The sequence below is a fragment of the Chiloscyllium punctatum genome, chromosome 8 (assembly GCF_047496795.1).
Source record: "Chiloscyllium punctatum isolate Juve2018m chromosome 8, sChiPun1.3, whole genome shotgun sequence".
NCBI lineage: Eukaryota > Metazoa > Chordata > Chondrichthyes > Orectolobiformes > Hemiscylliidae > Chiloscyllium > Chiloscyllium punctatum.
In genome coordinates this window covers 133,636,106-133,707,870 of record NC_092746.1, presented here as the reverse complement: position 1 = coordinate 133,707,870, position 71,765 = coordinate 133,636,106, and the positions used below count along the sequence as shown (strand labels likewise).

General features: G+C 48.2%; 2 protein-coding genes across 8 annotated transcripts in view; one reads left to right on the top strand and one right to left on the bottom strand.

The window, feature by feature from the left end:
• Positions 1-8,545, bottom strand: part of LOC140480306 (plectin-like) — a gene marked incomplete at its 3' end in the record, with an annotated part of 324,240 nt that extends 315,695 nt beyond the window's left edge. The window contains exons 1-2 of the mRNA XM_072575010.1: positions 8,504-8,545; positions 1,989-2,165 (exon numbers count right to left, since the gene is read on the bottom strand). Of these exons, the coding sequence (XP_072431111.1) occupies positions 1,989-2,165; positions 8,504-8,539 (213 nt within the window). The remainder of the gene's footprint in view (positions 1-1,988; positions 2,166-8,503) is intronic.
• A 10,889-nt stretch (positions 8,546-19,434) lies between these two features.
• On the top strand, positions 19,435-58,526 carry vps28 (VPS28 subunit of ESCRT-I). 7 transcript variants are annotated; one of them, XM_072576555.1, is made up of 10 exons: positions 19,435-19,507; positions 45,918-45,992; positions 47,256-47,284; positions 51,849-51,886; positions 53,079-53,168; positions 53,675-53,780; positions 54,176-54,277; positions 54,392-54,445; positions 55,462-55,553; positions 58,138-58,526. In XM_072576555.1, the coding sequence occupies exons 1-10, from the start codon at positions 19,450-19,452 to the stop codon at positions 58,256-58,258; spliced, it is 765 nt and encodes a 254-aa protein (XP_072432656.1). In that variant the 5' UTR covers positions 19,435-19,449; the 3' UTR covers positions 58,259-58,526. The 7 variants fall into 7 exon arrangements, with proteins under 7 accessions (XP_072432656.1, XP_072432657.1, XP_072432658.1 ...); XM_072576556.1 differs by lacking the exon at positions 19,435-19,507 and adding an exon at positions 39,984-40,082 and having other exon boundaries at positions 45,921-45,992; XM_072576557.1 differs by lacking the exon at positions 19,435-19,507 and adding an exon at positions 39,999-40,082.
• The last annotated feature ends 13,239 nt before the right edge of the window (positions 58,527-71,765 follow it).

The window sequence follows — 71,765 nt, the reverse complement described above, 5'->3', positions numbered from 1 at the left end:
GTAATTTGGTAATTTCCCATGGCCAATTCACCTAACCTGCACATCTTTGGACAGTGGGAGGAAACCAGGGCACCCAGAGGAAACCCACACAGACACGGGGAGAATGTGTAAACTCCACGTAGTCTCCAGAAGCTGGATTCAAAACTGGGTTCCTGGCGCTGTGAGACAGCAGTGTTCATTACTGAGCCACCCTGACACCCCCTACTCGATACCTGTGATGGCAATATAAAGGAAGACATTTCATTGGAGCAGTACTGCGCATTCCCCAACATGGTGATGAAAAGGTCTATCCTCTGAGGAAGGTTCACAACATTGACAAATATCATGGAAATACATGGATATTGTTAAGTAACTCACGTAATGAGTTACACTGACTCATGTAATTGGTATGAATGATACTACAAGAGGAATAGATTTATCCAAGTCTCACCAAGGGGGAGATCATTTGGCCTGTCCAGAAGAAGTATCAGACAAGGGATTATGATCTGTGTTTTGTTAAATTTTTTGCGGTCTCGTGTCTAACTAATTATTACCCTTTCACTCTGTATGTCCTATGTAATGACTGTGGGCAGAAAATACAGCAAGGGCTGGAAACAATGTCCCCAGAGGGTCACAACACAGTCATCAGCAATGGGACTTCACAAGTTACTCTCAATGAACAAACTTCATTCCAGCTGTTTATAAAACTGGTGATTAAGGAAAACCTTAAGATCCCATGGACAGATGAATCAAGAACTGTTATAGCGTGTGTGTCCTTTACACTGGGGAGACAGGACACCAACTTGCAGAACGTTTCAGAGAACATTTCAGGAATACATACACAAAATGACCCCACCGCTCAGTGGCCAAACACCTTAACTCTTCCTCACACTCCACCAAGGATATGCAAGTCCTGGGCCTCCTCCACCGCCGAACCCTAACCACCCAACACCTGGAGGACAACCACCTCATCTTCCACCTTGAGGTAAAAACAATGACTGTAGATGCTGGAAACCAGATTCTGGATTAGTGGTGCTGGAAGAGCACAGCAGTTCAGCTGTTCCTTGGATGCTGCCTGAACTGCTGTGCTCTTCCAGCACCACTAATCCAGAATTCCACTTTGAGACCCTCCAACCACACGGGATGAATGTGGATTTCGCCAGTTTCCTCATCTCCCCGCCCCCCCCACCTTATCCCAGATCCAACCCTCCAACTCGGCACCGCCTTCTTGACCTGTCCTACCTGTCCATCACCTTTCCCACCTATCCACTCCACCCTCCACTCTGATCTATCACCATTAGCCCCCACCTTCATCTACCCATCACATTCCCAACTATCTCTTCCGCAGCCCCACCCCCTCCTATTTAGCTCTCAGCCCCTTTGGGCACACCCCCTCCCCCCACATTCTTGATGAAGAGCTTAGGCTCAAAACATCAACTCTCTTGCTCCTCGGATGCTGTCTGATGGCTGTGTTTTTCCAACACCCCACGTTTTGACACCAAATTAATGCCAATTTCATACCTGACAGTGGATTGGACACAAACTCTAAAGGAAGCTAAGGAAATAATTCACCAATGAAGCAAACACCCCAAAGAAATTAAGATTCACACCGAGAATGCTGATAAGATGTTGCGAGACCCAGAACTTGGGAGTATAAAACATGGAATTGGACCCTTCTCATGCAAACACACCCATGGATTCAGGTTATATCTCACCTATCAGTGTATCAGTTTCCGAGCTACATCTAGCGACCTCTCCCACAAATACATGGTTCAAGCTCAAATAAATTCATCTTGTTCCACTCCATCAATCTTTCAATACCCTCTATCAATGTCCACTGGGTGTCTCTGCCCAGCGATCACACATTCATTCATAGCACTTAAAGACCCAAGTCCAATAGTGGGAGAGTCCCATTCTCAGAGATTACAGCCAGGATCTAACTCCCAGTGATGAGAGGATTCTCCCTGTCACTGGAACACAGTGTGATAACAAACAGTAACAAGACACACCATAACCTCCAGTGGTTGAGCAGAGGGATCCTCAAGGCTGACTGCTTTCCTCGACTTCCTTTTCTTGCTCCTTCGTAAACGTTCACTCTGTGGTTCCTGCAATGACGTGTCACTCTCTACATCAACATTCACCTCAGCGATTGGTGGCTTCTTGCTCTCAATGCGTTTGTTCCTTTTCTGCAGAGAAAAACAAGGACCAAGTCAGCACTGGCATTAACACTGGGCACAGGGGCAGGGAGTCATTGGGCACAGGGGCAGGGAGTCACTGGACACAGGTGCAGGGAGTCACTGGACAGAACCAGCACTGGCATCAACACTGGGCACAGGGGCAGGGAGTCACTGGACAGAACCTGCACTGGCATCAACACTGGGCACAGGGGCAGGGAGTCACTGGGCACAGGGGCAGGGAGTCACTGGACACAGGGGCAGGGAGTCACTGGGCACAGGGGCAGGGAGTCACTGGGCACAGGGGCAGGGAGTCACTGGGCACAGGGGCAGGGAGTCACTGGGCACAGGGGCAGGGAGTCACTGGACAGAACCAGCACTAGCACCATCACTGGACACAGGGGCAGGGAGTCACTGGGCACAGGGGCAGGGAGTCACTGGAGAGAACCAGCACTGGCATCAACACTGGGCACAGGGGCAGGGAGTCACTGGGCACAGGGGCAGGGAGTCACTGGAGAGAACCAGCACTGGCATCAACACTGGGCACAGGGGCAGGGAGTCACTGGACAGAACCAGCACTGGCATCAACACTGGGCACAGGGGCAGGGAGTCACTGGAGAGAACCAGCACTGGCATCAACACTGGGCACAGGGTCAGGGAGTCACTGGGCACAGGGGCAGGGAGTCACTGGACAGACAGGTTCAGAGAGAGAGATGGGGGTACAGTAAGAGCTAACCCCTAGGCCCCACACAATATTTCACACTAATCCACCAGACTCCACTTCTGTTTTTTTTTGCGAGATTGGATCAGGTCAAACTGGCTGGATGAGGTTTGATGTGTAAATCCCAACCTCGGGTTCTTGCTGATATCACTGTCACCAGTGTGTTTCCTAATACCAAACAGGAAACACAGAAAGATACAGCTCAGGAGGGGGCCACTCCGTCCATTATCTCTCTGCTAGCTCTTTGAAATTTAACCAAAAAAGAGAAAATGCTGGAAAATCTCAGCAAGTCTGGAAGCATCTGTAAGGAGAGAAAAAAGCTGACGTTTTGAGTCTTACTGACCCTTTGTCAAAGCTCAATCTGATTTCAATCTGATTGTTCCCACACTCTCTGCCCATTACCAATATTCCTGTAAACATTTTAACTTCACATACTTCTCTGATAGCAGTTTCGAAAACCCCTAATTATTTCTGCTAATTTCTCTTCATTCTCCTAATTTCTATTGCCCTTTCAGGCAGCATGTTCCACAACCAGGCTGCATGATCACAGAACTCCTCACATCACCACTCATTCTCAGGCCACTCACTGGGACTCAGTCTCCCTCCAGATGATGAAGCTGTATCACTCTGAGGCCCCAGTCCTCCAGGGTAACTTGCAGCACAGACTGGATTATTAAGTAAATGCTTTCCAACAGCAGAATCACCTCTAATGGTCAATATACTATTCTGAGACTTACAAGCACGAGTTTTTGAGCACAAGGTTCCTGCTGCCAGACACTATTGATCAATGGATCCCCTTATTTGGTGTACTCCACTAGTCACTAGGACAAAATGGTCCAGTCAGCTGGCATCACCCTGGCACCGAAACTCATAGATCACAGTACATTGGGAGGACTAACTGCTTTGTTGCTTGACAGCGGCATCCTGTTAGTGAAGAAAATACCTTGTGGATTGGCTGCACCGCAGCAGTGCGAAACAGCTAGCATCAGCTGTTGTTCACATTTCTGACCACACCTTTCCAGTTCCAGGGTAATCTGATGTAGGACTGGGCATTGCGCAGGGTCAATGTTGGTGGAATCAAGGGCATAAGAAACAGGAACAGTTGTAGACTGTGCAGCTCCTTAAGCCTGGTCTGTCCACATGACAGTCCATGTGACAGTCCACATGGCCACTTTCCCCATAACCCTCCATTCCCTGACTGATTAAAAATCTATCTAATTTACCTTACACACAAGGAATCTAGCCCCACTGCTTTTTGTGACAAAGAGTCCTAAGTGTCCCTTCCCCTGAGAGGCAAAATTCCTCCTCATCTCCGTCTTCAGTTGGTGCCCCTTTATTCTGAGACTGTGCCCTCTGGTCCTAGACTTTCCCATTGTGGTAAAAACAATGACTGCAGATGCTGGAAACCAGATTCTGGATTAGTGGTGCTGGAAGAGCACAGCAGTTCAGGCAGCATCCAAGTAGCTTTCCCATGAGGGTGACCATCCTCTCAGCATTGACCCTGTCAAGCCCCTTAAATCCAATATGTTTCAATGACATCACCTCTCATTATTCTAAACTCCGGTGAGGAGAAGCCCAACCAGTTTAGCCTTTGCTCATGAGGTAATCCTTTCACACCAGGAATCATCCCTAGTGATCCTTCTCTGAACTGTCTCCAATGAAATACAGGCAGGAGTAGCTGTATTTGTCATTTCTACCTGATACTACTGATACAGTAATAACAAGGCAGGACCAAGGTGCTACATGGACAACACAAACTACATGAGAGTACAGTCATGCACAGGGCAGCACTCCCTTTGCACAGTCATGGAAAGAATTGCAGATGGTAGAGAGTGTGATCACACAGTGTTAAGGAGCCTGATGACTTGGGGGAAGAAACTGTTGCACAGTCTGACCACGAGAGACTGAATGCTTTGATATCTTCTGCCAGGTGGCAGGAGGAAGAAGTGTTTGAGTGAGGGATGTGTGGGATCATCCACAATGCTGTTAGCCTTTTGGGTGCAGCGTGTGGTGTAAATGCCTGTAATGGAGGGGAGAGAGACCCTGATGATCCTCTCAACTGTCCTCACTATCCGTTATAGAGTCTTACCATCTGAGACGGTGCAATTCCCGAACCAGGCAGTGATGCAGCAACTCAGGGTAATCTCAATGAACCCCCCGGTAGAATGTGGTGAGGATGGGGGACGGGGGGGGGGGGAGGAGGATCTCCTCAACCTACACAGAAAGTCGAGACGTTGTTGGGTTTTCTTGGCTATGGAGCTGGTGTTGAGGGTCCAGGTGAGATTCTCCACCAGGTGGATGCCATGAAATTTTGGCATATCTTTCCTGAAATAAGGGGACCCAAACTACTCACAGTGCTCCAGAGCTAAATCAGTTTTCTCTCCACAGATGCTGCCAGACTTGCCGAGTTTCTCCAGCAATGCTCATTTCTGTTCCTGATTTCCAGCATTCACAGTTCTTTGTGGTTTTTCCCCACAATACTCTCATGTGGTATCTCCAGCACCTTGTACAGTTGCAGTAAGAGTTCCCTACCCGTATACACCAACCCTCTTGAAATCAGGGCCGAACTTCCATTTCCCTTCCTGATTACCTGCTGTACCTGTGTGCGAGCTTTCTGTGTTTCATGCACAAGTCTTCCCAAGTCGCTTTGTGTTGCAGCTTTTTCTCTATTTAAATAATACTCTGCTCTTTTGTTCTTCCTTTCAAAATGAACAACTTCACATTTTCCCACATTATAATCCACTCATAAACTTAGAACAAGTTGCAATCCCTGTGGAACCCTTTGGACACAGTTCACTAACCTCAAAAAGAACCACTTCACTATTTCCTGCCCATCAACCAATTCTCTATCCAAGCCAAAGTACTAACTGCCTCCATCACCGTGGACTCTTATCTTATGACTTAACCTTGTGTGAGGTAGCTTGTGTCCAAATACAACACAGCAACTGGTTCCCCTCTATTTACTCTGGTTTAGACTTCCTCGAAAACTCTAATAAATTAGTCAGACATGATGTCCCTTTCCTGAAGCCATGCTGACTCTGTTTAATTAGATTATGAGTTTCTAAATGTTATTACTTCATTATTAATTGATTCCAATACTGTTCTAACAATATGTTTGGCTAATCAGCCGACAGTTGCCCACACTTTGGATCCCTCCCTTTTTGAGTCAGGGTATCACATCGACATTTTTCCAATCCTTTGGCACTTCTCCAGAATCCAAAGATTTTGGAAAGTTACAGCCAGTGCACCACTATCTCTGTAGCTCCCTCTTTTAGGATCCCAAGGAGCAGATCCCTAGGCCAGGGGATTTTGCTGCCTTAAGCCCCATGAGTTTATCTAATTGTATTTCTCTAGTGATGGTGCTGGTACTTTAGTCCTCCCCCTGTATTCTTTAGTACGAATGGGATGTTGAAAGTATCTTTCTCCATAAAGACTGATGCAAAATATCTGTTTAGCTTCTCTGCCATTTCCTTGTTCCCCAAAACCGTGACTCCAGACTCATTTTCTAAGGGGCCTGTGTACACTTTGACTTCTCTCCTTCATAAGAACATAAGAACTCTGAGCAGGAGTAGGCTGTCTGACCCCCTCGAGCCTGCTCCACCATTCAATCACACCATGGCTGATCTTTCTGTGGCCTCAGCTCCATTTACCCGCCCACTCACCATAATCCCTGAATTCTTTTAGTGTTCAAAAAATTATCTATCTTAGCTTTAAAACATCCACTGAGGAAGCTTCAACCACTTCCCTGGGCAGGGAATTCCATCGATTCACAACTTTCTGGGTGAAGTAGTTCCTTCTCAGTTCAGTCCTAAATCTGCTCCCTCTAATCTTGAGGCTATATCCTCTTGTCCTTGTTTCACCTGCCAGTGGAAACACCTTCTCTATCTCTAACTTATCTATTCCCTCCATAATTTTATGTTTCTTTAAGATTCCCCCTCATTCTCCTAAATTCCAATCAATATAATCCCAGTTGACTCAGTCTCTCCTCATAAACTAATCCCCTCAACTCCAGTATCAACCGAGTGAACCTCCTCTGCAAACTCCACACAGTACTCCAGGTGTGGCCTCACCAGCACCTTGTACAGCTGCAGCATAACCTCGCAGTTTTAATCTCAATCTCTCTAGCAATGAAGGACAAACTTCCATTTGCCTTCCTAATTACCTGTTGTACCTGCAGCCCAACCCTCTGTGATTCATGCACAAGGACACTCACATCCCTCTGCACAGCGTTTTTGCTATTCAAGTAATAATCCTTTTTTTACTGTTACTCCATACGAAATGGATGACTTCACATTTACTAACATTGTACTTCATCTACCAAATCTTTTCCCACTCACTTAAAGTATCTATATCTCTCTGCAAACATTCAGAGTCCTCTGCACACTTGGATCTAGCACTCAGCTTAGTATCATCTGCAAACTTTGACACACTACACGTGGTCCCCGTGTCTAATCCATCTGTGTCAATTGTAAACAATTATAAACATCACTGAGGCAAGGCTCTAGTCACTGATCACCAATCAGAAAAGCACTCATTTATAATCACTTTTTGTTTCCCGATGGTTAATCAATCCTCTATCCATGCTAATACATTGCCCGTAACACTGTGCATCTTTATCTTATGCAGCTGCCTTTTGTGTGGCACCTTGTCGAAGGCCTTTTGGAAATCTAGATACAAGGCAAAAGTGAAGACTGCAGATGCTGGAAACTCTATTCCTGATGAAGGGCTTTTGCCTGAAACATCGATTTTCCTGCTCCTCGGATGCTGCTTGACCTGCTGTGCTTTTCCAGCGCCACACCGAAATCTAGATACACCACATCCACTGGGTCCCCATTGTCCACCGTGTTCATAATGTCTTCATAGAATCCCAGTAGATTAGTTAAGCATGACCTGCCTTTTATTAACCCATGCTGCAACTGCCCAACGGGACAATGTCTATCTAGATGTCTTGTTATTTCTGCCTTGATAATAGACTCATGTATTTTCCCCAGTACAGAGGTTAAGCTAATCGGTCTATAAGTCCCTACCATTTGTTTACCTCCTTTTTTAAACAATTCCTTTACTATTGAGCTTCTTGGAATATGTCAATTTTTATATTCCTTGCAATTTGCCCTGGTGATTTATTTTCTCTCTTTTTATGATTATTTTGCTTCTCCTTTGCTGGATTCTGAATTTATCCCCGTCTTCAGGGCTATCACTAATGCCTTCTTATATTCATTTACTTTCAACTTAATACTCTCCTTAACTTCCTTGGTTAGCCATGGTTGGTTTATCCCTCCTTATTATGATCTATTTTTGCTGAGTCATAAAGTACCTCCTGAAATGTCTGCCACTGTTTACTTACTGTCAGCAGTATCCACCCAGTCTTCATTTCAATGTAATTCCCTTCATTTAAGTTGCTTCATCTACCATGTACCTAGCAGGCAAGGTTTTAGGGGAAAGTGTATTTTCCAAGTTGTTAGTGTTCATTTCAGCAGACAGTCTACATCCCCCTGAATCAGCTAACAGACTCCTCACTGCTTGCTGCATTCCCGAAGTCACTTTAAGATAAACAGAAGCAATTGTCTAAAACCCCTGGATCTGAATGACAAGCATAACCAGCAGCTAAAGTGGTGGAAAGAGCACTCACTGTAATGTGGGGGTGAAGGAGGAAGTCCCAGCTCATTGTCGATTCAAGTTCAGCTCTCCACTTCACTGACACTCTGCTATCTCTTCACCAGTGAGTTTCACACCCACTGAGCTGCTTAAGGCTACTCCCTGATCCCTGAACACTAACTAGTGCCTGATGAAGTGAGTTGGCAAATGGAAATGGAAATCGCTTGTAAAGAATGCTCCTTTCTGTGTGAACAACAAAAGCTGACTTTGAGTTCCCAAACTCTTTGGAGTTGGACAAAGCCTCAGTGTTTGTTAATTAGTTTTCTCCCCCCAATCTCCTTGGGCATTGCTGTATGCACACAGCACTGTCCCCACATCATTCACAGAAGCTGCTCTTCATTTTTCACACATTGGCCTGAATTCCCAGCACTAACAAAGAGACTGCTTAATATATATATACACAGCTAGCAGTAACAAGTCAATGGCAAACCCTTTGCTCGAGAAAACTCCCTCACCACAGCCAATATGACAGAGGGAAAAACTTCCACATCAAGCTCCAATGTCCAGGTTACTGATGGGGAACTGAAAGGAATTAGCTGAAGAAGCAGAAATAGCTAAGAGTGAGAAACAGATGAGATGGCTCGGAACAGTCAGACAAGGACAAAATGTTGAATGACATTGTCACCTCCAGCACCCCCTCATCCTCTTCTCCACCACCTGCTGCTTCCTTTCTTTGTCCTCCACATTATCAATACCACCCACCTCCTGATCTACCTCGGCCTCCATCGTCCATGGTTTCTCTTGTTCCTGAATTCCTCCTCATACTGAATATTCCCCCTCATGCTGAATCCTCATACTTACTGAATTAGAGGCATACAGCATGGAAACAAACCTTTCAGTCCAACCAGATTTCCGAATTTATCCTAGTCCCATTTGCCAGCATTTAGCCCATATCCCCCTAAATGTTTCCTGTTGATGAATCTGTTCAAATATCTTTTAATGTTGTAATTGCACCCACCTCCTTCTGGCAGTTTGTTCTATATACCTACTGCCTGAAGTCGGAGGAGGTAGGGGAGGTGCTTAATGAATAATTTGCTTCTGTATTCACTAGCGAGAAGAACCTTGACATTTGTGAGAACAGCATGAAACAGACTAATATACTCGGACAGGTTGATGTTAAGAAGGAGGATAGATAAGTCCCTGGGCCAGATGGGATATACCCAAGATTAATTCAGGAAGCAAGGGAAGAGATTGCTGCACCTTTGGCGATGATCTTTGCATTCTCATTGTCCACTGGAGTAGTGCCTGATGATTGGAGGGTGGAAAATGCTATTCCCTTACTCAAGAAAGGAAATCGGGATAATCCTGGGAATTACAGACCAGTCAGTCTCACATCAATGGTGCGCTAAGTATTGTAGAAGATACTGAGAGACAGGATTTATGATTACTTGGAAAACCATAGTTTGATTGCAGATAGGCAGCTTGACTTTGTGAAGGGCAGGTCATGTCTTACAAACCTTATAGAATTCTTTGAGGATATGACAAAACACACATTGATGAAGGTAGAGCAGTAGATGTGGTGTACATGGATTTTAGCAAGGTGTTTGATAAGGTTCCCCATGGTAGGGTCATCCAAAAAGGAAGGAGGCATGGAATACAGGTGACCAATGGTCTTCCACAGGGATCTGTTCTGGGACCTCTGCTCTTTGTGATTTTTATAAATGACTTGGATGAGGAAGTGGAAGGGTGGGTTAGTAAGTTTGCCGATGACATGAAGGTTGGTGGAGTGGTGGATAGTGTGGGGGGATGCTGTAGGTTGCAATGGGACATTGACAGGATACAGAGCTGGGCTGAGAAGTTACAGATGGAGTTTAACCTGGAAAAGTGTGAAGTGTTTCACTTTGGAAGGTGGAGTTTGTGTGCAGAATACAGGGTTAAAGGCAGGACTCTTGGCAGAGGGAAAGAACAAAAGGATCTTGGAATCCATGTCCATAGATCCCTGAAAGTTGTCACCCAAGTTGATAGAATTGTTCAGAAGGCATGTGATGTGTTGGCTTTTATTAGCGGGGGATTGAGTTTAAGAGCCATGAGGTTATGCTGCAGTTCTATAGAGCCCTAGTTAGACCACACTTGGAATATCATGTTCAGTTGTGGTTGCCTCATTATAGGAAGAATGTGGATGTTTTAGAGGGTGAAGAAGAGATTTACCAGGATGCTGCCTGGACTGGAGGGTGTGTCTTATGAAGAAAGGTTAAAGGACCTAGGGCTTTTAGAACATAGAACATAGAACATTCCAGCACAGTACAGGCCCTTCGGCCCTCGATGTTGCACCGATCTGTGGAACCAATCTGAAGCTCATCTATCCTACACTATTCCATTATCGCCCATATGCCTGTCCAATGACCATTTAAACACCCTTAAAGCTGCTGGTGGGTCTACTACTGCTGGCAGGCAGTCCATTCCACACCCCGACTACTCTCTGAGTTAAGAAACCAGCTCTGACATCTTTCCTGTATCTATCACTCCTCAATTTAAGGCTATGTCCTCTTGTGTTAGCTGACACCATCTGAGGAAAAAAGGCTCTCCCTATCTACCCTATCTAACCCTCTGATTATCTTGTGTATCTCAATTAAGTCACCTCTTAACCTTCTTCTCTTTAATGAAAATAGCCTCAAGTCCCTCAGCCTTTTCGCGTAGGACCTTCCTTCCATACCAGGCAACATCCTAGTAAATCCCCTCTGAACCCTTTCCAAAGCTTCCATATCCTTCCTGTAATGTCGTGACCAGAACTGTATGCAATATTCCAAGTGCAGAGTTTTGTACAGTTGCACCATGACCTCATGGCTCTGAAACTCAATCCCTCTCCCAATAAAAGCTAACAAACTGTACACCTTCTTAACATTCTATCAACCTGGGTGGCACCTTTCAGGGATCTATGTCCAAGATCTCTCTGCTCATCTACACTACTGAGAATCTTACCATTAGCCCAGTATACTTTATTCCTGTTGCACCTTCCAAAGTGAACCACCTCACACTTTTCCACATTAAACTCCATTTGCCATTTCTCAGCCCAGCTCTGCAGCTTATCTATGTCCCTGTGTAACATGCAATATCCTTCAGCACTGTCCACAACTCCAGAGACCTTAGTGTCATCCACAAATTTACTAACCCATCCTTCTACGCCCTCATCCAGGTCATTTTTAAAAATGACAAACAGCAGTGGGCCCTAAAACAGATCCTTGTGGTACCCCACCAGTAACTGAGCTCCAGGATGAACATTTCCCATCAACCACCACCCTCTGTCTTCTTTCAGCTCGCCAATTTCTGATCCAAATCACTAAATCATCCTCAATCCCATATTTTGTGCAATAGTCTACCAAATGCCTTACTGAAATAATTTTCTCATTGGAACAAAGAAGGATGAGAGGCAACTTGACAGAGGTATACAAGATGATGATAGATAGAGTGAATAGCCAGAGACTTTTTCCAAGGGTGGAAATGGCTATCACGAGGGGACATAATTTTAAGGTGATTCGGGGAAGGTTTAGGGGAGATGTCAGGGGTAGGTTTTTTACACAGAGAGTGGTGGGTGTGTGGGATCCACTGCCAGCGGTGGGAGTAGAGTCAGATACATCAGGGACATTTAAGCGACTCTTGGATAGGCACATGGATGATAGTACAATGAAGGGTATGTCGGTTAGTCTGATCTTAGAGTAGGATAAAAGGCCAGCACAACATCGAGGGCTGAAGGGCCTGGACTGTTCGATATTTTATGTTCTCTGCATGAAAAAGTTGCCCCTCATATATCTTTTAAATTTTTCCCCTCTCACCTTAATCCTACAACCGCTAGTTTTCGTCTCCACCATCCTGGGGAAAAGACCCTGGTTATTCACCTTATCTACGCCTCTCATGATTTTATAAATCTCTATAAGGTCAACATCTCTGTCTCCTATGCTTCAGGGATAATAGTCCCTGCCTATCCAGCCTCTGCATATAATTTAAACTCTGCAGGCACAGTAAAATCCTTGTAAAGGGTAGAATGGGACAGTAAATTGCATTGAGGAAATAAGAACCTTACAAATGCACATAGGTAGTTAGGAGAGTGGGTCAAAATGTGGCCGATGGAGTTCAACATGGTTAAGTATGAGTCATGCATTTTGGTTGGAAAAATGAAAAGGCAACCTATTAGCTAAATGGGGAGAGACTTTGGGGTGCTACAGTACAGAGGGATCTGGGTGTCCTCATTCATGAGATACAGAAAACAGGTGCGCAGGTACAGCAGAACATAAAGGAAGCAAATAGAATGTTGGCTTTTACAGCTAAAGGAGTAGAATATAAATGTAAGGAAGGATTGTTGCAACTGTACAAGGCATTGGTGAGACCGCACCTGGAGTATTGTGCACGGTTTTGGTCCCTTATTTGAGGAAAGATGTAGTGGCATTGGAGGCAGTTCAGAGGAGGGTCACTAGGTTGATCCCAGAGGTGGGGGGTTTACCACATGAAGAGAGATTGAACAGTTCAGGCCTATACTCTCTGGAATTTAGAAGAATGAGGATATTCAAGATGATAAAAGGGGTGGATAAAGGAGATGTAGAGTAGATGCTTCCTCTAGTGGGGCATTCTGGGACGAGAGGATAAAGGGGAGCAAATTTAACACCGAGTTGAGGAGAAGCGACTTCTCCCAAAGGGTTGTGAATCTGTGGGACTCGCTCCCCCAAAGGGCAGTGGATACTGGGACAGTGAGTACATTTAAGGGGGAGTAAGACAGGGTTTTAATTGGTAATGAGTTGCAGGACTTTGGGGAGAAGACAGAAAAATGGGGGTGAGGGGTATATCAGCCATGATTGAATGGAACAGCAGACTCGTTGGGCTGAATGGCCTAATCTTACGAATTTAAATCTTTTCTGAACCCTTCCCTTTTAATAACATCATGTCAATAGCAGGGCGGCCAGAATTGTATGGAGTACTCCAAAAGTAGCCTTACCAATGTCTTGTACAGCTGCAACATGATGTCTGAATTCTTCTCCTCAATGCTCTAACCAATAAAGGCAAAGTGTGCTAAATGTCTTCTTCACCACCCTGTCTACCCCTACTTCTCTCTGTTTAACTGCATTCCTCACGGCCCTACCATTAATTGTATAAATCCTGCCCTGGTTTGTCCTACCAAAATGTATCAACTCACATTTATCTAAATTATTCTCCATCCGCTATTCCTCGGCCTATTGGCCCATCTGATCAAGATGCTGTTGTACTCTAAACTTCTTCACTGTCCACTCGATCACCAATTATGGTGTCATTGGCAAACTACCAACCATGCATCCTATATTCTCATCCAAATTGGTGATATGATTGGAAGTGATGTTTTCCCTTGAAAACTCTAGGACTTTCAGTACAATGCACAAGCATAGGCTTAAACTGGCAATCACCAATAGCATTACCACCTTGCAGCAGAGTTAACCTTTCTGGAGCAGATTTATGCCATGACCTAGACTCCTCCTCTTCAGCAATATACCCTTGTTGGGGCATCACTTCACATCCAACAGAGATTTTCCTGCACAACCACCCACCTCATTTATTTTATCTGTTGCTGTTGATGTGGTCTCCTTGACAGACAGAACGCCAACTCGCGGAGTGTTTCAGGAAACATCTCTGGTCTGCATGCACCAAACAACACCACCACCCTGCAACCAACTACTTCAACTCCCCCTCCCACTGCACCAAGGACATGCAAGTCCTGGGTCTCCTCCACCGCCAAATCCAAGCCACCCACAAACTGGAGGAAGAACGCCTCATCTTCCACCTCGGGCGCCTACGACTACACAGCATCAACACTGACTTCACCACTACCCATACCTCTCCGGGCCCAACCTCATCCCCGATCCAACCTTCCAACTCGGCACCACCCTCCTGACCTGGCTTACCTATCCATCTTCCTTCCCACCTATCCGTTCCACCATCGCCACCAAACTATCACAATTATGCCCCCCAACCTCCATCCCATCCCACCTACCCTCACGACAGCCCCGTCCCTATCCCCAGCCCCCTATTTACCTCTCAGCCCCCTCCCCATTCCTGATAAAGGGCTTACACCCACATCGACTATCCTGCTCCTCAGATGCTGCCTGACCAACTGCTTTTCCAGCATCACATTCTCGACTCATTTTCTTCTAACAGAGCCTTGTCTCATCAACGCTGAACACTTGTTCAACATTATACCCACCCCTTTCTGAAATATTTCAGTCAAAGCATCAGGAAATGCTCCAAGATCAGCACTACCAGCTTCTCTTTGTATTTTAATGTGCAAATTTACCCTCCCTTTAAATCTAATAAACCAACCTCAACTAGCAATGAAACCTTCACGGTCACTTTCGCCACTACACTGAGATTTTAAGTCTTGTATAGGTTTTTGCTTTTTCTTGAATAAGCTTTATGTTAACCAACATTAATGCTGTCCTCAGGATTAACAATTGACAGTTTTTCCATTCCTATCACAAGTCCACTCCTTAGCTTCGGAGTTACTGTTGCCTTCAGCAGTGTCGAGCCCTTCACTGTTCCGAAATGCATGCACTGTCCTTTAAAATAGATCCAACTGTGGACTAGCTAAGGCCTACTGCTTTTCCAATGTTCAATGGGATTTTGCCTTTATCAGATTGCTTATGTCAATGTTCATCTCAATTGTGATAAGACTATAAAAGCAGAATTAGGCCATTTGGCCCATCAAGCCTGTTCTGCCATTCAATCAGGGCTGATATGTTTCTCAACCCCACTCTCCTGCCTTCTCCCCATAAACCTTGATCCCCTTATAACCAAGAATCTATCTATCTGTCTTAAATACACTCAATGACTTGGCCTCACAGCCCTCTGCAGCAAGAAGTTCCACAGATTTAACACCCTCTGGCTGAAGAAATTCCTCATCATCTCGGTTCTAAAGGGTTGTCCCTTTCATCTGAGGCTGTGCCCCCAGGTCCTGGTCTCACCTACTGTTGAAATATATTCTCCACATCCACTCTACCAAGGCCTTATTCTGCAAGGTCCAGTAGATTCCCCCCCCCCCCCCCCCCCCATCCTCCCAGAGCCCTCAATCGCTCCCCATGTGACAAGCCCTTCATCCCCAGGATCATTCTTCTAAACCTCCACTGGACCCCCTCCAACACCAGCACATCCTTCCTTCAACAGAGCGCTCAAAGCTGCTCACAATATTCAAAATGCTGTCTGACCAGAGCCTTACACGGCCTCAGCAATACATCACTGTTCTTGTTTTCTGGCCCTCTCAAAATGAATGCCTTCTTAACTGCCAACTGAACCTACATGTTAACCTTAAGACTATCCTGAACTAGTCTCTTTGTGCTTCAGATTTCTGAAGCCTTTCCCTATTCAGAAAATAGTCTACACCCCTATTCTTCCAAACAAAGTTCATAACCTCATACATTCCCATATTGTTGGTTTTCTGTTTCTTTGATCCACTGGCAGAGTTGCACATTGGCAGCATGATAACTACCCATTGAAACCCAACTGGGCATATGTTTGGGAAGCAGCTCTGCAAAGCTGCATAGCGAGAAATTTTTAAAACTTTTAAGTAGTCAAGTTGTACTCCGTGGTTTCTGCAGCTTCTTGATACAGAACCCCACCGAGGGTATTCAATCAGATGGTTTCCCATTGTGGTGGTCGCTTGTTCTGTTCCTGCTGATGGTCACTGCCCACTATCACACTGACCATTCCAGTGAGAGTTCAGCCCAGAGCCAGGCTGTCAAGCTGAACCTTACCTCAACTTTACTCTTGCTCTTTAATTTCCTCTCACCAATTCCTGTAAAATAAGAAATAAACTATTTTAAAGACAATGGTCTCAGATTTCATAGGTTCATACAGAGCAGAAAGATCCCTTCGATCTTTCAAGTCTGCACTGACATAACTACTAATAAAATTGCACCAATTCCAATGTCCTGCACTTGTCCCATATTCTTGAATGTTGTGATATTTCAAGTACTCATCCAAATATTATTTTTAAAAGGTTGTAAGATGTCCAGTTTCCACTACCTTCCCAGGTAGAGCATTCTAGACTCCCACCACCCTGAGTGAAATTGTTTTTTTGCCCAAAACCCCTCTGAATCTCCTGTTCTTTACCCTAAAACTATGCCCCTTCGTGATTGACCCCTCAATGAAGGGGAAAGGGGAACAGCTGCTCTCTATTCACCCTGTTCAAACCCATCATAATCTTATACACCTCAATCACGTCCCCCCTCAGTCTTCTCCGAGCCTATCCAAGCCTAGTTAGTCTCTCCTTGTAGCTCAAGTGCTCCATTCCAGGCAGCGTCCTGGTAAACCTGCACTGTACCTCCTTGTTAATTATCCCTATATCAATTGGGACAATGTTATAGTAAATATATGGCAAGTCCAGTTGAGTTTCTGATCAACGATAATCCCCAGGATATTGATAGTAGTGGATTCAGTAATGGTAACATCATTGATTGTCAAGGGGAGATATTAGATTGCTTCTTATTAGAGATGATCATTGCCTGGCATTTGCGTGGTGTGAACATTATTTACCACTTGTCAACCCAAGTCTGGATATCGTCCAGATTTTGTTGCATTTGAGCATGAACTGCTTCAGTAGCTGAGGTGTTCCAAATGGTGCTGAACATTGTACAATCATTGGCAAACACCCCCACTTCTGACCTTATGACGAAGGGAAGGTCATTGATGAAGCAGCTGAAGATGGTTGGGCCTAGGACACCATGCTGAGGGACTCCTGCAGAGATGTCCTGGAGCTGAGATGACTGACATCCCAGAACCATGACCATCTTTCTATGTGTCAGGTAGACTCCAACCCATGGAGAGTTTGTCTCCTGATACCCACTGATTCCAGTTTTACCAGGGCTCCTTGATGCCACACTCAGTCAAATGCAGCCTTGATGTCAAGAGTTGTCCCTCTCACTTTATCTCTGAAGTTCACTTCTTTTAACCCTGTGCTGTACCTGTCCTGGGAGTGTTTGAAATGGAGGTACAGTAGTGCCTCGACATACGAACAACCCCATTCACGAACAAATCGGTTTATGAACAGGATTGTATGTAAAACTTTGCTTCAACATACGTATGAAATTCAAGGTACGAACAAAGGTATGAACGCAAAAAGCCCGTGTGCGACCACGTGGTTTCATTGTTCTGCTTTGCTACACGCTTGTTGAACGCAAAAGCTCTCGGGCCCTGTGTGATCTCATTCAGTTTGTCTTTGGTGCGTGCGCTGTCCAAGCATTCTTACGCTATCCAAACAATGGGAAAAATTGATTCAGTTCATGAACCTGGTCCCGGAACAGATTATGTTCGTAAGTCGAGGCACTACTGTCTAGACAGAGCGTTACTCTGTGCTTGACACTGCTCCCAGGATCATACAGTAAAGGGGACACTTTTCGGCCCATCAAGTCCACTCTGCCAAACCCACTTAGTCCCACTTTCCAGCACTAGGCTCATAGCCTTGAATGTTATGACATTTCAATTGCTTAACCATATCTATTTTAAAGATTGTGAGATATCCCAACTCAACTACCACCACCAATACCCACCCACCTCCCCCAAACCCCAGCAATACATTCCAGACATTCTCTGGATGATAAACCTCTCAAATCCCCACTGAACCTCTTGCCTTACACCCTAAAATTATACTCCCTTGTCATTGACCCTTCATCTAAGGGGAACTGCTGCTTCCTATCCACCCTGTCCATGCCCCTCAGAATCTTATACACCTCTGTCAAGTCCTCCCTCAATCTTTTCTGCTCCAAAGAAAGCAACCTGAGCTTATCCAGCCTCTCTTTATTGCTAACCTGCTCCATCCCAGGCAACATCCTGGTGAATCTCTTCTACACCGTTTCCAGTGCAATTAGACCCCTCCTATCGTGGTGAGACTAGAACGGCACTATAGTGGGCGGCACGGTGGCACAGTGGTTAGCACAGCTGCCTCACAGCGCCAGAGACCTGGGTTCAGTTCCCACCTCAGGCGACTCTCTGTGTGGAGTTTGTACATTCTCTCTGTGTCTGCGTGGGTTTCCTCCGGGTGCTCCAGATTCCTCCCACAATCCAAAGATGTGCAGATTAGGTGAATTGGCCATGGGAAATTGCCCTGTAGTGTTAGGTGAAGGAGTAAATGTAGGGGAATTGGTCTGGGTGGTTTGAGGGTCGGTGTGGACTTGTTGGGTTGAAGGGCCTGTTTCCACACTCTAAGTAATCTCAGTGTGACTTCACATTCCAGCTGTGATCTAACCAAAGTCCTGCATAGCTCCACATAACCTCCCTGTTCTTATAATCTGTGTCATGACTGGGAAAGGCAAGTGTTCCTTGTGCTTTCTTAACCACCCCATTAACCTGCCCTGCTACCTTCAGGGATCTGTGGATAAACTGCCCAAGGTCCCTCTGAACTTGCTGGTAACATTCACAGAGTGATTCCCGGCTCCCTGTAAGATGTTTTTAGTGGTGGGTGTGGTTGAGGCAGTTAGAAAGCGTGGCGATGTCATGATTGGAGCTGAATTCTCAGAAATCCCAGTCGAGTGTGCATTTTCTGAGAATGTGGGGTTTGAGAAGACTGTGCCTCTTGTGCCTTAGCTTCTGATTTTTGCCTTGGAATGAGGGAGGGGCTCTGCACTGGAGTTGGATCTGGTCTGGGGAGGCTGGTGTGACCCTGTGTTCACTGTACACAACAGTGGGGAGAGAGTCAGGACTGAAGTAGCCAAGCGGAAGGTACAAATGCTTTTGTCTGTGTGTGCTGTTGAATCTGTGATGAGGAGAGAGACAGAGAGAGAGAGAGAGAGAGAGGACAGACTTGCTGATTTCTTGTCCAGCTTGATGCTGTCTGATCTTTTTGGATGGTGACTGTTTGTTGTGCATTGCCTGGTCTCTGAGGCCTCCTTCTGACACCAGAGTCTAACTGCAGGATCCAACGGGGGCCCAGACCTTATCGATCGACAGGCAGCAAATTACCTTCCTCCCTCGTTCATGTCTGAAGCGAGCATCATTCTCAGTATAAAGAATCCTGTCTTCATTCACAGAGCAGGTAACACACTCACTCCCATTTCCAGTCAGGTGCTTGTCTTTTCTCTGTCATTCCTCCCTCACTTTTTCATTGCCCTAGCTTCCTCCTCCTGCCCCATGCCCCTGTCCCTCCCTCTCTCTCTCTTACCTGTCCAGGTACTGATCCAGATGTGCTCCTGATGTTCGCTCCTCAAGCCACACAACAGAAAGATGAGCCAGACAGTCAGAGTGAAGGAGACTAGGCCCGAGACACAGAGGAACTGCAACCATCCAGAATCGAGTGTAATATTGGGGACAGTGACAGACATTCTCTAGACGGTCCCCAAGCAGTGTTTCCCACAGCTCCGGCCCTCCCCACCCAACAATGTGTTAACCCTTCGTGTGCTGCTGTGCCAGTGGAAGGCTGCAAGAATGTGATCACAACTGGGACGGGAGGCAGGAGTTATTGTCTGGTCCACGTGGAAAATTGGAGGCTGTTTCTTGAAAATATTTGGAAAGCAAACAGAGGGATGAAGCCAGAGAAAGAGGCACCGCCCTAAACCAGTGGATGAAGTGTTAACCCATTCTGCTCTGTCAGGCTCCCAGTGACACGGAAAGTTGCTGGTCCAGTCCAACAATATATCAGGAAAGGAGTGAGATTGAAGAGGTGGAACAGAAAGAGCACAAGTTGCACGGAGGCTAGTTATTCATTTTACACAGGAACTGGGTGTCATTAACTGACCCAGTATTTATTGCCCATCCCTAGTTGCCCCTTGAGAAGGTGGGGGTAAGCTGCTTTCTTGAACCGCTGCAGTCCTTGTGCTGTTGGTTGATCCACAATGCCCTTAGGGAGGGAATTCCAGGATTTTGACCCAGCGATACTGAAGGAAGGAACAATGATATATTTCCAGGTCAGGATGGTGAGTGGCTTGGAGGGGAACTTGCAGGGGGTGGTGTTCCCATGTCTCTGTTGTCAGCCCCCTCCTCCTTGTGGTCGGATTAATGTCTAGTAGTTCCACCACAATCCACAGTGAGCACTGCAGATACAGCCAGGAGATTGGGGGTGGTGGTGGTGGTGGTGGGGGTGGGATGTGAATGCAGGGGGCCCGCAGACCAGGGCAAGTAGTGTAGGGAGAACAGAACATATTCAAAAGCACCTAGCAAGCAGTGGTAAGAGGGAGGGAAGGTCCTGAGGCCAACAGTCCATGAGCTGATGGCACAGGGTCAATAATGTCACCTCCAGGAGCGATCAGCAAAGAGTGGCATGGTGGCTGAGTGGTTAGCACTGCTGTCTCACAGCACCAGGAACCCAAGTTCAAATCCACCCTTGGGTGACTGTCTGTGTGGAGTTTGCACATTCTCCCCGTGTCTGCGTGGGTTTCCTCCGGGTGCTCAGGTTTCCTCCCACAATCCAAAGATGTGCAGGTTAGGTGAATTGGCCCATAGTGTTAGGTGCATGAGTCAGGAGTAAATATAGGGTAGGGGAATGGGTCTGGTAGGTTACTCTTCAGAGGGTTGGTATGGATGTGTTGGGCCAAAGGGCCTCTTTCCATAGTGTAGGAAACCTGAGTGGGATTTGTGTTATAGTAGTGACCGTTCACAAGGGGTTTATGGACAGGGACCTCCCTCAGCACTGACCCTCTGACAGTGTGGCACTCCCTCAGCACTGACCCTCCGACAGTGCCCACTCCCTCAGCACTGACCCTCCGACAGTGCGGCACTCCCTCAGCACTGACCCTCCAACAGTGTGGCACTCCCTCAGCACTGACCCTCCGACAGTGCCCACTCCCTCAGCACTGACCCTCCGACAGTGCGACACTCCCTCAGCACTGACCCTCCGACAGTGCCCACTCCCTCAGCACTGACCCTCCGACAGTGCCCACTCCCTCAGCACTGACCCTCCGACAGTGCCCACTCCCTCAGCACTGACCCTCCGACAGTGCCCACTCCCTCAGCACTGACCCTCCGAAAGTGCAGCGCACCCTCAGCACAGACCCTCTGACAGTGCAGCACTCCCTCAGCACTGACCCTCCGACAGTGCCCACTCCCTCAGCACTGACCCTCCGACAGTGCCCACTCCCTCAGCACTGACCCTCCGAAAGTGCAGCGCACCCTCAGCAGAGACCCTCTGACAGTGTAGCACTCCCTCAGCACACACCATCTGATGGTCGGCTGATGGAGAAAGTGAAAGCACCTGGAGTCCAGGGTGTACTAGCTAGATGGGTAAAGAACTGGCTGCACATCAGGTCCCCAGCCAAGTTGATAGGGTTGTTAAGAAGGTATACGGTGTGTTAGTTTTTATTGGTAGAGGGACTGAGTTTCAGAGCAATGAGGTCATGTTGCAGCTGTACACAACTCTGGTGCGACCGCACGTGGTGCACAGTTCTGGTCACCACATTACAGGAAGGATGTGGAAGCTTTGGAAAGGGCTCAGAGGAGTTTTACTAGGATGTTACCTTGAATGAAGGGATGGTCTTATGAGGAAAGGCTGACGAACATGAGGCTGTTTTTGTTAGAAAGAAGGAGGTTGAGAGGTGACTTTATTGAGACATAGAAGATAATCAGAGGGTTAGATAGGGTGGACAGGGAGAGCCTTTTTCCTCAGATGGTGATGGCTAGCACAAGGGGCATAGCTTTAAATTGAGGGGTGATAGATATAGGACAGATGTCAGAGGGATTTCTTTACTCAGAGAGTAACAGGGGCGTGGTAGACTCACTAACTTTACTGGCACTTAAATGGTCATTGGATAGACATATGGATGAGAATGGAATAGTGTAGGTTAGATGGGCTTCAGATTGGTCTCACAGGGCGGTGCAACATTGAGGGCTGAAGGGCCTGTACTGTGCTAGAATGTTCTGTGTTCTATGGAAGGTGTTGCCAGTGGAGATGGTAGAAGCAGGCACCATCGCATCATTTAAGATGTATTTAGACAGATACATGAATGGGCAGGGAGCAGAGGGATACAGATCCTTAGAAAATAGGCGTCAGGTTTAGGTAGAGGATCTGGATTAGTGCAAGCTTGGAGGGCTGAAGGGCCTGTTCCTGTGCTGGAATATTCTTTGTTCTTTGACGCTCTCATCTCTGCTGTTTGGCTCAAACTGGCTGAAAACTGCCCTTCCAACTGCTCACCTGACCCATCACAATGACCACTAATTCCTAAAAGCCACATGATCACAATTTGTCACCAAAATCTATTTCACACAAATTCTTCATATAATGTCCCAGACACGACCATCACCATCCTGGATACGTCTGTCCTATCGTCAGGTCAGGGGATGGCACAGTCAGCAGGGAGTTGCCTTGGGGGTCCTCAACCTTGGACTCTCCAAACATCATGAAGTCATCTGATAACAGGTGAAACATGGTAAGGAAACCCCATGCCATCCTCCCTTGGCTGATGAATCAGTGCCCCCTCATGCTGAACCACACCTGATGAAGGGGCAGCACTCCGAAAGCTTGATTGCAAATAAACCTGTTGAACTACAAGCTGGTGTTTTGTGACTTCTGACTTTATCCACATCAGTCCAAGACCGGCACCTCCAAATCACGAACATCACTGAGAGGATGTACTGAGGGTGGCAACGGAACAAAATGCCCCTGGTTGGGGGATTTCAATGTCTGCCTCCAAGAGTGGCTTGGCAACAGCATTACTGATTGATCTGGTCAGGTCCTAAAGGACATAGCTGCTGGAATGGGTCTGTGCCAGTTGGTGAGGGGACCATCATGAGGGAAATAAACAGACTGCTCCAGACTGCAGAGATGTCCTGGAGCTGAGATGGGTGAGCTCCACAACCACAACATCATCTTCTGTGTCAGGTGTGACTCCAGCCAGTGGAGAGACCCCTCCACCGATATCCATTGATTCCAGTTTTGCCAGGGCCCCTTGATGTTAAGGGCTGTCCCTCTCCCCTCCCCTCTGGAATCCAGCTCTTCTGTCTATGTTTGACCCAAGGCTGGAATGAGGTCAGGAGCTGAGTGACCCTAGGGGAACCCAAACTGGGCAGGTCACTGAGCAGGTTATTGCTGAGCAGGTGCTGCTTGATAGCTCTGTTACTGACACCGTCCATCACTATGATTGCTCTTACTGAGACATGTGCAGTCAGCAGTTTGCTGAGGATAATTCTGCCACATGTCTCACAAGAGCCCACATTGCTCAGGCTCCAGTGAGGTTCTGACCTTTGGGTCATCTTCAGCAATTATCTCCTCAACTTGGTGATATCATACAGGTACTGGAAACAATTATGGCCCCAGCATTAGTCCCTGTCACACTATTTATTACAGGTTGCCAGCCTGAAAATGACGCGTTTATCTGTCTTTTAGTCATTAGCCAAACCTCTCTCCATGCCAATGTCCAACCTGCAACACCATGGGCTCTTACATTATTATGTAGCCTAATGTGTGGTAGTTTATCAAACACCTTTTGAAAATTCAAATATATTAGTTGCCAGAACTTACTGGGGTAACATGCTAGAAATCAAGCCCTGTTATTCCCAGAGTCACCACAAGAGTTAAAACATTTTCAAATAAGTATGCAAAAGTCTCAATCAACCTGATTTCCAACCCAAGGTTGACAGAAAGGACAAACCAAGTTTCTCGACATCAAGAACAATTATGTATTACAATGAATGGACTCTAGCTTCAGGTAAACAATTGTGAACCATCAGTATATAACTCCAGCAGTTAAAATTCTAATTTCTTTACAGACTCCCTCTTTCACACACATGGACAGACACATATAGAAAACATGGATGTCAGAGATGGAGAAAAGGACAGTGGTTTCTGTTTACAGGGATCTGAGAAGATGTATAGCACGGAAACAGACCCTTCAGTCCAACCCGTCCATGCTGACCAGATATCCCAACCCAATCTAGTCCCACATGCCAGCACTTGGCCCATATCCCTCCAAACCCTTCCTATTCATATACCCATCCAAATGCCTCTTAAATGTCGCAATTGTACCAGCCTCCACCACTTCCTCTGGCAGCTCATTCCATACACGTACAACACTCTGAGTGAAAAAAGTTGCCCCTTAGGTCTCTTTTATATCTTTCCCCTCTCACCCTAAACCTATGCTCTCTAGTTCTGGACTCCCTGACCCCAGGGAAAAGACTTTGTCTATTTACCCTATCCATGCTCCTCATGATTTTATAAACCTCCATAAAGTCACCCCTCAGCCTCCGACACTCCAGGGAAAACAGCCCCAGCCTGTTCAGCCTCACCCTGTAGCTCAAATCCTCCAACCCTAGCAACATCCTTGTAAATCTTTTCTGAACCCTTTCAAGTTTCACAATATCTTTCTGATAGGAAGGAGACCAGAATTGCATGCAATATTCCAACCTATTCCAATAGGAAGGAGACCAGAATTGCATGCAATATTCCAACAGTGGCATAACCAATGTCCTGTACAGCCGCAACATGACCTCCCAACTCCCGTACTCAATACTCTGATCAATAAAGGAAAGCATACCAAACGCCTTCTTCACTATCCTATCTACCTGTGACTCCACTTTCAAGGAGCTATGAACCTGCACTCCAAGGTCTCTTTGTTCAGCAACACTCCCTAGGACCTTACCATTAAGTGTATAAGTGCTGCTAAGATTTGCTTTCCCAAAATGCAGCACCTCACATTTATCTGAATTAAACTCCATCTGCCACTTCTCAGCCCATTGGCCCATCTGGTCCAGGTCCTGTTGTAATCTGAGGTAACCCTCTTCGCTGTCCACTACACCTCCAATTTTGGTGTCATCTGCAAACTTACTAACTGTACCTGTTATGCTCACATCCAAATCATTTATGTAAATGACAAAAAGTTGAGGACCCAGCACCGATCCTTGTGGCACTTCACTGGTCACAGGCCTCCAGTCTGAAAAACAACCCTCCACCTTCCACCTTTAAGCCAGTTCTGTATCCAAATGGCTAGTTCTCCCTGTATTCCATGAGATCTAACCTTGCTAATCAGTCTCCCATGGGGAACCTTGTCGAACGCCTTACTGAAGTCCATATAGATCACATCTACTGCTCTGCCCTCATCAATCCTCTTTGTTACTTCTTCAAAATACTCAATCAAGTTTGTGAGACATGATTTCCCACGCACAAAGCCATGTTGACTATCCCGAATCAGTCCTTACCTTTCCAAATACATGTACATCCTGTCCCTCAGGATTCCCTCCAACAACTTGCCCACCACCGAGGTCAGGCTCACTGGTCTATAGTTCCCTGGCTTGTCTTTACCACCTTTCTTAAACAGTGACACCACATTATCCAACCTCCAGTCTTCCGGCACCTCACTTGTGACTATCAATGATACAAATATCTCAGCTAGAGGCCCAGCAATCACTTCTCTAGCTTCCCACAGAGTTCTCGGGTATACCTGATCAGGTCCTGGGGATTTATCCACCTTAAACCGTTTCAAGAATCCAGCACTTTCTCCTCTGTAATATGGACATTTTTCAAGATGTCACCATCTATTCCCTACAGTCTTTATCTTCCATATCCTTTTCCACAGTAAATACTGATGCAAAATATTCATTTACTATCTCCCCCATCTCCTGCAGCTCCACACAAAGGCCACCTTGCTGATCTTTGAGGGGCCCTATTCTCTCCCTAGTTACCCTTTTGTCCTTAATGTATTTGTGAAATCTCTTTGGATTCTCCTTAATTCTATTTGCCAAAACTATCTCATGTCCCCATTTTGCCCTCCTGATTTCCCTCTTTACTATACTCCTACTGCCTTTATACTCTTCTCAGGATTCACTCGATCTACCCTGTCTATACCTGACATATGCTTCCTTCTTTTTCTTAACCAAACCCTCAAATTCTCTAGTCATCCAGCATTCCCTATACCTACCAGCCTTCCCTTTCCCCCTGACAGGAATATACTTTCTCTGGATTCTCGTTATCTCATTTCTGAAGGCTTCCCATTTTCCAGCCATCCCTTTACCTGCAAATATTTTCCCCCAATCAGCTTTTGAAAGTTCTTGCCTAATACCGTCGAAATTGGCCTTTCTCCAATTTAGAACTTCAACTTTTAGATCTGGTCTATCCATCACTATTTTAAAATGAATAGAATTATGGTCACTGGCCCCAAAGTGCTCCCCCACTGACACCTCAGTCACGTGCCCTGCCTTATTTCCCAAGAGTCGGTCAAGTTTTGCACCTTCTCTAGTAGGTACATCCACATACTGAATCAGAAAATTGTCTTGTACACACTTAACAAATTCCTCTCCATCTAAACCTTTAACACTATGGCAGTCCCAGTCGATGTTTGGAAAGTTAAAATCCCCTACCATAACCACCCTATTATTTTTACAGATAGCTGAGATCTCCTGACAAGTTTGTTTCTCAATTTCCCTCTGACTATTGGGGGGTCTATAATACAATCTCAATAAGGTGATCATCCCCTTCTTATTTCTCAGTTCCACCCAAATAATTTCCCTGGATGTATTTCCAGGAATATCCTCCCTCAGCACAGCTGCAATGCTATCCCTTATCAAAAATGCCACTCCCCCTCCTCTCTCGCCTCCCTTTCTATCCTTCCTGTAGCATTTGTATCCTGGAACATTAAGCTGCCAGTCCTGCCCATCCCTGAGCCATGTTTCCGTAATTGTTATGATATCCCAGTTCCATGTTGCTAACCGTGCCCTGAGTTCATCTGCCTTCCCTGTTAGGCCCCTTGCATTGAAATAAATGCAGTTTAATTTATTAGTCCTACCTTGTCCCTGCCTGCCCTGACTGTTTGACTCACTTCTGTTCTCAGCTGTACCAGTCTCAGATCGATCTCTTTCCTCACTATCTCCCTGGGTCCCATCTCCCCCCTACCTTACTAGTTTAAATCCTCCCAAGCTGCTCTACCAAATCTCCCTGCCAGTATATTAGTCCCCTTCCAATTTAGGTGCAATCTGTCCTTCTTGTACAGGTCACTTATACCCCAAAAGAGATTCCAATGATCCAAAAATGTGAATCCTTCTCCCATTCACCAGCTCCTCAGCCATGTATTCATCTGCTCTATCCTCCTATTCCTGCCCTCACTAGCTCGTAGCACTGGGAGTAATCCAGATATTACTACCCTTAAGGACCTCCTTTTTAAATTCCTGCCTAACTCTCTGTAATCTCCCTTCAGAATCTCAACCTTTTCCCTTCCTATATCGTTGGTTCCAATGTGGACAATGACCTCCTGCTGGCCCCTCTCCCCCGTGAGAACATTCTGCACCCTCTCTGAGACATCCTTGATCCTGGCACCAGGGAAACAACACACCATTCTGCTTTTTCTCTGCTGGCCACAGAAATGTCTGTCTGTACCTCGGACTAGAGAGTCCCCTAACACAATTGATCTCTTGAAACTCGATGTGCCCCTCATTGCATTAGAGCCAGTCTCAATACCAGAAACTTGGCTGTTCATGCTACATTCCCCTGAGAATCCATCACCCCCTACATTTTCCAAAACAGCATACCTGTTTGAAATGGGGATTGCCACAGAAGACTCCTGCACTAGCTGCCTACCTCTCTTACCCTTCCTGGAGTTAACCCATCTATGTGACTGTATCTGAGACTTTCCCCCCTTCCTATAACTGCCATCCATCACATACTGTTGCTGTTGCAAATTCCTCATTGCCTCTATCTGTCTCTCCAACCGATCCATCTGATCTGAAAGGAGTCGCATCCAACAGCATTTATTGCAGATATAAATCCACAGTAACTTGTAAACTCTCCTCAAACTCCCACATCTGACAAGAAACATATATCACTCTACTAAAGGCCATTTTTGCTCCTTCACAATCTACAGACCCAGAAAATAACACCGTCTTATTCCTCTACAAACACTGCCCCAGGTTAAATTAATAGCTATGGCTTATATTTTAAGTTTAATCAAGAGACTTATCTCCAAAACATATAATCAAGAAAGAATCCACTGTACTCACTACTGCAGCCTTTCTCTTGGACAGACTTAAAACAACAATTAACTTATCTGATTCTGTGCTGTGAACTTCGCCCAACAGTCCCTCCAAGATTAGTTGTGAATTTCACTGTTTGATAATTTTCCCAGATACACTCCGATGTCCAGCGATACACGAATTCAAACAGCAAAGGCAGTAACTGTGCAGGTTCTCTCTCTCTCTCTCTCTCTCTCTCTCGCACTGACCTCACCATATGCTTCCTTTGTCTGCTCTTCTCCCTTTTAAACTGCTGTTGTTTTGACTTTTTTCTCCAAAGTTCCAAAACAATGTAACAGCATATAAAACAGGAATTACTGCTCCTGGAATTCGAGGAAATCACCTCCAGCACCTAAAATACCTCAAAAAAAAGGAGCAGTTCTTACAGCCAGAAATTTTCCCATCCTCCATCTTGGATTCCCAGAATATTTTTGTGCTTCTTCTCAGAGACACAGGGTGATTGACTTTGTAAAAAAAATATTCACTTATGGGGCATGGGCACTACTCGCTGGACCCCAATTGCAGTTAAGATTCAACCATATTGCTGTGGGTCTGGAGTCACATGTAGATTAGACCAGTTAAGGAAGTCAAATTTCCTTCCAACCATTGACAATGATTTCATGATGCTTAATTCCAGATTTTTCTTTTAAATTCAAAATCCACTATCTGGTCTGGTGAGATTTGAACCCAGGTCCTCAGGACATTACCTGGGTGTCTGGATTAACAGCTCACCATCAATACCACAAGGCCATCAGTCTATTTGTATCTACCTCAGCTGAATCTATCTCAGCCTTTAATGTACACAAGAACCCTGTCCCCACAGCTGTCTGAGGCATGGAGTTCCAAAGACACTCAGCCTTCTGACAGAAGAAATTCCTCCTCATGTCAGTGTTAAAATGGTGCCACTTTATTTTGATACAATGCCCTCCAGTCCTAGACTCTCTATTGAAGGGAAACATTTGCTCAGCATTGACCCTGTCAAGCCCCTTAATAATTCTAATGTTTCAATAAGATCATCTCTCACTCTCTGAACTCCGAGTCCCAAGCTAAACTTATACTCAACCACTCTTAAGATGAGCCAACATTCCATTAGCCTTCCTGATTACTTGCTGCTCCAGTGCTTATAAAACAATCTATCCATACCAGGGATCATCCAAGTGAATCTTCTCTGAACCACCTTCAATGAAATTATATTTTCCCTTAAATAAGGGAACCAGAACTGCTCACAGTATTCTGCATGTAGTCTCACAAGTATCTTGTACAGTTGCAGTAAGGCTTCCCTACTCTTATACGGTCAACATTTCATTAACCTTCCTGATTACCTGCTGTCCCTGTGGGTTGTAGCTTTCTGTGTTTCTTGCACAGGCTCCCCACCCCGCCCCAAGTCACTTTGTGCTGCAGCTTTCTGCAGTTTTCCTCATTTAAACAACACTCTGCTCTTTTGTTGTCCCTCCCATAATGAACAACTTCATGTAATGTTTGTGAAGGTTTGTAGCTCAGGTTGAGGTTTAGGGTGTAGGTTTGCTCGCTGAGCTGTAGGTTTGATATCCAGAACGTATTCGAGAAGAACAGATACTCAAAAAATACAGTGCGCAAATTCCTCAAGAACAAACCACGACAAGCAGACCAAACACAGCCGGAACCACCTTACCATACAATAGACAATAGACAATAGACAATAGATGCAGGAGTAGGCCATTCAGCCCTTCGAGCCTGCACCGCCATTCAATATGATCATGGCTGATCATTCCCAATCAGTATCCTGTTCCAGCCTTATCTCCATAACCTTTGACTCCACTATCTTTAAGAGCTCTATCCAATTCTTTCTTAAATGAATCCATCAAATGAATACATCAAAGAAGTTTCGGAAATGACAGCCAGACTACTAAGACCCCTTGGAATCCTAGTAGCACACAAACTCACCAACACTCTCAAACAAAAACTTAAAAGACCCAGTACAACCCATGGACAAAACCAACGTCATCTACAAAATTCCATACAAGGACTGCCACAAACGCTACGTAGGACAAACAGGAAAAAACTGAGCCACCAGGATACACGAACACCAGCTAGCCACAAAATGACACGACCCTCTCTCCCTCGTAGCCCTACACACGGATGAAAAAAAAACACCATTTCGACTGGGACAACACATCTATCCTGGGACAGGCTAAGCAAAGACATGTCAGAGAATCCCTAGAGACCTGGCACTCCAACCACAACACCATAAACAAACACATAGATCTCGATACCATCTATCAACCCCTCAGAAAACAAACAGGAAATGACATCACCACAAACCTCAGGAGCCCCATCCAGGAGAAAGATATAAATAGAAAGCAGGAGACAACAACTTCGCTTCACTTGGAGGTTGCCACTGATGATGTTACCTCGCCAGGTAACGAAACGTCTGGATATCAAACCTACAGCTCAGTGAGCAAACCTACACCCTGAACAACTTCATATTTTCCTTCATTAGACTTTTTTGATTAGATTAGATTATCTACAGTGTGGAAACAGGCCATTCGGCCCAACAAGTCCACACCGATCCTCCGAAGAGTAACCCACCCAGACCCATTTTCCTCTGACTAATGCACCTCACACTATGGGCTATTTAGCATGGCCAATTCACCTGACCTGCACATTTTTGGATTGTGGGAGGAAACCCACGCAGACAGGAGGAGAATATGCAAACTTCACACAGTCACCCAGGGCTGGTATTGAACCCAGGTCCCTAGCGCTGTGAGGCAGCAGTGTTAACCACTGAGTCACTGCCACCCATGCACCACTTTCTCCCAACTCTTTACTCACTTAACTATCGATCAATGTCTCTCTGTAAACAGTCTATATTCCTCTTGAAACCTGCCTTTCCACTTACTTTTGTGACATCTGCAAATTTGGCTACAGTACATTCATTTCCTCCTCCAAGTCTGTAAACAGTTGCAGTCCCAACACTGATCCCATGGAACAGCGCTGGTCACAGCTCACCAACCTGAAAAAGAACCCGACATCCCACTTGCTGTTTCCTGGCAATTTGTCAATTCCTTATCTAAGTCACTATACTACCTCCACACCACAGGCGCTTATCATTTGACTTATCCATGGTAACACATCTACTGGTTCCCTCTATCCACTCTGGTTGAGACTTCCTCAAATATTCTAATAAATTAGTCAGATACAATTTCCCTTTCATGAAGCCCTGCTGACTCTGCATGATTAGATTATGATTTTCCGAGTGTCCTGCTATTACTTACGTCATAGAGTCATAGAGATATACAGCATGGAAACAGACCCTTCGGTCCAACCCGTCCAGATATCCCAACCCAATCTAGTCCCACCTGCCAGCACCCGGCCCATATCCCTCCAAACCCTTCCTATTCATATACCCATCCAAACGCCTCTTAAAATTGTACCTCTTAAAATTAAAATGCAATTGTACCAGCCTCCACCACTTCCTCTGGCAGCTCATTCCATACATGTACTACCTTCTGTGTGAAAAAGTTGTCCCTTAGGTCTCTTTTATATCTTTCCCCTCTCACCCTAAACCTATGCCCTCTAGTTCTGGACTCCCCGACCCCAGGGAAAAGACTTTGTCTGTTTACCCTATCCATGTCCCTCATAATTTTATAAACCTCTATAAGGTCACCCCTCAGCCTCCGACGCTCCAGGGAAAACAGCCCCAGCCTGTTCAGCCTCTCCCTGTAGCTCAAATCCTCCAACCCTGACAACATCCTTGTAAATCTTTTCTGAAACCTTTCAAGTTTCACAACGTCTTTCCAATAGGAAGGAGACCAGAATTGCACGCAATATTCCAAAAGTGGCCTAACTAATGTCCTGTACAGCCGCAACATGACCTCCCCACTCCTGTACTCAATACTCTGACCAATAAACGAAAGCATACCAAACGCCTTCTTCACTATCCTATCTACCTGCGACTCCACTTTCAAGGAGCTATGAACCTGCACTAAAGGTCTCTTTGTTCAGCAACACTCCCTAGGACCTTACCATTAAGTGTATAAGTGCTGCTAAGATTTGCTTTCCCAAAATGCAGCACCTCGCATTTATCGGAATTAAACTCCATCTGCCACTTCTCAGCCCATTGGCCCATCTGGTCCAGATCCTGTTGTAATCTGAGGTAACCCTATTCGCTGTCCACTGCACCTCCAATTTTGGTGTCATCTGCAAACTTACTAACTGTACCTGTTATGCTCGAATCCAAATCATTTATGTAAATGACAAAAAGTAGAGGACCCAGCATCGATCCTTGTGGCACTCCAGGACAGGATGTACATGCCATTGTTTAAGAAGGGTGATAAGGACATGCCAGGGAACTATAAACCAGTGACCCTGACGTCGGTGGTGGGCAAGCTGTTGGAGGGAGTCCTGAGGGACAGGATGTACATGTATTTGGAAAGGCAAGGACTGATTAGGAATAGTCAACATGGCTTTGTGTGTGGGAAATCATGTCTCACAAACTTGATTGAGTGTTTTGAAGAAGTAACAAAGAGGATTGATGAGGGCAGAGCAGTAGATATGAACTATATGGACTTCAGTAAGGCGTTCGACAAGGTTCCCCATGGAAGACTGATTAGCAAGGTTAGATCTCATGGAATACAGGGAGAGCTAGCCATTTGGATACAGAACTGGCTCAAAGGTGGAAGACAGAGGGTGGTGGTGGAGGGTTGTTTTTCAGACTGGAGACCTTCATAATTGATTCCAATTCTTTTCCAATGATAGATATTTGGCCACTTGGCCAATGGTTACCCACTTTTTGCCTCCCTCCATTTTGGAATAGGGCTGTCACATTAGCCATTTTCCAATCTTCTGGTAGTTCTCCAGGATCCAAGAATTATTGATTGATTAAAATTATCTAAACTAGTTTTCACCCTCACCTTTGATGGTCTGTATTGCCTTTAGTGGGCTTTGCATATAAATTAATCAGTTGGAAAACATGAGTGATCTCCTGGTTAACAGATGAAAAAAATACCATGGATGTTCTGGTGATTGGGATAAAAATCATTCACTTTTATGTCAGAGTATTTCTGGATACAGAAAAAAGAAAAAGGAACCGTTTCAATGTTGAAGGTTCCTGGGCAGGTTATCCAGGTGATATACCAGAGTGATTGAACACATACACTGAGGCAGTTGAAAAAATAAATTAAAAGGTACTCTCAGACCACTTTGTATCTCTGAGCTGGGGGGGTGGGGTCCACTCCCAGCTACTAGAGAGATGGGTCCTAATATCTCTGGACAGTTTAATTAGAACTTATCTGAACTGGTTTTCGCCCTCACCTTTGATGGTCTGCATTGACTTCAATGGGCGATGCACACAAATTAATCAGTTGAAAGACATGGGTGATCTACTGGTGATGGTTATATGTTTATGTGGTGAATCCAGTTCAGTTTCTGGTCAATGGGAACCACCAGGATGTTCATATAGGGGAATTCAGTGATGGTAACAGCATTCATTGTCACGGGGAAGTGGTTAGATTGTCTCTTATTGGAGATAGTAACTGCCTATCAATTGTGCACTTCAGCGCAAGCCCAGATCAGATCTAGTTGCATTTGGACATGGACTGCTTCAGTGTCTGAGTGTCAGAGGGGTTCTGCAGCGATCAGTGCTGGGGCCCTCGTTGTTTGTTTGTGGTTTACATAAATGACTTAGACTCGAATGGAGGAGAGTTGATCAGTATGTTTGTAAATGATACAAAACTTGGTGGGCTGTAAATTGTAAGGAGGAGATTACAGGAGGATACAGATGGGCAGATCAGTGTTTTTTGTTTTCAGTTGATTTAGTTAGCTTTTAATTCAAATGCTAAATTGATGGCCAGAGCAGCATACTCATCATACAATTATTGGTAACTTCATCTACCCCACAGATCAATGATCAAGTAAAATCATATTCGGATATAGAGTACAAGTTTCTATGAAGGGTGTTTGTTTTGTTGCATGCAATCAAAATTGTAACAAGATGTAATGATATTGACTGATATCGAAAGTGCATTTCTGTACATTTCACATGAAGGTCATGTCCTAGTATCCAACTGATTTAGTTCATGTGTAAGAACCAGAGCAGTCGGACACATGGTTACCAATTACATCTCTTAATGGGCTAACTGTGCCCTGATGCATCCTGGCTTTTGTTCAGTTTGAGTAAAACACGGGCTGATCAGTGTTAAACCGAATTCAGTACAGATAAGTGTGATGTGATGCACTTGGGCAGGACAAGCAAGGCAAGGGGGTATGTGATGAAAGGTAGGACCCTGGGAATCCCCACGGGTCAGAGGGATCCTCCTTAAGGAATCACAGGAAGGTGGATAAAGTGGTGAAGGAGGCATATGGGATACTCGTCATTATTAACTGAAGGATGGAATTTCAGAGCGGGGAGGCACTGTATTAAATATTGGTTAGGTACCAGCCAGCGTGTACAGTTCTGAATCCACATTCCAGGATGGAGGTGATCACACCCAGTGGTGAGGGTGCAGAGGAGATTTACCGGGATTAGATTAGATTAGATTACTTACAGTGTGGAAACAGGCCCTTCGGCCCAACAAGTCTACACCGCCCCGCCGAAGCGTAACCCACCCATACCCCTACCCCTACATCTACATCTACCCCTTACCTAACACTATGGGCAATTTAGCTGTTGCCTGGGCTGGAGAGTTTCAGTGCGGGAAAAGCACAGCATCTGAGGAGCAGGAGAGTCGACATCAGGATGAAGGGCTTATGCCCAAAACATCGGCTCTCCTGCTCCTCGGATGCTGCCTGACCTGCTGTGCTTTTCCAGCACCACACTTTTCGACTCTGATCGCCAGCATCTGCAGTCCTCACTGTCTCTCTGGACAGTTTCAGTATTGAGGAGAGATTGGAAAGAGGGGATTGATTTCTTTGGAGCAGAGGAGACTGAGGCGACATGATTGAGACGTCTAAAATTATAAGGGGCACAGACAGGGCAAAAGTGAGGGCTGCAGATGCTGGAGATCAGAGCTGAAAATGTGTTGCTGGAAAAGCGCAGCAGGTCAGGCAGCATCCAAGGAGCAGGAGAATCGACGTTTCGGGCATAAGCCCTTCTTCAGGAATGAGGAAAGTCAGCCAGGACATCTTGATGGAGAAATGAATGACCAAGGAGGCATAGCTGGCAGGTAAGGAGCAGGCGGTCTACAGGGGATATGCGGAAATCCTTTTCTCACCCAGAGGGCAGGGGGAATCTGGAACTTACTGCCTGTAATGGTCATAGAGGCAGAAAACCCCCCCATCACATTTAAGAGCATTTAAATGTATACTTGCAATGCCAAAGCAAACAACACTGTTGGCCAAGTGCTGGATAATGGGATTAGAACAGTGTTAATTGGTGCGGACTTGACGGGCTGAAGAGTTTTTTTCTGTGCAGTAAATCTCTGTGACTGTTATGAGGGAGCGATAGGGATCCTGTTCTGGATTAATGAGGTCTGATGAGTAAATTTTCAGGAAATGATTAGGGATTCAACGAAGGAATGTGAGAGTAGTGAGGAGATTGAAAGGGTTGAAGAGTTTGTGAACGACTGAGGCAAGATTTGGAGAAAAGGTTCAAAGTGGGATCATGTTGAAGGAAGAGAGTAAATTATTTGAAGAAAAATGTAATCAGCAGAGAATTTTACAAAAGCCAATTCAGAATCACAACCCACAACCACCACACACATTCCCTCTCTGAGTGACTCACGTTCTGCAGTCTTTGCCAATCCAAACCAGCACACAGCATTACAGAGAACTGCAAAAAATATTCAGAGCAAACACTCCATCTTCAGTCTGAAAACAAAATAAAATATAACCAATGAGCTCAGTCTGAAACGATCGTTTAGCTGGGAGGTGGAAAATTCCATCCAACTCAGTGGGCAATGAGAGTGGGAAGCAGACAAACATCTGGATACCATTCTCCATTCTGGGCACAATACATCTGGATGCCATTAACCAGTTTATGGGCACACAACATGAGGAAAATATTAACCAGCGACTGATTCGGTTCCAGCACTCCCTCCTTCACTCCTTTCTCACTCTGTCACACCCATACGCACTCTCTCCTCTCATACTCCTTCGTTCTTCACATCCCCTTCCTCACAGCACCTCTCCTGTCCTCCACTGCCAGGGGGAGGGGGAGGGGGGGGGGGAGAGTGGGGAGGGCATGCGGGGGTGGGGGGGGGAAGGCAGGATGGGGGAGGCAGGAGGGGGAGTGGGGAAGAGAGAGGGGGGAGAGGGGAAGAGGGGAAGAGGGGGAGGGGAGAGGGGAAGAGGGGGAGAGGGAGGGGGAGAGGGGGGAATGGGGGGAGGGGAAGGGGAAGGGGGAAGAGGGGAAGAGGGAGGGGAAGAGGGAAAGGGAGGAAGAGTGGGGAGGGGGAGGGGGGAAGAGTGGGGGAGGGGGAGGGGGAGGGGGAAGAGGGGGGAGGGGGAGGGGGGAAGAGTGGGGAGGGGAGGGGGAGGGGGAGGGGGAAGTGGGAGTGTATGAAGGAGGGAGGTGGGTGGGAGAGAGAGGGGTTGGATGATGGAGGGTGTGTGTTAGTGGGGAGTGGGTGCGAGGGAAGTGGTCTGTGAGGGAGGATGTGGTGTGATGGAGGGTGTTTGTGAGGGAAAGGGAGGGGGAGGGTGTATGTGAGTGAGGTGGTGTCTGGGGGAGAGGTGGTGTGTGAGGGAGGAGGTTGTGTAGGACGGAGGGGGTGTGTGAGGGAGAGGTGGGGAAGGGTGTGTTTGAGGGAGGTAGTGTGTGGAGGAGAGTGGATGAGTGAGGGAGGTGGTTTGTGAAGGGGCGGGGGTATGTGAGGGAGTTGGTGTGTGAGGGAGGGGTAATGTGAGGGGGAAGGGTGTGAGAAAGGAGTGTGAGTGTGGGGAGGTGTGTGTGCGGGTGGGGAGAGGGTGTGATGGTGGGGAGAGGGTGTGTGTGTGGGGAGGGGGTGTGAGGGTGGGGAGGGGTGTGAGGGTGGGGAGGGGTGGGGGGGGGTGTGAGGTGGGGAGGCGGTGTGAGGGTGGGGAGGGGGTGTGAGGGGGTGTGAGAGTGAGGGGGTGTGAGAGTGAGGGGGTGTGAGGGTGGGGGGGGTGTGAGGGGGTGTGAGAGTGAGGGGGTGTGAGAGTGGGGGGTGTGAGGGGGTGTAAGGGTGGGGGGTGTAAGGGTGAGGGGGTGTGAGGGTGGGGGGGTGTGAGAGTGAGGGGGTGTGAGAGTGAGGGGGTGTGAGAGTGGGGGGTGTGAGGGGGTGTGAGGGTGAGGGGGTGTGAGGGGGTGTAAGGGTGGGGGGTGTAAGGGTGAGGGGGTGTGAGGGTGAGGGGGTGTGAGGGTGAGGGGGTGTGAGGGTGGGCGAGTGTGAGGGGGTGTGAGGGTGAAGTGGTGTGAGGATGGAGGGGGTGTGAGGGGGTGTGATTGTGGGGGTGTGTGAGGGGGTGTGAGGGTGGGGGGGCTGTAAGGGTGAGGGGGTGTGAGGGGGTGTAAGGGTGAGGGGGTTTGAGGGTGGGGTGAGTGTGAAGGGGTGTGAGGGTGAGGGGGTGTGAGGGTGAGGGGGGTGTGAGGGTGGGGGTGGTGTGAGGGTGGGGGTGTGTGAGGGTGAGGGCGTGTGAGGGTGGTGGTGGTGTGAGGGGGTGTGAGGGTGGGGGTATGTGTGAGGGGGTGTGAGGGTGTGGGTTGTGTGAGGGGGTGTGAGGGTGAGGGGGTGTGAGGGGGTTTGAGGGTGGGGGTGGTGTAGGGGGTGTGAGGGTGGGGGGGAATGAGGGTGAGGGGGTGTGAGGGTGGGGGTGGTGTGAGGGTCGGGGGGTGTGAGGGTGAGGGCGTGTGAGGGTGGGGGTGGTGTGAGGGGGTGTGAGGGTTGGGGTGTGTGAGGGTGAGGGCGTGTGAGGGTGGGGGGTGTGAGGGTGGTAGTGGTGTGAGGGGGTGTGAGGGGGTGGGTGGTGTGAGGGGGTGTGAGGGTGGGGGGGGTGTGAGGGGGTGTGAGGGTGGGGGGGTGTGAGGGTGAGGGGGTGTGAGGCTGGGGGTGGTGTGAGGGTGGGGGTGGTGTGAGGGGGTGTGAGTGTGGGGGGGTGTGAGGGTGAGGCGGTGTGAGGGGGTGTGAGGGTGGGGGGTTGTGAGGGGGTGTGAGGGTGGGGGGGTGGGAGGGGGTGCGAGGGTGGGGGGTGTGAAGGTGGGGGTGGTGTGAGGGTGGGGGTGGTGTGAGGGGGTGTGAGTGTGGGGGGGTGGGAGGGGGTGTGAGGGTGGGGGGGTGTGAGGCTGGGGGTGGTGTGAGGGTGGGGGTGGTGTGAGGGGGTGTGAGTGTCGGGGGGTGTGAGGGGGTGTGAGGGTGGGGGGTGTGAGGCTGGGGGTGGTGTGAGGGTGGGGGTGGTGTGAGGGGGTGTGAGTGTGGGGGGGTGTGAGGGTGAGGCGGTGTGAGGCGGTGTGAGGGGGTGTGAGGGGGTGTGAGGGTGGGGGTGGTGTGAGGGGGTGTGAGGGTGGGGGGGTGTGAGGGTGGGGGGGTGTGAGGGTGTGAGGGTGGGGGGGTGTGAGGGGGTGTGAGGGTGGGGGGGTGTGAGGGTGTGAGGGTGGGGGTGGTGTGAGGGGGTGTGAGGGTGGGGGGGTGTGAGGGTGTGAGGGTGGGGGGGTGTGAGGGTGTGAGGGTGGGGGGGTGTGAGGGTGAGGGGGTGAGGGGGTGTGAGGGTGGGGGTGGTGTGAGGGGGTGTGAGGGTGGGGGGGTGTGAGGGTGGGGGTGGTGTGAGGGGGTGTGAGGGTGGGGGGGTGTGAGGGTGGGGGTGGTGTGAGGGGGTGTGAGGGTGGGGGGGTGTGAGGGTGTGAGGGTGGGGGTGTGTGAGGGTGAGGGGGTGAGGGGGGTGTGAGGGTGGGGGTGGTGTGAGTGGGTGTGAGGGTGGGGGGGTGTGAGGGTGGGGGTGGTGTGAGGGGGTGTGAGGGTGGGGGTGGTGTGAGGGGGTGTGAGGGTGGGGGGGTGTGAGGGTGGGGGTGGTGTGAGGGTGGGGGTGGTGTGAGGGGGTGTGAGGGTGGGGGTGGTGTGAGGGGGTGTGAGGGTGAGGGGGTGTGAGGGTGGGGGGTGGTGTGAGGGGGTGTGAGGGTGGGGGTGGTGTGAGGGGGTGTGAGGGTGAGGGGGTGTGAGGGTGGGGGTGGTGTGAGGGGGTGTGAGGGTGGGGGTGGTGTGAGGGTGGGGGTGGTGTGAGGGGGTGTGAGGGTGGGGGGTGGTGTGAGGGTGGGGGTGGTGTGAGGGGGGTGTGAGGGGTGTGAGGGGGTGTGAGGGTGGGGCTATATGAGGGAGCTGAGGGGGAGGTGGTGAAAGGGGGAGGATTATGGGGGGGAGGGGCAAGGGGACGATTTGAGGGAGAGGGGGGTTGGGGGGGGCGGGGAAGAATACAGGGGCGGGGTTTGAGGGCAATGGAAGGGCGGAGTTTGGAAGGGGCAGAAGTTGAAGGGGCGGGGTTTAAGTGGATGGAAGGGGCGGGGCTTGTAAGGGGCGGGTTTGAAGGGACTGGAAGGGGCGGGGTTTGAGGGAATGGAAGGGGCGGTATCTGGAAGGGACGGGGTTTGTAAGGGGCGGAGACTTAAAGGGGCGGGGTTTGGGTGGAACGGAAGGGGCGGGGTTTGTAAGGGGCGGGGTTTGAGGGTCAGTTGCCCGGGAGTGGGGAGAGGCGGTGCTCCGGTCCGCGCGGTGGCGCTGTTTCTGGAGGATCACAAACCGGGAGCGGAACCGAGACACAGGGTGAGGGTGAGAGACACGAACAGAGACACATACTGTGACAGAGAGGGTGAGGGTGAGAGACACACACTGTGACAGAGAGACCGGCACCCAGAGTAAGGCGGTAAACGCGGCGCGAGGCTGTGGGTCACTGATGGGCCCCGGGAATAGAGGCTCCTCCGAGAGGCCCAGCTCAGGGCCCGACCCCCCCCGACAGTGCGGCACTCCCTCAGCACTGACCCTCCGACAGTGCGGCGGTCCCTCAGCACTGACCCTCCGACAGTGCGGCACTCCCTCAGCACTGACCCTCCGACAGTGCGGCACTCCCTCAGCACTGACCCTCCGACAGTGCGGCACTCCCTCAGCACTGACCCTCCGACAGTGCGGCGCTCCCTCAGCACTGACCCTCCGACAGTGCGGCACTCCCTCAGCACTGACCCTCCGACAGTGCGGCGCTCCCTCAGCACTGACCCTCCGACAGTGCGGCGCTCCCTCAGCACTGACCCTCCGACAGTGCCCACTCCCTCAGCACTGACCCCCCGACAGTGCCCACTCCCTCAGCACTGACCCCCCGACAGAGCGGCACTCCCTCAGCACTGACCCTCCGACAGTGCCCACTCCCTCAGCACTGACCCCCCGACAGAGCGGCACTCCCTCAGCACTGACCCCCCGACAGTGCGGCACTCCCTCAGCACTGACCCTCCGACAGTGCCCACTCACTCAGCACTGACCCTCCGACAGTGCCCACTCCCTCAGCACTGACCCTCCGACAGTGCGGCACTCCCTCAGCACTGACCCCCCGACAGTGCGGCACTCCCTCAGCACTGACCCTCCGACAGTGCCCACTCCCACAGCACTGACCCTCCGACAGTGCGGCACTCCCTCAGCACTGACCCTCCGACAGTGCCCACTCCCTCAGCACTGACCCTCCGACAGTGCAGCACTCCCTCAGCACTGACCCCTCCGACAGTGCCCACCTCCCTCAGCACTGACCCTCCGACAGTGCGGCACTCCCTCAGCACTGACCCTCCGACAGTGCCCACTCCCTCAGCACTGACCCCCCGACAGTGCGGCACTCCCTCAGCACTGACCCTCCGACAGTGCGGCACTCCCTCAGCACTGACCCTCCGACAGGGCGACACTCCCTCAGCACTGACCCTCCGACAGTGCGACACTCCCTCAGCACTGACCCCCCGACAGTGCGGCACTCCCTCAGCACTGACACTCCGACAGTGCCCACTCCCTCAGCACTGACCCTCCGACAGTGCGGCACTCCCTCAGCACTGACCCTCCGACAGTGCCCACTCCCTCAGCACTGACCCTCCGACAGTGCCCACTCCCTCAGCACTGACCCTCCGACAGTGCCCACTCCCTCAGCACTGTCCCTCCGACAGTGCCCACTCCCTCAGCACTGTCCCTCCGACAGTGCCCACTCCCTCAGCACTGACCCTCCGACAGTGCGGCACTCCCTCAGCACTGACCCCCCGACAGTGCGGCGCTCCCTCAGCACTGTCCCTCCGACAGTGCGGCGCTCCCTCAGCACTGTCCCTCCGACAGTGCGGCACTCCCTCAGCACTGGCCCTCCGACAGTGCGGCACTCCCTTAGCACTGACCCTCCGACAGTGCGGCACTCCCTCAGCACTGACCCCCCGACAGTGCCCACTCCCTCAGCACTGACCCCCCGACAGTGCCCACTCCCTCAGCACTGACCCTCCGACAGTGCCCACTCCCTCAGCACTGACCCTCCGACAGTGCCCACTCCCTCAGCACTGACCCTCCGACAGAGCGGCACTCCCTCAGCACTGACCCTCCGACAGTGCGGCACTCCCTCAGCACTGACCCTCCGACAGTGCGGCACTCCCTCAGCACTGACCCTCCGACAGTGCCCACTCCCTCAGCACTGACCCTCCGACAGTGCGGCACTCCCTCAGCACTGACCCTCCGACAGTGCGGCACTCCCTCAGCACTGACCCTCCGACAGTGCGGCACTCCCTCAGCACTGACCCTCCGACAGTGCGGCACTCCCTCAGCACTGACCCTCCGACAGTGCGGCACTCCCTCAGCATTGACCCTCCGACAGTGCGGCGCTCCCTCAGCACTGACCCTCCGACAGTGCGGCGCTCCCTCAGCACTGACCCTCCGACAGTGCCCACTCCCTCAGCACTGACCCTCCGACAGTGCCCACTCCCTCAGCACTGACCCTCCGACAGTGCGGCGCTCCCTCAGCACTGACCCTCCGACAGTGCCCACTCCCTCAGCACTGACCCTCCGACAGTGCAGCACTCCCTCTGCACTGACCCTCCGACAGTGCAGCACTCCCTCAGCACTGACCCTCCGACAGTGCCCACTCCCTCAGCACTGCCCCTCCGACAGTGCAGCACTCCCTCTGCACTGACCCTCCGACAGTGCAGCACTCCCTCAGCACTGACCCTCCGACAGTGCCCACTCCCTCAGCACTGCCCCTCCGACAGTGCGGCACTCCCTCAGCACTGACCCTCCGACAGTGCCCGCTCCCTGAGCACTGACCCTCCGACAGTGCCCGCTACCTCAGCACTGACCCTGTGACAGTGCCCACTCCCTCAGCACTGACCCTGTGACAGTGCCCGCTCCCTCAGCACTGACCCTGTGACAGTGCCCACTCCCTCAGCACTGACCCTCTGACTGTGCGGCACTCCCTCAGCACTGACCCACCGACAGTGCCCACTCCCTCAGTACTGACCCCCCCGACAGTGCCCACTCCCTCAGCACTGACCCTCCGACAGTGCCCACTCCCTCAGCACTGGCCCTCCGACAGTGCGGCACTCCCTTAGCACTGACCCTCCGACAGTGCGGCACTCCCTCAGCACTGACCCCCCGACAGTGCCCACTCCCTCAGCACTGACCCTCCGACAGTGCCCACTCCCTCAGCACTGACCCTCCGACAGTGCCCACTCCCTCAGCACTGACCCTCCGACAGAGCGGCACTCCCTCAGCACTGACCCTCCGACAGTGCGGCACTCCCTCAGCACTGACCCTCCGACAGTGCGGCACTCCCTCAGCACTGACCCTCCGACAGTGCGGCACTCCCTCAGCACTGACCCTCCGACAGTGCGGCACTCCCTCAGCACTGACCCTCCGACAGTGCCCACTCCCTCAGCACTGACCCTCCGACAGTGCGGCACTCCCTCAGCACTGACCCTCCGACAGTGCGGCACTCCCTCAGCACTGACCCTCCGACAGTGCGGCACTCCCTCAGCACTGACCCTCCGACAGTGCGGCACTCCCTCAGCACTGACCCTCCGACAGTGCGGCGCTCCCTCAGCACTGACCCTCCGACAGTGCGGCGCTCCCTCAGCACTGACCCTCCGACAGTGCCCACTCCCTCAGCACTGACCCTCCGACAGTGCCCACTCCCTCAGCACTGACCCTCCGACAGTGCAGCACTCCCTCAGCACTGACCCTCCGACAGTGCCCACTCCCTCAGCACTGACCCTCCGACAGTGCAGCACTCCCTCAGCACTGACCCTCCGACAGTGCAGCACTCCCTCAGCACTGACCCTCCAACAGTGCGGCACTCCCTCAGCACTGACCCTCCGACAGTGCCCCCTCCCTCAGCACTGACCCTCCGACAGTGTGGCACTCCCTCAGCTCTGACCCTCCAACAGTGCCCACTCCCTCAGCACTGACCCTCCGACAGTGCCCACTCCATCAGCACTGACCCTCCGACAGTTTGCATTTTATCAATAATGTCACCTATTTTATAAATAGCGTGTAAGTTGTGTTATGGTGAATACATGTTGAGGAAACGTGCATTATAGTATAATTACCTGTATTGATTTTACAACAGCGCAGCCTTCTCTCAGTCTGTTTGGCCCATCTTGTTCATGCTGACCAGGTTTCCTGAACTGAAGTAGATCTCTCTGGATGTGTTTGGCCTGTATCCGTATAAACATTCCCTGATCGTGTACCTGTTCAAATGTCTTTTAAATGTTGTACTTGCAATTTCACTCTCTACGTGAAAAGGTTGCCGCTCAGATCCCCTTTGAATCTTTCCCCTCTTGGTTTGCACTCCCTTACCCTGTGAAAATGATGCACTGAAGTGTTTCTCCAGGTATTTTTTAAACACTGTGGTTTATCACTTTAACTATCCTCCCAAGCAGTGCATTCCAGATCAGAGCTGAAAATGTGTTGCTGGAAAAGCACAGCAGGTCAGGCAGCATCCAAGGAACAGGAAACGTGAAGGGCTCATGCCCGAAACGTCGATTCTCCTGCTCCTTGGATGCTGCCTGACCTGCTGTGCTTTTCCAGCAACATATTTTCAGCTCTGATCTGCAGTATCTGCAGTCCTCACTTTCCCATTCCAGATATGAAACCACCTTCTGAGTGAAAAGCATTTTGTTTAATTCCCTACTAATTCTACTGCCTTTAACTTCAAAATTATGCCTCCTCTATTGACCATTTGTTTAACCCAGTTACCTATCTGTATTATTGCTCGACTGATAATTCAGAAAGCCAAGTTCAAACCCCACCATGATAGATTGTGGAATTTGAAATCAATTTTTAAAATCTGTAATGAAGGGTCTGCTAATGACCATGAATCCAACGCCAATTATCTGGGAAAAACCATCCTGGTCCACTCACGTCCTATCGGGAAGGAAACTGCCATCCTTACCTGGTCTGACCTACGTGTGACTGCACACCCACAGCACTGTGGTTGGCTCTTAACTACCCTTTGGGTAATTAGGGATGGGCAATGATTGCTGATCTTACCAGCAAAACCCACGATTCTATGGAAGAATAAAATAATTCAAGAAAAGCAGGCTAGCTGGTTTCTATCCACCCTGTCTATGCCCCTCATAATTAGATTAGATTAGATTACTTACAGTGTGGAAACAGGCCCTTTGGCCGAACAAGTCCACACCGCCCTGCCAAAGTGCAACCCACCCAGACCCATTCCCCTTCACCTTACACTAGGGGCAATTTAACATGGCCAATTCACCGAACCTGCACATCTTTGGACTGTGGGAAGAAACTGGAGCACCCGGAGGAAACCCACGCAGACACGGGGAGAATGTGCAAACTCCACACAGTCAGTCGCCTGAGGTGGGAATTGAACCTGGGTCTCTGGCACTGTAAGGCAGCAGTGCTAACCACTGTGCCACCCATAATCTATCCGGTTACCCCCCCCCCTCGACCTTCTCTGACCCATAAAAAACACCCCAAGCTTATCCAGCAACGTCCTGGTGAAATCCCTCTGCACCTCCAGTACAACCATATCCTCCCTGTCGTGTGATGACCAGAACTGTACACAGTAGTCCTGCTGTGGTCTAACCAAAGGTCCAACATCACCTTTTGCATTTATAATCTAAGCCATCACTGATAAAGGCAAGTGTCCCTTGTGCCTTCTTAACTATCCTATTAACCTGTTCTGCCACTTCTGGGATCTGTGGACAAATGCCCAAACTCCCTCTGGTTCTTTGAAATTCGTCACAAATCTTTATGTCATGCATAAATCTACTTATTGTCTAGGACCCCCCCCCCCCCCAAGCCCTCTCATGTCACAAAACCGATTTTTGGATCCATTCACCAAGTTACCCTGGATCCCATGAGCTAGTAGCAGCTTTATCAGTTTCCCACGTGGGACCTTGTCAAAGGTCCTTGCTGAAATCCATACAAACTGCATCAACTGCCCTACCCTCATCCAAACACTTGGTTATCTCCTCAAAAACTACCATCAAATTTGTTAGGCATGACTTCCCTCTGACAAAGCCATGCTAGCTATCCCTGATCAAACCTTACCCCTCAAAATGGATGTTAATTTTCTCCTTCATTTTTTGTATTTTCTGCACTATTTTTCGTGATATTTCTTTTTGTCTGAAGCAGCTTTACAGAGCCTCCCACGGACAGTTTTCAATAAAATGTTTCAAGGCATCACAGCAAATCCTGCTGTTGGAGGTGAGGCTTCAGTTTTATTGTTGCCATTTCGGATGTGGTCATTGCTAGCACCTTTTTGTCATTGTCATCATCTTGCTCTGAGCCATTGTCTTTAAGCAGGCCACAAATAGTGGGATGGTGGACAACAACTAGGTGCTACACTCATTGACGAGATTGGGCATCATTGGCTGGGCCTACTGACTGTCCATCCCTAGGTGCCCTTCAGGTCAGTGGTGGAGGGAGTAAATGTTGAAGGTTGTGGATGTGGTTCCAATCAGGGAGGCTGCTTTGTTCTGGATGGTGGCAGACCTTCTGAGTGTTGGAGCTGCACCCATCCAGACAAGTGCAGAGTATTGCATCACACTCCTGACTTGCATCTTTATGATAGTTAAAGCTTTGGACAGTCTCAAATTCTCACAATAATTGCAATTCAGAAGGAGACTGTTCAGTCCATTGGATCTGCACCAGCTCTTACCTGCTGCCAATTTTCTGCCTTTTCCCCACACTCTTACACACTATTTCAATTCAAATAATCATCCAGCACCCTCTTCAATGTCTCAAGGGAACCTGCCTTCACCACATTTGAAGGCAGCACATTCCATTCCAGAACTACTCACTGTTTTTGCATGATCAACTGTGTCCAATCCACACATGATTTTGAAAGGCTCTTTCAGATGGCCTCTCAGCCTTCTCCCCAGGGAGAACAGCCACAACTTCATCAATCAATTCCCATCTCTAAAGTTTCTCATTCTTGGAAATGGCTTTCTACTTGCTCCAGTGAATTCACTTTTTTCCGACAATGTGGAGCCTTACACAAATGTCCACAATACTGCACTGGAGATCTAACACGTATCTTGTATACATTCAACATCCCCTCCTTGCTCTTGTACTCTCTGCTTCTTTTAATAAAGCCAAGGACACTGTCTGCTTTATTAATAGCTGTCTTCACCTGTCCTTAAATGATCTGTGACATATACCCCCAGCTCCCTTTGCTACTTCACCCGCTTTAGAAATATACCCCCTTTCCATGTTGTCTTTCAATGTTGTTCTGGCAAAATTCATCACCTCACACTTCTTTGCATTGTACATTTACCTGGCTGCCTTGTGTTTGGACAAGGGCTGCTCCAGTATCTGCAGAGTCACAAATGGTGTGAGACATTGTGCAATCATCAACTTATTCCCCCAACAGGTAGTGGACACACAGATCATCTCCCCAAGAGATCTCACTGCTGGCTGGTTCCAGATTTAATCTCTGCTCTTTTTATCTTTCTTTTATTATTTCAGGTCAAGGGAACAAACCAGAACTGTACGAGGTGAGAAACAATTGAGAGGGGAGTCAACGAAAGGTCTGTGGGGGAAGGTGAATTGTTGTGCTGAGGAAGGGCTTTTGTTGGGCGCATACTATTTGGAGCAGGGGGTCCCTGCTGTCAGGAGGAGGGACAGTGCAGCAAAGGTTGGGACCAGATGGGGTAATGGTAACGGGTACATTGACGTGTGAGAGACAAGAAAGGCACTGCCAGGGGTCCTGTCCTGGGAGAAGAGTTTGGGCCTTTATTCTCTGGAGAATGGGCTGATGTTGTAGAAGTTTAGCATGGATGCAGAAAGAATGTTTCCACAGGCTGTAGACTCTAGAATTAGAGAGCTCGGTACAGACTGAGGTGAGGAAGAATTCCTTCACTCAGCGAGTGGTGAATCTTTGGAATTGTCAGGTAGATTTCTGCATATTAAAAACATCAAGGGATCCACGGATAGAGCAGGAAAATGGGGCTGAAGTATGGGCAACTGTGTGGAGTTTGCACGTTCTCCCCGTGTCTGTGTGGGTTTCCTCCGGGTGCTCTGGTTTCCTCCCACAGTCCAAAGATGTGCAGGTCAGGTGATTTGGCCATGGGAAATTGCCTGTAGTGATAGGTGCATTAGTCAGGGGTAACTGTAGGGGAATGAGTCGGGTGGGTTCCTGTTCGGAAGGTCGGTGTGGACTTGTTGGGCCAAAGGGCCTGCTTCCACACTGTAGGGAATCGAATCGAATCGAATCATCGATGATCTCATTAATGGTGGAGTGACCTCGAAGAGCTGAGTGGTCTTGTCCTGCTTCTGTTTCTTGTGTTTTAATTTGGTTGGATACAGGTAGTTCTTCGAGAAGGTGATGGTTGCATTCTTGTTCAACCCCAAATTATGGAAGAATCGTACTTTAGAAACAGCGCTTGAGCTGTTGCTTGAGTAATCGCGTTACAACCGACACACGTTTTAAATATTCATGCTTTGGAAACAGTGTCAATTGGGTTACAGTGAATTTGCATTACTGAAAGCACGTTACAGCAGAACGACATGTAATTAGTTTGCAGCTGATATTTTTCAGGTGTGCTTCTTGATGGTATCTCTAATTTAAAAGCATGTACAGACGTGGCTGTCCCAACCATATTAGATTAGATTACTTACAGTGTGGAAACAGGCCCTTCGGCCCAACAAGTCCACACCGACCCGCCGAAGCGCAACCCACCCAGATCCATTCCCCTACATCTAACACTATGGGCAATTTAGCATGGCCAATCCACCTAACCTGCACATTTTTGGACTGTGGGAGGAAACTGGAACACCCAGAGGAAACCCACGCAGACACGGGGAGAATGTGCAAACTCCACACAGACAGTCGCCTGAGGCGGGAATTGAACCCGGGTCTCTGGTGCTGGGAGGCAGCAGTGCTAACCACTGTGCCACCGTGCCACCCACTTTTTGCAATATCTCTGCCATTTCCCCGTAATCACTAACAATGCCCCACGTTCTCTTGACCACCCACTTTCCCTTGAGGCCAGCGTAACATTTCTTCTTGATTTTGATGTCCCTGGAAAGATTCCGTTCAAAATTCCTTTTTGTAGCTCTTTTACACTGCATATGAGTTACCATGACTTCAAAGTCCTGTGTTTTGGCCTTTCACACTCTGAGAAAGCCAGGGTCTTAATATTTGAATATGGAACATTCACAATGCAATGCACGGTCACTGAGTCTTGTAGAACGTAGAACAGTACAGCATCGAAACAGGCCCTTTGGCTAACAAGACACGTGTGATGCCTTTCTAAACAAATTAACCTTTTGTCTCTATGCAGTCTTAGAGACGTACAGCACAGAAACGGACCCTTCAGTCCAACCCGTCCACGCCGACCAGATATCCCAACCCAATCTAGTCCCACCTGCCAGCACCCGGCCCATATCCCTCCAAACCCTTCCTATTCATAGATCCAACCAAATGCCTCTTAAATGTTGTAATTGTACCAGCCTCCACCACATCCTCTGGCAGCTCATTCCATACACGTACCACCCTCTGTATGAAAAAGTTGTCCCTTAAATCTCTTTTATATCTTTCCCCTCTCACCCTAAACCTATGCCCTCTAGTTCTGGACTCCCCGATCCCAGGGAAAAGACTTTGTCTATTTATCCTATCCATGCCCCTCATGATTTTATAAACCTATGTAAGGTCACCCCTCAGCCTCCAACGCTCCAGGGAAAACAGCCCCAGCCTGTTCAGCCTCTCCCTGTAGCTCAAATCCTACAACCCTGGCAACATCCTTGTAAATCTTTTCTGAACCCTTTCAAGTTTCACAACATCTTTCCGATAGGAAGGACACCAGAATTGCATGCAATATTCCGAAAGTCCAATGTCCTCTACAACTGAAACATGACGTCCTAACTCCTGTACTCAATACTCTGACCAGTAAAGGAAATCTTACCAAACATCATCTTCACTATCCTATCTACTTGCGACTCCACTTTCAAGGAGCTATGAACCCGCACTCCAAGGTCTCTTTGTTCAGCAACACTCCCTGGGACCTTACCATTAAGTGTATAAGTGCTGCTAAGATTTGCTTTCCCAAAATGCAGCCCCTCGCATTTATCTGAATTAAACTCCATCTGCCACTTCTCAGCCCATTGGCCCATCTGGTCCAGATCCTGTTGTAATCTGAGGTAACCCTCTTCGCTGTCCACTACACCTCCAATTTTGGTGTCATCTGCAAACTTACTAACTGTCCCTCTTATGCTCACATCCAACTCATTTATGTAAATGACAAAAAGTAGAGGGCCCAGCACCGATCCTTGTGGCACTCCACTGGTCACAGGCCTCCAGTCTGAAAAACAACCCTCCACCACCACCCTCTGTCTTCTACCTTTGAGCCAGTTCTGTATCCAAATGGCTAGTTCTCCCTGTGTTCCATGAGATCTAACCTTGCTAATCAGTCTCCCATGGGGAACCTTGTCGAACGCCTTACTGAAGTCCATATAGATCATATCTACTGCTCTGCCCTCATCAATCCTCTTTGTTACTTCAAAGAACTCAACCAAGTTTGAGAGACATGATTTCCCACACACAAAAGCCGTGTTGACTATCCCTAATCAGTCCTTGCCTTTCCAAATACATGTACATCCTGTCCCTCAGGATTCCCTCCAACAACTTGCCCACCACCGAAGTCAGGCTCACTGGTCTGTAGTTCCCTGGATTGTCTTTACCATCTTCCTTAAACAGTGGCACCACATTATCCAACCTCCAGTCTTCTGGCTCCTCACCTGTGACTATCGATGATACAAATATCTCAGCAAGAGGCCCAGCAATCACTTCTCTAGCTTCCCACGGAGTCCTTGGGTACACCTGATCAGGTCCTGGGGAATTATCCACTTGTATTTGCTGTGTCCCTCTATTCTCTGCCTATTCATGTATCTGACAAGATGCCCCTCAAATGTTACTATTGTATCTGCCTCCACCACCTCCTCTGGTAGCGTATTCCAGGCACTTGCCACCCTCTACATAAAACAACTTGTCCTTCACATCTCTTTTAAATTTTTCCCTTTTCCCTTTAACCTAGGTCCCTTTGTAAAGAATCATTTCTATCCTGGAGAAAATACTCTGGCTATCCATTCTGTCCATGCTGTCATAATCTTGTAAACCTCTATCAGGTTGCCCCTCAACTTACTGAAGTTCAAGTGAAAACAAGCCAAAAGTGTCCAGTCTCTCCTCATAGCTGATATCCTCCAAACAGGCAACATCCTGGTAAACCTCTTCTGTATCCTCTCCAAAGCCTCTGCATCGTTGCTATGGGGCAAATGTGGCGTAACTAAGCTGCACTTGACTTGCCAACTTTATAGTCAAGAGTGTGGGGCTGGAAAAGCACAGCAGGTCAGGCAGCATCCGAGGAGCAGGTGAGTCGAGTTTCAGGCATAATTCCTTCATCAGGAATGAGGGCAAATGCCTGAAATGTCAATTCTCCTGCACCTCTGTGCTGTCCAGCACCACAATCTCGACTCTAATCTCCAGCATCTGCAGTCCTCACTTTCTCCTAGCCAACTTTGTACTCAAGATTGTGAATGAAGACAAGCATGCCGTATGTCTTCTTCACCACCTTATCCACTTGAATTGCCAATTTCAGCGGGCTGTGAGCTTGCAAACCAAGATCCCTCTCTAAGTTCGTGCTCTTAAGAGTCCTGCCATTTACTGTATACTTCTGTCTTTCCCTTGACTTCCCAAGATATATTTCTCTGGCCAAATTTCCAACTGACCTCTAGTCTGCTGTACCCTTTGACAACTTTCTTCAATATCCACAACTTCACCAATATTAATTTCAGTATTTTGAGTTTCAGTTGTGTTTCAATGCCTCAGTTCCCCATGGTAAGGCAGGAAGATGTGTCTGCTGTTCTATTCACCTTTCAGAGAAGGAGATGTGAGTTTCACAGTGGCTAAGGTTACTCGTATTTAAACAGTGCAGGTGCTGGACTTTCAGGTCCTATCTGGCTGTGTGTCTGATTTGAAAATATAGTTTTAAAAATTTCATGCCTGTACAGGGTACGACTGATTCCTGTTCCACCTCATTGAATTCTAACTCTAATATATTTCAGGAAGTCAAATTGTACAAAAATGCCAGAGAGCGGGAAAAGTGAGTATTTTTAATATTCCATCTGGGATTGTAGGTTTGGATGTCTAGGAGGTATATGTTGCCAAACTAATTCTTCAGCACTGCTCTAGAAATACAGACTATTTTTGATCTTGTAATATGCAGTAAGGGGCTAATTAATAACTTGTAAAAGAACCCTTGGGGAAGAGTGACCATAGTATGTCGGAATTTTCCATTTACGTATGAAAACCTCAATCTAAATCTAGGGCTTTCAATTAAAACAAAGGAAACTATGAAGACCTTGAAAACAAATTAGCAGTGGTCAGTTGAGGAAAATGTACCAAAAGACATGATGGTAGACTAAAATTAGCTGCCATTTGTAGAATTAATACGTGGTTTACTTAAGAAAAACGTTCCTTGTTAAGGCTGAGAAACTCAACAGGAAAAGTGAGTCAACTGTGGCTAAGAAAGGAAGTTAAAGATTGCAGTGCACCAAGGAGGAGGCTTATGAATATGGTCTGAGAATTAGGAGAAATTTAGGATGACAGAATATGACTGCAACTTGCTCTTTTACCAATAATACTGATTTGGGGATTGATACAGGGCTATGGGGAGAGAGTGGGGCAGTGGGATTAGTTTGGGGATTGATACAGGGGTATGGGGAGAGAGTGGGGCAGTGGGATTAGTTTGGGGATTGATACAGGGGTATGGGGAGAGAGTGGGGCAGTGGGATTAGTTTGGGATTGATACAGTGATGGGGGAGAGAGTGGGGCAGTGGGATTAGTTTGGGGATTGATACAGGGCTATGGGGAGAGAGTGGGGCAGTGGGATTAGTTTGGGATTGATACAGTGAGGGGGGAGAGAGTGGGGCAGTGGGATTAGTTTGGGATTGATACAGTGATGGGGGAGAGAGTGGGGCAGTGGGATTAGTTTGGGATTGTTACAGTGAGGGGGGAGAGAGTGGGGCAGTGGGATTAGTTTGGGATTGATACGTTCATCCCGTCAACAATTCTGTTCCCCCTCTTCCCAAACCTTTATATCTGACACAGCATCAAAGAATAAACAAAAAACTTGGGAGGAGAAGGTGGCAGGTACATTTGACAGTAAAATGAGATTGTGTTTCCAGGATGTGTACGCCCCACAGTGACAGGGTTCTGTTTACATGAATTGTATAAACTACAGACATGTCTGGGATGTGTGTATTCCTGTTGTTAAGCTTTTGTCTCAAACCCAGGTATGATAACATGGCTGAACTGTTTGCTGTGGTGAAGACAATGCAGGCACTGGAGAAAACCTACATCAAGGATTGTGTCACTCCAACTGAGTGAGTATGGAGTCATAGACACGGTCAGGCTGGGTGTTGTTAGAAGTTGGGGTGGTGCGGAGAGAGAGAGAGAGAGAGAGAGAGAGAGTGAGTGTCTCTTCCTGGGACAGGAGTGGAGAAGAGGGTCTGTCCCCTGGGAGTGGGGTGAGGATGGAGCTCTGTAAGCTGAGGTGGTGTGGAGTGGTGTGTCTGTACCTGGGGGTAGGGGAGGGTGTCTATCTCCTGGGGCTGGGGAAAGGAGGAGTAGGTAGAACCTGCCGGGGAGGGGAGGGCAGGGAATGACAGCCAAGGGCTGAACCGAGAAAGGGAGGGGTGTGGAGGGCACAGAGGGAGCGGGCTGAGCTCCATTGCTATGGGTGTGTGTGAGTGTTAGCAGGGGAGTGGTGTCCAAGCGACATTGTACAGAGGTTAATGTGATCACGAATACTCTGAACAGGGAGGTGGTGCAGGGAGCACCGATTGTGAATCTGTTGGTTTATCCTCCTCACTGCGCTCACTGTTCTCAGGTACACAGCGGCCTGCTCACGCTTGCTGGTTCAGTACAAAGCAGCATTCAAACAGGTCCAGGGCTCCGATATCAGCACAATTGATGAGTTCTGTAGAAGATACAGGGTAAGTAAGCAGGTCAGTGTGAGGTTACGGGAGGTATTGTTGGTCAGGAATGGGGCTTGAGGCAGTGGTGTGAGAGGGAATTGTGGTTTGGGGAGGGGGTGAGGAGGGGAGCTGGGCTAGGGAAAGGGGGGTGAGATGGGGAGGCCAGTGGGTGGGGTGAGGTGGGGGGGGGGGAAAGCTGGGCTGGGGAAGGGGGGTGATGAGAGGGGGTGAGGGGGGGCAGATGGGCTGGTGAAAGGGGTGGGGAGGGGAGGCCGGGTTTGGGGGGGGGGTGTGCTGGGCTGTGAAGGAGGGTTTGAGAGGGGCTCAGCAGAATGGGGAGGAGATTGGGGTCTGATTGAAGGGGGAGTCAGGAGGAGTTGGACTGCATTAACTTTTCACATCCTATTTTCCAGCTGGATTGTCCATTGGCGATGGAGAGGATTAAGGAGGATCGTCCAATCACAATCAAAGATGACAAAGGCAACTTGAACCGGTGCATTGCTGATATTGTTTCGGTGAGGCTGCCCTCAACCATCGGTCACTGCTGGCAAGCCCTACACTCACCAGTCATACTCTCTTACTCTGTCTCTCTGGTCACACTCACTCTGTAACTTCCCATCTCTTCACAGCTGTTCATCACTGTCATGGATAAACTCCGTCTTGAGATCCGAGCCATGGATGAGGTAAGAAGCTGCTGTTCCTACACAAGGTACTGAGAGCTATGAGGATATGATTGGAATGATACAGTCACAGCAATATGGAGCCAGAGCACCAGGAATACTGTAATGCAGCACTGGCTGGGGGCATGAAAAAGCAGTGAGGTGGGAGAGGACAGAATGGTGTCAAGGAAATGAGGCATGTGGTTTAGGGAGGTGACAAGACATGACTGCAGGAGTAGCACCAGGCTTTACTGAAAATGAGATGTCAACCTGGTGATCATTGCCAAACAGGGCTATTTGCATGTCAAATGGTATAAGCAGCAAGTGATAGACAGAGCTAAGCGATCCCACACAATGGATCAGATCTAAGCTCTACTGTCCTGTCACATCCAGTCATAAATGGTAGTGGACAATTAAACAACTTACTGAAGGTGGAGGCTTGAAAAATACCCCCATCCACAGTGATGGAAAAGTCCAACCCGTCAGTACCAAACATAAGGCTGAAGCTTTCCCAGCAAGCCCTCAGCCAGCAGTGCTGAGTCGATGGTCCATCACAGATGCCAGTTTTGAAATCCCTCCGTTTTCTTAATATCAGGTGGAGTAAACAGTGGATACTGCAAAAGGCTGTGGTCCCTAACAATGTTCTGGCAATACTACTTAGGTTCCAGAACTTGCTGTACCCCTAGCCAAACTGTTCCAGAACAACATGGAAGACTGCCCTGTTATAACCTCCACACGCAGATCAGGACCAATCCAACCTGGCCCCATCGCTCGACCCTCGATCATCAGGAAGTACTAGAAGATGTCACCAACAGTGCCATCAGGTGACAGTGAACTAACCTGTTCACTGACACCCAGTTGGTGTTTGCCAGCACCACCTAGCTCCTGGCCTCGTGTAGAACTGAGCAACTAAAGTGTGACCAAGTAGCACACTGTGGTGGCAGCCAAGGAGATTGTGTAAGCCTGAATGTTATCACAGGGATGTGAGGAAGGAGAGGAATATAACACAACAACCCTCCTAAACACAACTATTTCCCCAGATCCAGCCTGATCTCCGGGAGCTGATGGAAACCATGAATCGGATGAGTAATCTGCCTGCGGATTTTGAAGGAAAGGAGAAAGTTGGCCAGTGGTGAGTTTTGGTGATGTGAATATTTGACAGGAAGTCAACGAGATGATCTTCCATGTAAAGTGGTAATTGAGAACCTGAGCAGAGCAATGGTGAGAAACAAATTTACACCCGGGACATTGGAGGATAGAATGCAAGATCGCAGATGGCTGATACCATTATTTCAGGACAAAATGAGATAAATAATTGAGGCAGAGGAAGATAGAGGGGCAGGAGAGCAAGGCACAGGATAGGTACAGGGCTACGGGGAGACAGTGAGGCAGTGGGATGAGTTTGGGGATTGACACAGGGCTATGAGGAGAGAGCGGGGTAGTGGGATTAGTTTAGGATTAACAAGTCCAGAGAACCCTGGCTACCAATTACTACGTAAGTGGAAACAAGGAAGCTGAATGCAGGTACGAAGGGCTGAAAATGCTGGAAGCCCTAGAGACATACAGACCGGTTACTTAACAAAGAAATGGGGAGAGTGAAGATCAAACAATGGCCTGTGAAAGAAAGGATAATGCAAGGGTAGTTTACAATCATATTAGGTGTAATAGCAGTAGGGTCCATTAGCGACCAGGGTTGCAACCTAAGTGTGGAGCTGGAAGAAGTGAAGTTCAAAGTGAGTCCTTTCCATCTGTATTCTGTATAGAGAAGGACAGTGTAGTTATAAATACCCAGCTGAGATCTATCCAAGGCTGCTGTGGAGTGCAGAAGCACTGACCTTCATTTTCAAATCCTGTCTGGCCATGGGAGAGGTGCCAGAGAACTGGATTTGGTACTATTATTCAAGAAGGAAACTTAGGGTTAGTGATGACCCGAACCTAACCCTATAATCGGTGAAAGTGATTCCTGATGAGGGGCTTTTGCCCGAAACGTTGATTCTCCTGCTCCTCAGATGCTGCCTGACCTGCTGTGTTTTTCCAGCACCATGACTCTAACCCTATAATAGACAAGTGAATCAGAGAAGCTATTGGAAAAAATTCTAAGGGCGCAGGATTAATCAAGGGATAGTCAGCAAGACTTTGTCAGGGGAACATCATGTCCAACAAATATTTGGTTGAATATTTTGAGGTGATTTTGTGTGTAGTTCAGGGTAGTGTAGTTGATCTAATCTGCATGGATTTTGGTAAGGCTTTTGACAAAGTCTTGCATGGCAGACTGGCCAACAAAGTAAGAGCCCAAGGGATCCAGGAAATTTAGCAAATTGGATCCAAAATTGATTTAGTGGCAGGAAGTAGAGGGTGATGGTGAAAGGGTGTTTTTGTGCTGAGAAGTCTGTATCCAGTGGAGTGCCCCACCATTTGGAGCTGGGTCACTTGCCTTATGTTGTGTATATTGATGGTCTCGATCTGAATGTAAGCGATGTGATCAGTCAGTCTGCAGATGGGATGAAAGTTGCTGGGTGGGACATAATGAAGAGGATTGCCTTCGATGGGCTGACCAGATGTGTTGAACAGTGCAAATGGAGTTTAATTTTGAGAAATGTGATGATGCATTTTAGGACAGTGTAGAACCCTGGAAGGTAGAGAGGTACTTTCACTCCAGTACCTTGGTGTGCACGTCCATAAATCCTTGAAGACAGCAGGACAGCTAGAGAAGGTGGTTAACGAGGGCGCACACAATACCTGCCTGAAAGTGTGTTGCAGGATATAAGCAGAATGTTATGATGGAGCTGTGGATAACATAAGTTCGGCACCACCCTGTAGGAAGGATGTGATTGTACTGGACAGGGTACAGAGGCTGGAGTGATCAGCTTTGAAGAGACTCAACAGGCTGGGATTATTTCTCTTTTGAGCAGAGAAGGCTAAGGGGGAATCTGATCAAGGTGTTCAAAGTTCTGAGGAATGTAGATAGGGAAAACCCCCTGCCTTAGTACAGGAGTCAAGAACCAAAGACGTAGACTTAAGGTAAAGAACAGGAGGTTTAGAGAAGATTTGCCAAAACTAACTTCAACCCAAAGGTGACGAGAACCTGGAGCTCACAGTCTAAAAGGATGCGAGAGGTGGGAACCTTCAAACACTTGGAATGTGAAACACGACACTGTACATGGCTACAGGGATTAGAGAAGATAGATGCTTGATATCCAGCGTGACTGAATGGGCCTGTTTCCATGTTGTAAAACTCAATTCCCCGCTCATCAGTGCCTTCCACTCAGAACTTAGAGATGCCTGTGTTTGACTGAGGTGGACAAAGTTTAAAAATCCCACACCACCAGGTTCTAGTCCAACAGGTTTATTTGGAAGCACTAGCTTTCAGAGCGCTGCTCCTTCATCAGGTGGTTGTGTTGTGGGATTTTTAACTTCCCACCTCAGAAGATGACCTATGCATTCCCACTCTCTTTCCTATCTGTTAGTGCTCAGCCTGTACAGATAATTACCATCAGTCATATGTGCCTTAATTTTCTACAAGTCCCTGTGATGTGAGACTTGATTAAAATGTAATTGAATGAGTTGGGATTGATACAACGCTGTGGGTAGTGATGAGAGAGCGAGCTAGGTACTCTGAGTAATCTGTTACTCAGCGTAGGTTGGCAGAGAAATGGGGTCATTTCAGCTGTTGCTGGAAATCACCTGGTTTCTTACAGTATTCTGGTGACTTGCAGGTTACAGAAGCTCAGTGGAATGTCAGCATCAGATGAATTGGATGACACCCAGGTGCGACAGATGCTGTTTGACTTGGAGTCAGCCTATAACTCATTCAACAGGTTCCTGCATTCTTCCTAAGGGGCCTCTTGTGGCTTGCAGCACGGGAATGAGCCTGACTACTGTTCTTCCACAGTCACCCACAGATGGTTTCCTCAAATGCTGCCATCCAGTCCTTCCCAACTCCTAAATGGGACTTCCTCTTTCTTCATTCCTGTTTCTCACCAGGAATGCAATGTGTTCATGTCTCTCTGTGTAGATATTGTATCTGTGTAAGATAGGTCTGTTCCATTGTTCTCTGGGCTCTATATTTTATGTATTTCTCTGAATAAAATGGAAGTGAAATTGTCGTGGTGTTCTCAGTACCTCTGTCTGAACATGAGTTGGTTTAGTACCTATCTGGGTGAAGGGTTAACCTGGCTGTCATCAGGAGCTTTTGACCAACTGCACTGGATGTGGTTCAGTGAAACCATATTTCTGTTGGACAACAAAGGGCTGGGTACACAAAAAGGAATTTATTCCTTAGTATTCTGAGTTGCTGATTAAATCACATCAAATTCTGAGAGAAAATACCTCTGGACATTTAACATAAGCAGAGCCACATTTAAGGATATGTAGCCTCACAGTCGGTTAATGATACTCACTGTAATAAAGGGAACTATGGAGCTATGAGGGAGGAGCTGGCCAAAGTTCAATGGTGCAATACCTTCGCAGGGATGACAGTGGAGGAACAATGGCGGATATTTCTGGGTATAATGCAGAAGTTGCAGGATCAGTTCATTCCAAAAAGGAAGAAAGATCCCAGGTGGAGGCATGGGTGGCTGTGGCTGACGAGGGAAGTTAAGAAACATATAAGGTTAAAAGAGAAAAAGTATAACATAGCAAAGATAAGTGGGAAAACGGAGGACTGGGAAGCTTTTAAAGAGCAACAGAGGATTACTAAGAAGGAAATATGCAGAGAAAAAAATGAGGTACGAAGGTAAACTGGCCAAAAATATAAAGGAGGATAGTAAAAGCTTGTTTAGGTATGTGAAAGGCAACAAAATGGTGAAGACTAAAAGTGGGCCCTGAAAGACACAAACAGGGGAATATATTACAGGGGACAAAGAAATGGCAGAAGAATTGAATTGGTACTTCAGATCTGTGTTCACTGGGGAAGACACAAGCAATCTCCCTGAGGTAACAGTGACTGAAGGAGCTGAACTTAAGGGAATTTATATTTGCCAGGAATTGGTGTTGGAGAGACTGTTAGGTCTGAAGGTTGAGAAGTCCCCGGGGCCTGATGGTCTACATCCCAGGGTACTGAAGGAGGTGGCTCAAGAAATCGTGGATGCGTTGGTGATTATTTTCCAGAGTTTGATAGATTCGGGATCAGTTCCTGCGGATCGGAGGGTGGCTAATGTTGTACCACTTTTTAAGAAAGGTGGGAGAGAGAAAGCAGGAAATTATAGACCAGTTAGTCTGACCTCAGTGGTGGGAAAGATGCTGGAGTCTATTATAAAGGATGAAATTACGACACATCTGGATAGTAGTAACAGGATAGGTCAGAGTCAGCATGGATTTATGAAGGGGAAATCATGCTTGACTAATCTTCTGGAATTTTTTGAGGATGTAACTCTGAAGATGGACGAGGGAGATCTAGTAGATGTAGTGTACCTGGACTTTCAGAAAGCTTTTGATAAAGTCCCACATAGGAGGTTAGTGAGTAAAATTAGGGCACATGGTATTGGGGGCAAAGTACTAACTTAGATTGAAAATTGGTTGGCTGACAGGAAACAAAGAGTAGTGATAAATGGCTCCCTTTCGGAATGGCAGGCAGTGACCAGTGGGGTAACGCAGGGATCAGTGCTGGGACTGCAGCTTTTTACAATATATATTAATGATATAGAAGATGGTATTAATAGTAACATTAGCAAATTTGCTGATGATACTAAGCTGGGTGGCAGGGTGAAATGTGAGGAGGATGCTAGGAGATTACAGGGTGACCTGGATAGGTTAGGTGAGTGGTCAGATGCATGGCAGATGCAGTTTGATGTGGATAAATGTATGGCTATCCACTTTGGTGGCAAGAACAGGAAGGCAGATTACTACCTAAATGGAGTCAAGTTAGATAAAGGGGCAGTACAAAGAGATCTGGGTGTTCTTGTACACCAGTCAATGAAGGTAAGCATGCAGGTACAGCAGGTAGTGAAGAAGGTAATAGCATTCTGGCCTTCATAACAAGAGGGATTGAGTATAGAAGCAAAGAGGTTCTTCTGCAAGAGGGATTGAGTATAGAAGCAAAGAGGTTCTTCTGCAGCTGTACAGGGCTCTGGTGAGACCACACCTGGAGTATTGTGTGCAGTTCTGGTCTCCAAATTTGAGGACAGACATTCTGGCTATTGAGGGAGTGCAGTGTAGGTTCATGAGGTCAATTCCTGGAATGGCGGGACTATCTTATGTTGAAAGATGGAGCAACTGGGCTTATATACCCTTGAGTTTAGAAGACTGAGAGTGGATCTGATTGAGAAGTATAAGATTATTAAAGGATTGGACACTCTGGAGGCAGGAAACATGTTTCTGCTGATGGGTGAGTCCCGAACCAGAGGACACAGCTTAAAAATAAGGGGTAGACCATTTAGGACAGAGATGAGGAGAAACTTCTTCACCCAGAGAGTGGTGGCTGTGTGGAATGCTCTGCCCCAGAGGGCAGTGGAGGCCCAGTCTCTGGATTCATTTAAGAAAGAGTTGGATAGAGCTCTCAAGGATTGTGGAATCAAGGGTTATGGAAATAAGGCAGGAACAGGATACTGAGTGAGGATGATCAGCCATGATCATAATGAATGCTGGCGCAGGCTCGAAGGGCAGAATGGCCTACTCCTGCACCTATTGGTTATTGTCTGTCCAGTGTGAAACCGGAAACCAGACTCTGGATTGAAATGTTGACCTGATCTGGTTCACGTAGCAGAGCAGCACAGGTAGCTGTGAAGGAATAATTAGGAGAACAGGCAGTATGAACTGAAACAAACACAGAAAATGCTGGAGAAGCTCAGCAGATTTGTTAGAATCTGTAAGCAGAGTTAACGTTTCTGGCCTGTTATGAAGAAGGATCACCAGACTCAAAGTTAACTCTGTATTCATAGAACATAAAACAATACATCACAGAACGTGCCCTTCGGCCCGCGATGTTGCGCCGACCTGTGAACTATTCTCAGCTCATCCCCCGACACTATCCCAAAATCATCCATGAGCTTATCTAAGGATTGTTTAAATCTCCCTGAGTTAACTACATTGGCAGGTGGGGCATTCCACATCCTTACCACTCTCTGAGTAAAGAACCTGCCTCTGACATCTGTCTTAAATGTATCACCCCTCAACTTGTAGTTATGCCCCCTCGTACAAGCTGCCATTCTCATCCTGGGAAAAAAGACTTTCACTGTCTACCTTCTGTAATCCTCTGATCATCTTGTATGTCTCTATCAAATCCCCTCTTAGTTCTCCAATGAGAACAGACCCAAGTCTCTCAGCCTTTCCTCATAAGACCTTCCCTCCAGACCAGGCAACATCCTGGTAAATCTCCTCTGCACCTTTTCCAATGCTTCCACATCCTTCCCAAAATATGGGGACCAGAACTGTACACAATATTCCAAGTGTGGCCGCACCAGCGTTTTGTATAGTTGCAGCATGACATTACAGCTCCGGAACTCAATCCCTCTCAAGCCGCCTTAACAGCACTATCCACCTGGGGGGGCAACTTTCAGGGATCTATGTACATGGACTCCAAGATCCCTCTGCACATCCACGCTACCAAGAATCTTTCCATTGACCCAGTACTCTGCTTTCCTGTTATTCTTCCCAAAGTGTATCACCTCACATTTAGCTGCATTGAACTCCATTTGCCACCTCTCAGCCCAATTCTGCAGTTTATCCAAGTCACCCTGCAACCTGTAACATTCTTCAACACTGTCCACTACTCCACCGACTTTAGCGTCGTCTGCAAACTTACTAACCCATCCACCTATGCCTGCGTCCAAGTCATTTATAAAAATGACAAACAGCAGTGGTCCCAAAACAGATCCTTGTGGCACACCACTAGTAACCGGACTCCAGGCTGAATATTTTCCATCAACCACCACTCACATACTAGAGTTACTGCATTTCCAGTTAATGTTGGGGAAGTTAAAGTCCCCCATAATGACCACCCTGTTCCTTTCACTCCTACCCAGAATGATTTTGCGAATCCTCTCTTCCACCTCCCTGGAACTCTGCAGAGGCCTATAAAAAACTCCAAGCAGTCTGACCTCTCCTTTCCTGTTTCTAACCTCAGCCCACACTACCTCAGTAGACGAGTCCTCATCAAAAGTTCTCTCAGCCACTGTTATACTGTCCTTGACTAACAAGGCCACACCTCCCCCTCTTTTCCCACCTTGCCTGTTCTTAATGAAACATCTATTCCTCACCCTGCTCTCTCCATGTCTCCGAAATGGCCACGATATTGAAGTCCCAGGTACCTATCCATGCTCCAAGCTCACCTACCTTATTCCGGATACTTCTGGTGTTGAAGTAAACACACTTCAAACCACTTCGCTGTCTGTCAGCACATTCCCGTGACCCTGAAATCCTGTCCCTGTCCTTCCTACTCTGATCCTCCTGTGCACTGCAGCTACACCTCAGGTTCCCATTCCTCTGCTGAGCTAGTTTAAACCCACCCAAATAGCACCAACAAATTTCCCACCCAGGATATTAGTATCCCTCTTGTTCAAGTGAAGACCTTCCTGTTTGTACAAGTCCCACCTTCCCCAGAATGAGCCCCAATTATCCAAAAACCTGAAACCCTCCTTCCTGCACCATCCTTGCAGCCACATGTTCAGCTGATATCTCTCCCAAATCCTTGTCTCACTATCACGTGGCACGGGTAACAATCCAGAGATAACAACTCTGTTTGTTCTAGCTCTCAGCTTCCACCCGAGCTCCCTGAAATCCTGCCTTCCACCCCATCCCCCTTTCTATCGATGTTGTTGGTACCTACATGGACCACGACTTGAAGTTCATCCAGCTCCTGCTCTAGTTCCCTTACACAGTCTTGGTGGTGCAAGAGAGTCCTCTCAACAGATGCTGCAGACTTGCCAAGTTCCTCGAGTATCCATACCCCGTTTTATTTTAATAGAGTCATACAGGTGTACAGCACAGAAACAGACCCTTCGGTCCAACTCGCCCATGCTGACCTCATACCATTATTGAGCACCGCTGCTTTCGGGTCACTATACAACGCTGCCACCCATTTGACAAAAACCTCTCCAAGACCAAACCGTTCCATGACATAAAAGAGGTACAGCCACTCCACCTGATCAAATGCTTTCTCTGTGTCGAGGGAGACTATCAAACCCGGTATCACTCTTTGCTGACATATTTGGACCGTATTTAAAACCTACGACCCTTAATATAACCAGTCTGGTCCTCCTTTACAATAAAAGGCAATAACCTCTCCAGACTTAATGCCAGCATTTTGGACAGGATTTCAAAATCCACGTTCAGTAATGATATGGGCCTGTACGAAGTGTAATCCTCTGGGGCTTTCCCTTTATTAAGGATAAAAGAAATATTTGCTTCTCTCAAAGACGATGGGAGGCAGTCCTGACTGAATGAGAAATATCCAAAGGTGGCCCGGCCAGCTTGTCGGAAAATTCCTTACAAAACCCACTTTGAAATTCATCTGACAGAGAAAGCATTTGAGTGGGTAGAGAGGCCGTACCTCTTTTATGTCATGGAACAGTTTGGTCTTGGAGAGGGTTTTGCCAAATGGGTGGCAGTGTTGTATAGTGACCCGTAAGCAGTGGTGCTCACTAATGGTATAAAGTCAGACAGTGTATGTTGGCAGCGGCTGCCGCCAAGGGTGCCCTCTCTCACCAATATTACTTACATTGGGATCGAGCCACTGGCAGAAGCCATTCGGACGGATCCCAATAATAATGGCCCCGGAGGGAGGGTGCTTTAACACTCTGGAGCAGCCTCACTGTCTCCTGTACTTCCCAAATTGTCAAGGAGGCACTCAAAAAGGACACCTGCTCTGAGGTTACACCCAGAAGGTCCAGGGTCTTAAAAAAGGATTCCATCTTGCTCATCCTATGCTCATAGCCCTCTGACTGATACAGCTCAGAATAAAACTTTCTAAATACTGCATTAATCTTTTTGACATTGCAAGTCAGAGTACCTGCGCTCTCTCTGATGGATATAATAGATTAGGGAGCATTCTTCCTTCTGGTCAGATACACTAAATATCCAGCCGGTTTATCACCGTACTCAAATCATCTCTGTTTTGCAAAAGAGACTTCTCTGCTTGCTGTTTGGGTAAGTGCAGCCTAAGGGCTGTAATCCGTAGTAATTTAGTTATGGATGGCCTATCAAAGTATGCTAACTCAACTGCCTACAGGCGAGCCTTGATCAAACGTTGCTGTTCTCCCCTCTGTCGTTTCCGGGTCGCAGAGTAAGAGATAATCAGACCCCAGACGTAGGCCTTGGCGATCTCCCACAGCACCGATAGGTTGCTGGTTGTACCTGAATTGATATCCCAAAAATGTTTACACTCCTGCAAAAAATATTCTGTAAATTTACTATCTTTCAGGAGGGAAGAGTCCATACATTAATACCAGGAATCCACCTCACCAGACCCAGCCTTAACCTCCATATACACTGCCGCATGATCAGAAAGGGCTATATTCCCTATTCTGCAGGACAGTACTCAGTTCAAAAAGGCCAATGGAACAAAAAACATACCAATTCTGGTATGGCACTGATGTAGATTAGAAATCCCTATCTTCGGGATGAAGACATCTCCATACATGCAACAACCCCGACTCCCTGATCAAGTCCAACAATTACCTGGGTTGTGGAGACATACCCGCAAGACTCTTAGGCATCCTGTCCACCTCGGGGTCAATAATACGGTTAAAGTCACCCCCTATAATTGTATGGCGCGTACCAAGGGCCATCAATCCAGACAGCACGTCCATTACAAATTTAAAGGGATGAGCTGGGGGGGGGACAGTATACATTCAGAATCCCATACTCCTCTCCATATATTAAAGCTTTAAGTATTATGAATTGCCCACACTCATCCTTTATTTGGGATTAGTGGTGCTGGAAGAGCACAGCAGTTCAGGAAGCATCCAAGGAGCAGTAAAATCGACGTTTCGGGCAAAAGCCCTTCATCAGGAATAAAGGCAGTGAGCCTGAAGGGTGGAGAGATAAGCTAGAGGAGGGTGGGGGTGCTACTTTCTCCCCACCCCCACTTATCTCTCCACCCTTTAGGCTCACTGCCTTTATTCCTGATGAAGGGCTTTTGCCCGAAACTTCGATTTTACTGCTCCTTGGATGCTGCCTGAACTGCTGTGCTCTTCCAGCACCACTAATCCAGAATCTGGTTTACAGCATCTGCAGTCAGTGTTTTTACCTCAACCTTTATTTGGCCTAGCATTTGAAACGGGAGGTTCTTCCTGAATGAAAATGGCCACTCCTTTACTTTTCGAGTTAAAAGATGAGAAAAACACCTGGCCAAACCTTCCCTGTTGCAACTTCAAATGCTCCTTATCAGTTAAGTGTGTCTCCTGTAATAAGGCTACATCAACCCTCTCTTTTCTAAGGCTTGACAGTATCTTTTTTCTTTTAATTAGTGAGTGACTCCCCTTAACATTCCAGGTGCACCATTTAAACAACTGGCCAGCCATGATCATCTGAAACTGTCCGAGACCCCCCGGGAGGAAGAACCCCACTCATAGCGCGCCAAGTGAGAACCATAAACAGTTCACATAGGTTTAAAAAATGCAACTTCTAAAACTACTAACAATTACTTCTACAGCATAACAACATATAACATAACTGAAAGGAGACTTTCCCACTTGTCCACAGGGGCACCCCTTCCACCCGTTAATCCCACCATGACTCCTCCTAACTGGAGCCACGCCCCACCCCAGACAACACAAAGTAAAAAAAAACACCAGTATCTTATGACAAGAAAGTTAAAAGTGGGCACCCAACCCATCCCTTCCATACCAAAATCTCTAGGCATTCCTGGCACAACAACAACATAAAAAGATTATATGAAATTGTAATCCTGACATATATTAAAAGGGAAAGCAAGATCACCCTCCAACAACCAGGTAAACCAGGCAAATTACAGACAAAAGGGGGCAGAATAGAATAATTGTCCATATAATTCAGGCCGTTCAGTCTATTTTAGAGCATCCAAGAAGTCCTTTACGTTTTCCGGCGAATCAAAGTTGAACACGGACTCTCCGTGGCTGAAACGCTATATTGCTGGATATCTCACGGAATACTGAATATTCAGGTTCCTCAGTCACTTTTTTCATCAAAGGCCTTCCGCTTGTGAATCATGACTGGGGAGAAGTCCTGAAAAAACATTATTCATGATCCCTTGTACACCATAGCGTGGGGATCCTTCCCCAGTGCTCTCGAGGCCTCCAGCATCATGTCTCTAATAATGCTGGAGTCACACTAGGACCTGGCAGGGGTGCTGGTCTGATCCGGGCCTACGCACTGCGACTCGGTGGGCCCACTTGACCCATACCCGGCCTACCTCAATCTGCAGCCTCAGAAACAGTGGGAGCCATTGCTCTAGAAAGTTGACGAGGTGGCCTTCTTCCTCCTGTTTGGGAAGCCCCAGCAACCGGATATTTTTCCGATGACCTTGATTTTCAAGGTCATCAACCTGCTCCTCCAAGGCCTGCACTCGGCATTCCAGGGCCTGAATCCAGCCTGCTGAGGATTTGGCCGCGGTCTCGGAAGCTGCGGCCCGTTGCTCCATCTCCCTGACACAATGCCCAAGACTCTGAATCTCCAAGCCTCTGTAGCATGACTGACATCAATTCCAACCTGGCCCAGCAAACTCCAAGATCAAACTCTGCTCTACAGGTGAGTCCTCCAGGCTGGTCGCAGGGGAGGCTCCTGCCTGATGCGAGCTCTGTGCTCCTTTCCCCTTTGTCATTTCTACACTGCACCAAACTGCTCAGAACTGGTGCAAAATTGGTTTAAGAGTCGGGAAAGAAAAACCTGTTTTTAACAAATTAAACAGTGAAGGGGAGGGTGAGTGTCCCACTTTGTCTGGGTTCTGGGGCAGAGCTCAGCAAAAGCAGACCTACTGGGTCGCTGCCATCTTGAATCCCCAGTTGTCTTTTAAATGTTTTGTTAATTGTACCAGCCTCTACCACCTCATCTGGCAGCCGACTCCACACATACACCACCCTCTGCATGAAAAAGATGCCCCTTAGGTCCCCTTTAAATCTTTCCTCTTTCACCTTACGCCCTCTAGTTTTGGACTCCCCTACTTTGGGGAAAAGGCCTTATCTATTCACACTATCCATGCCCCTCATGATTACACAAACATCTATAAGGTCACCCCTTAGCCTCACTACACAGATGTTTACCTGAATAATATCAAGTGCACATTGATGCTATATAAATATTCAAATATGGACCAAAGGATAGGCCCTAGATAATGAATTATATTCTACGTGGCACCAGTACCGTGCAAATAATTTTTTCCTGACAAACTTAATTTTCATTATGCATGTGTTTAACATCTCCATCAAATCTGGCATGGTGGCTCAGTGGTTAGCACTGCTGCCTCACATCACCAGGGTCCCAGGTTCGATCCCAGCCTCAGGCAACTGTCTGTGTGGAGTTTGCACATTCGCCCCGTGTCCGCGTGGGTTTCCTCCCACAGTCCAAAGATGTGGAGGTTAGGAGAATTGACCATGCTAAATTGTCCGTAGTGTTGGGTACATTAGTCAGAGGAAAAGGGTCTGGGTGGGTTACTCTTCGGAGGGTCAGTGTGGACTGGTTGGGCCGAAGGGCCTGTTTCCACACTGTAGGGAATCTAATCTAATCAAGTCATGCAGATCTGCCTAAAACTCTAAATGCAGGCACTCAATTACACAAGCCAAATTTGCCCGGCTAAATTACTTCTCGTTAGGAAATCAAAACTACAAACTGATGATGATGAGCACCAGCAAATACTGTGTCCAGATTTGGGCACCACAGGTTGGGGAGGACATGAGGCCACCAGAGGGTGCAGAAAAGACCTCGCGAGGATGGTGCCAAGGATGAAGGTGCTCCATGGAGAACCAGGGGTTCTTCATATTGAAGAAGAGGAGATTTGATGGAGATGTTAAAAACACGAGGAGCAGAGTAGGTTGCAAATAACATTCTGGAGGAGACAGTGAGGATGGCAGCTGCTGGAGATCAGAGTCAAGAGTGTGGGGCTGGAAAAGCACAGCAGGTCAGGCAGCATCCGAGGAGCAGGAGAATCGACATTTCGGGCAAGAGCCCTTCTTCAGGAAATGAGGCTTATGCCAGAAACGTCAACTCTCTTGCTCCTCAGATGCTGCCTGACCTGCAGCGCTTTTCCAGCAGATGCTGCCTGACCTGCAGCGCTTTTCCAGCACCACACTCTCGACTCTGCAGATAACGCTCCCTTTGGTTGAAGAATCGGGAAGCAGCAAAAGAAGGACCACACATGTACCACACAAAGTTGGGTTCTTACGGAGACATGTCTTAATGTTTATTTACAACACTACAATGCAACAGTGTCACAAACACAGGGTGTGGATTCTGAAGAGTCATATCTGACTCAAAACATTAATTTTCTCTCTCTCCACAGGCCTGCTAAGTTTCTCCAGCAACTTCTGTGCTCATTTCAGCACTGCAGTATTTTGCTTCAAACCTGGATTCAGTGCTTCCAGATGATATCGCACATTACACACACAGACACACACACCATTGTGGTAAAAACAATGACTGCAGATGCTGGAAACCAGATTCTGGATTAGTGGTGCTGGAAGAGCACAGCAGTTCAGGCAGCATCCAACGAGCAGCGAAATCGACGTTTCGGGGAAAAGCCCTTCATCAGGAATAAAGGCAGTGAGCCTGAAGTGTGGAGAGATAAGTGAGAGGAGGGTGGGGGTGGGGAGAAAGTAGCACAGAGTACAATGGGTGAGTGGGGGAGGGGATGAAGGTGATAGGTCGGGCGTGGGGGGAGGGTGGAGTGGATAGGTGGAAAAGGAGATAGGCAGGTAGGACAAGTCAAGGGGACAGTGCTGAGTTTGGAACTCGGGTGAGATGGGGGAAGGGGGAAAAGAGGAAACTGTTGAAATCCACATTGATGCCCTGGGGTTGAAGTGTTCCGAGGCGGAAGATGAGGCGTTCTTCCTCCAGGCGTCTGGTGGTGAGGGAGCGGCGGTGAAGGAGGCCCAGGACCTCCATGTCCTCGGCAGAGTGGGAGGGGGAGTTGAAATGTTGGGCCACGGGGTGGTTTGGTTGATTGGTGCGGGTGTCCCAGAGATGTTCCCTAAAGCGCTCTGCTGGGAGGCGCCCAGTCTCCCCAATGTAGAGGAGACCACATCGGGAGCAACGGATACAATAAATGATATTAGTGGATATGCAGGTAAAACTTTGATGGATGTGGAAGGCTCCTTTAGGGCCTTGGATAGAGGTGAGGGAGGAGGTGTGGGCGCAGGTTTTACAGTTCCTGTGGTGGCAGGGGAAAGTGCCAGGATGGGAGGGTGGGTCGTAGGGGGGCATGGACCTGACCCGGTAGTCACGGAGGGAACGGTCTTTGCGGAAGGTGGAAAGGGGTGGGGAGGGAAATATATCCCTGGTAGTGGGGTCTGTTTGGAGGTGGCGGAAATGTCAGCGGATGATTTGGTTTATGCGAAGGTTGGTAGGGTGGAAGGTGAGCACCAGGGGCGTTCTGTCCTTGTTACGGTTGGAGGGGTGGGGTCTGAGGGCGGAGGTGCGGGATGTGGACGAGATGTGTTGGAGGGCATCTTTAACCACGTGGGAAGGGAAATTGCGGTCTCTAAAGAAGGAGGCCATCTGGTGTGTTCTATGGTGGAACTGGTCCTCCTGGGAGCAGATCCGGCGGAGGCGGAGGAATTGGAAATACGGGATGGCATTTTTGCAGGAGGTAGGGTGGGAAGAGGTGTAATCCAGGTAGCTGTGGGAGTCGGTGGGTTTGTAAAAAATGTCAGTGTCAAGTCGGTCGTCACTAATGGAGATGGAGAGGTCCAGGAAGGGGAGGGAGGTGTCAGAGATGGTCAAGGCAAATTTAAGGTCAGGGTGGAATGTGTTGGTGAAGTTGATGAATTGCTCAACCTCCTCGCGGGAGCACGAGGTGGCGCCAATGCAGTCATCAATGTAGCGGAGGAAGAGGTGGGGAGTGGTGCCGGTGTAATTACGGAAGATCAACGGCTCTACATAGCCAACAAAGAGACAGGCATAGCTGGGGCCCATACGTGTGCCCATGGCTACTCCTTTGGTCTGGAGGAAGTGGGAGGATTCAAAGGAGAAATTGTTAAGGGTGAGGACCAGTTCAGCCAAACGAATGAGAGTGTCGGTGGAAGGGTACTGTTGGGGATGTCTGGAGAGGAAAAAACGGAGGGCTTGGAGACCCTGGTCATGACGGATGGAGGTGTAGAAGGATTGGATATCCATGGTGAAGATGAGGCGTTGGGGGCCGGGGAAACGGAAGTCTTGGAGGAGGTGGAGGGCGTGGGTGGTGTCTCAAACGTATGTGGGGAGTTCCTGGAGTAGGGGGGATAGGACAGTGTCGAGGTAGGTAGAGATGAGTTCAGTGGGGCAGGAGCATGCTGAGACAATGGGTCGGCATTGACTGAGTCCATTAGAGAGAGATGGACAAAAGGCCATTCAGCCCTCGATGTTGTGCCAATCTGTTGAACCAATCTGAAGCCCATTTAACCTACACTATTCTATTTTTGTCCATTTGCTTATCCAATGATCATTTAAATGCCCTTAAAGTTGGTGAGTCTACTACTGTTGCAGGCAGTGGGTTCCACACCCCTACTATTCCCAGAGTAAAGAAACTACCTCTGACATCTGTCCTATACCTACCACCCCTCAATTTAAAGCTATGTCCCCTTGTGCTAGCCATCACCATCTGACATAAAAGGCTCTCACTGTCCAACATATTTAACCCTCTGATTATCTTATTTGTCTCAATTAAGTCACCTCTCAACCTGTTCTAAAGAAAACAGCCTCAAGTCCCTCAGCCTTTCCTGGTAAGACCTTCCCCGCACACCAGACAACAGCCTAGTAAATCTCCTCTGAACCCTTTCCAAAGTTTCCACATCCTTCCTATAATGTAGTGACCAGAACTGTACACAATACTCTGAATGTGGCTGCACCAGATTTTCGTACAGATCTCATGATTCCGAAACTGAATCTCTCTACCAATAAAAGCTAACACACCATATGCCTTCTTAACAGCCTTACCAACCTGGGTGTCAACTTTCAAGGATTTACACACCTGGACACTGAGATCTCTCTGCTCATCTACATTACCAAGAATCTTACCATTAGCCCAGTACTCTGCATTCCTGTTACTTCTTCCAAAGTGAATCACCTCACACTTTTCCACATTAAACTCCATTTGCCACCTCTCAGTCCAGCTCTGCAGCTTATCTATGCCCCTCTGTAACCTTCAACATTTCTGACCTTCTGACCTTAGTGTCATTCGTGAGTTTGGTACCTTTATATCAGACGATTACACTGCTTCAAGTCTGCTTTGTCTCCAGTT

Coding starts and splice junctions, on each gene's coding strand:
- vps28 (XM_072576555.1), top strand. CDS start 19,450: ATGTCTGAAGCGAGCATCATTCTCAGTATAAAGAATCCTGTCTTCATT. Junction 51,887..53,078: donor AATGCCAGAGAGCGGGAAAA/GTGAGTATTTTT, acceptor TCTCAAACCCAG/GTATGATAACATGGCTGAAC. Junction 53,781..54,175: donor AGTTCTGTAGAAGATACAGG/GTAAGTAAGCAG, acceptor CCTATTTTCCAG/CTGGATTGTCCATTGGCGAT.